The 71,117-nt window shown below is 49.1% G+C and overlaps 1 protein-coding gene and 1 long non-coding RNA gene across 5 annotated transcripts; one reads left to right on the plus strand and one right to left on the minus strand.

Annotated features, from left to right (window-relative positions):
• Positions 1–9,640: 9,640 nt before the first annotated feature.
• On the plus strand, positions 9,641–13,671 carry ARL4C (ARF like GTPase 4C). The gene has a single exon (XM_069465779.1). The coding sequence runs from the start codon at positions 10,130–10,132 to the stop codon at positions 10,706–10,708; it is 579 nt and encodes a 192-aa protein (XP_069321880.1). The 5' UTR covers positions 9,641–10,129; the 3' UTR covers positions 10,709–13,671.
• A 1,760-nt stretch (positions 13,672–15,431) lies between these two features.
• LOC138382323 (uncharacterized) lies at positions 15,432–46,385 on the minus strand. Of its 4 annotated transcripts, XR_011233455.1 has the most exons (7): positions 46,120–46,385; positions 45,250–45,673; positions 36,852–36,957; positions 20,984–21,180; positions 17,484–18,489; positions 16,621–17,404; positions 15,432–16,031 (listed from the first exon to the last, which is right to left on the minus strand). It is a non-coding gene; the product is annotated as an uncharacterized lncRNA (long non-coding RNA). The 4 variants fall into 4 exon arrangements; XR_011233452.1 differs by having other exon boundaries at positions 16,621–18,489; XR_011233454.1 differs by lacking the exon at positions 20,984–21,180 and having other exon boundaries at positions 16,621–18,489.
• Between the last annotated feature and the right edge of the window lie 24,732 nt (positions 46,386–71,117).

Raw genomic sequence — 71,117 nt, forward strand, 5'->3', positions numbered from 1 at the left:
TAATTCAGAATGTGTGAAAAAATCTGTGTAAAATCAGTTCTCCACTACCTGCAGAAATTGCTGGGAAGATGCTTTTCCAACACTTTCATGTGGTAAGGTGTTAATGATATGTAGATTAAATGTCATTATGAAAGATAATTCTCATGCACACACAGCAGAAAAGAGAAATTTAATTTTTAAGTCATGGCCCCAAATGTCTGCACTATCCCAAGCATGTTTTCAGTCCACTGTTTTATATCTCAGGGTGGGCCCTGGAGAGGATCATTTGAAAGCCTGTGAAGAACTCAGGATGCTGGCGGTATGACACCTTCCCAAAAGGTTAAAGGTTTCAGAAGAGCTAAACTTCTTCTGCACTTCCACCTCTGAGGGAAAGCACTTCTAAATGTTAAAGTTTCATTTAACCTTGGCAGCCCGACCTTGAGGGAGGCGGCTGGCAGCTCTGGGGAAGATGATGCTGTCCACAGATCTGCCCTGGACGTGCCTCCCAGGCCCCACGTCGCAGTCATGCTTGAAGGCTACTTTTCCGGACCTCATGCAGCTGAACAGGAATTGCTTATTTACGGATATCTGGCATTTGCTGGGGTGCTAATTCACTCTCTGGGCACTTGCTGTATGTATTTTAATTCTTTCTTTCTAGAATGCAGTACAGAATCTATAGCTTCTTAAATCTGCACATGTATGCAGGCATTTTTTTTTTCTTTTTGTGCATACATTCATTAGCTAAATGAGTTTTTTGACTTTTTTGTTATTATGAAAATAATATTTGTATACACATAGAAAACACATTTGAACAGTACAAAAGGTTTACAATGAAACATGAGTCTCCTTTCTTTTCTTCATCTTCAGTTCCATTGTCCGGAGGTAACTATCACCAAGAGTTCTTTGTGTATCTTTTTGGAAAATTCCCACATATACCAAATATCTGTCTATCTAACACACACACACACACACACACACACACACATTTTTTTTTTTTTTTTCGTAGAGATGGGAGTGTTTGTGTAGCGTGCTTTTTTTTTTCTTTTTTACTTAGCAATATCTGGGTTGTCCTAACCATATCAACACACACAAATTCATCTCATTCTTCTTTTTTTTTTTTTTGAGACAGAGTCTCACTCTGTAGCCCAAGCAAGAGTGCTGTGGCGTCAGCCTAGCTCACAGCAATTTCAAACTCCTGGGCTCAAGTGATCTTCCTGCCTCAGCCTCCTGGGTAGCTGGGACTATAGGCACACGCCACCATGCCCAGCTAAGTTTTTGTTTCTATTTTTAGTTACCCAGCGAATTTTTTTCTATTTTTAATAGAGATGGGGTCTTGCTCTTGCTCAGGCTGGTCTCAAACTCCTGAGCTCAAGCGATCCACCCGCCTCGGCCTCCCAGAGTGCTAGGATTAGCACTCAGCCATCTCATTTTTCTTAATAGTTCTGAAGTTTTTGATTGTGTGACAGTATTTTAGATTATTTACTAATATGGCGAGGGATGGTCATTTCTGTTTCTGGCTTCTACAATCAACTTATCAGGGAAGACTCCTGTTGACAGCCAGCTCTGTGTCCCTATGACTACACAGGATTTTAATACAGGTTTCTTGAATCTCACTCTGCCCAGAATCGAGGCTCAATTTTCATATTTGACCTTATGGTTTTTTGGCAGGGCAAAATCTAAGATTGTTTTTATTTTAAGTATTTTGCACATTTATCACTAGATAAAATCATAACAAAGATATGGTCCATGAGCAGCAGACTGGAAATTAAGTTAAGAAAGACTAGATCATAAGTTAGAATTTAATGAGATAAGTATACTTCTTCTATTACAAAATTAAATTTATTCTCATTTCTTTTTTTTTTTTTTTTTTGTCTTTTCATTCTAGGCCATAGCAGGCTGCAAAACTGCTGGCTTGTTTTCTGGAGTTACCATTTTTCATTCACCCTGCTCCTTCCATCTGAGCCAGTCTGGCAACACGGGGTGAACTAGGGCCGCACAGGCAGCAGCTGTAGGGTGCAGGAGACAGGAAGGCTGGCTCCAAATGGCCAGCTGATTGTCAGGGCTCCAGCTGAGGAGGATGCGACAGAAGCCAGGTCTTCTGGACGGCGGGTGTGCAGCGCACTGGGAGGAGGCTGAAGTTCCAGGGGACAGGTACCCTGGGAACGCTTGTGGGGCTTCGGTCTGCAAGGTAACTCCAGAACCCAGTTGCTCTTGGGAGCAGAGGGCCTCCTGGGCTCAGGGTTAGACAGGGCTGGGCTGTAGGTTGAAGGTCTTCGTAACCACAGCGGGAAAGTTAGTAGATTCTTCTTTTCTCAAAACAGCTTGTAGTTTCTCCCTGGAGTGCTTCACTTTGGTGTTTCATGGCCAAGTCTTTGCTCTGCCAGACTACCCAAGATCAAATTAACTTATGATACTACTGTCCCTTTGCTTCGGATTCTAGAGATGCCCAAATACATTCTAAGGCATAGGTCTCTGAAAAAGCAGAACTAAATCTCTGGAAGGAGACGCAGACCCCTGATGGATGCGGTCACCTTCACACCTTCCAGGTGAGGAGCTGTGGTGGGCGGGAGAGGGCGGGAGGGGCGTCCTCCTCAGCGGATACCTTTTGTTCCTTACGAACGTTGTAACGTTGTACCATGTAAATGTTTCACCTGATCAAAAAACACTAAAAAATGATCAACTCAGTGGTTTCTTAGTTCTCTTGAACATCAGTTTACTAGATCCTCCACAAAAATTGTGACGTCTTTGACCAGAAGGAAAATATCAAAAATGAGAAAAAGGAGGAAGGTGCGAGAAGGAGCAGCAACTAAATTCTCCTTTATTCTTCACCCCATGTGTCCTTACACCTTCTCTTGGTGCCTTTCTGTTTGGGTCTCTTCTTTCCTTAGCATTTTCTCTATTGTTGCCCACAGGACATTTCCCTTCGCCGTCTGTTTTGGATGCCAAGGAGTTTGGTGGCATGTCTTGCCCGGTCATGGGAGAGGTTGAGATTTGGGTTTTGAGGCCTAAATCCTGTCACTTACCACTTCCCCGCTGGGCCAGGGAGCAGTGCCGTGTTAGGCTGGGCAAACACTGATGTCCAAGCTCTCCAGCCTTTTAGCTCTGGTAAACGCTGGATTGAAGGAAGCAGCTTAGGCCAAGGATCTACGCTAGACGTGCCTTCTCCACCCTGGAACATAAGAAGGCCAATCCCACAGAGCGTACCTGACCCACGACAGGTGGAGAAGGGGCCACTGAGCCTACTCTAGGAAGCACAGCCCTTCATTGATTACTAATGAGGTGGGACCCAACGAAATATTATTAATAGATTTGAGTCAATCAGATAAGGTGCCTCCTTCCCTGGTACTCAAGCAGAATGGATAAACTAGGTGAAGTGTGTTCCTCTCCACGTGAAAAATGGAAGTCTATACTGTATTCATCAAAGCATATATGAAGGCAACTATCTTGAACCAAAGGGGGAAAAACCCCACAAATATGGTTTAAAATCACTCACAGTTTTAATTCCAAGAGCAATTTCTGAAATAGAATCAGAAATGGTTAGACTCTGGTTGACTGGAGGTAGGGGATGAGCAGAGGGAGTGATAGGCAATGAGTTTGTGTATTGTCTGGTGTTGGTTTGGCATGCCTGCGGCATAATCTTGTTGGAGATGTACTATCTTATATATATATATATATATATATATATATGTATAGAGAGAGAGAGACAGAGAGAGTGCTCTGAGCTCAATAGTCCACGTTGAGCTCTTCTGGCTTTTGACAGTGATAGAAACTGAGATATCAAGAGAGGTAGATGGAATTAACTACTGAGAGAAGAGAGGAAGAGAATGTCCAAGATCCAACTCTGAGGACCACCAGCATTCTGTGGCTGACGACTAATGAGAAGACACACATAAAGTCTACTAGTCGAGATCAGAAAGGTGGGGAGAGTGTGGCTTCAGAGACGTGAGTTTGGAGGTCCTGGCAGCTGGTGCACCCCTGAACCTGTGAGCATCTCCATCCTGGGTGGTCGTCCGCACGGGTCCATCCTGCATCCTAGGGGCAGCGTGTAGAGTGGTGAAGAGTGAGGGAAATGCTGCCAGTTGCCAGGCGGGTTTCTTAGGGAAGAGTTTCAAGAAGGATGGAGGGATCAACAGGTCAGCTGAAAGGCCAGGTAGGAAGGGAACCAAAAGGACTTCAGGTTTCTCCATTGGTCACCAATGACCTTAGGAAAGCAGTTTTAGGAGATTGAAGGGGTGAGAGCAAGAGAGCAAAATAAAAGGGATTTTCTGTGATGGATGGAGTGAGGCATCGGGTTGCATAAGCCCAGTGCAACTCATGAGGAAGAAATAATAATCTTGAGTGGCTACTATTACACCAACAAAAGCAGCAAGGAGCCAAAGGGCTCTTTTCAGATGCTTGTGCCATGCTCACGTAGAAGATAGTGCCACAAAAAGCCAATTGTTGCTTTGAAAGGGAAGAGTCATCCTGAGTGGCCGCACATTAGAGAAGGGAGCTGGCAGCACACCCTGTCCTCCTCTGCTGCACCGAGGGCAGCCGCGGGGCTTGGTAGAAGCACAAAGGCGTGATTGTTTCTGTCTCTCTTGGGTCCAGACAGCGAGGTTCTAATTAAATGAAAGGGACAGGCACCCAGCTCACCTGTGGAGGAGGGAGGAGGAGACTAAAGTACTCTAAGTTTCCATCAAATACTCTCTGGTTCATGGGGCAGCTCTCTAATCACCTGATATTTATTGTTACTAGTTGGGGTTTTTTGTTTTTTTTTTTTCACTGTAGCTATTAGAGTAGAAATTTAATTACAGTGAATGAATTATTAGAAGAATCAGAAATAACTTCTGCATACCAAGCCTTTTCTTCCCTCTCAACTGAAAAGATACTGGCACTGATATAAATGCTTCTCTGTCATTTTTGTACGCCTGAGCCCTGAGATCCAAGCAGGGGTGGGGAACCTGCGCCCTTGTGGCCACAGGTGGCCTTCTGGATCCTTGAGTGCGGCCTCTTGACTGAATCCAAATTTTACAGAACAAATCCTTTTAATAAAGGCCACACTTGGGAATACAGAGGGCCACAAGTGGCCTTGAGGCTGCCGGGTCCCCACCCTGCCAGGCCTATGATAGAGACTGATAATTATTAATGAACACTTGAATGGAGAAAAAGTCTTTAATCTATATTTTTTTTTGCCAAAAATAGCAACAACAATATAAAACACTAGTAGTAGTGGTTGTTGGAAAAATGTAATCCTGTTGCTTAGCAAAATAAAAAATAAGGCACCTTGACTTTTTTTCCCATTAAAACCATGAACTTGAACGGACAATAGAGGAGTGGATCTTTGCTTATTTCCAGGCTTTGGACCACTTGACTGAAGCAAAAGCCTGCAGGCATCCCTGATTCCCATTTGCCTTCCCCCAAATCCACAGCCCCATCCACAGAACTCTCCTTGGCACTGGCGTCTGAGTGGCCAGCATTTCTGCCAGAGTGGGCACAGCAACCGGGCAGTGGTGGGGATGAAGTCCTCCAGCACACCCTTGGGCTTCTGAGAGCGTTGTGTGGGTCCCCGTTAAGGAGCCTGTCCCACCAGATAAGTGCTTCAGTCCTGGACCACCTGCTTCGGCTGCTGCAGGCCGGATGCTTCTCTGTCCAACTGGCCTCATTCTCCACTTCCAGCTGCCCACACCTGCCCATGAATTACATGCAAATATTGGTTTCTCCCATCTCTAATCTCAGCTGGGTTTCCTGGGTGATATTTTTCTCTCTTCCATCAATTTGTGATTCTTTAAACAGCTTCCTGGTAAAGCGCTTTCCTGCCCTGCCAGTCTCCTGGATCTCCTCTCCTGGCAAGTAACTCCCAGCCCTCAGCCCCACCTCACCCCACCACCCGGGGCTCCTATTCTCCATTGGTCTCACAGCCGAGACCCAGGGTGGCGTTTGAGAATCGATGCTCCCCAGCTCTGAGCCCCAGACAGAAGCACCCATGGGCACTTGGCACTGTCTCACTTTAACCAGTGGGGCTCTAGAAGAACTAGTCCTCCATCGCCACAGAGAAAACAAGGTTAGGGCGTCACTTACCCATTCACTCATTCCGTAAATACGGATTGAACATTTGCTAAGCACTAGGCCCTGTGCCCCTGCAGAGGTTGTCATCTGCTACCCGACAAGCTCAGTAGAGGGCACTCCTGTATCACAGCAGTTTGGCCTGGGTGCCGGAACTGGGACCCAGCATTGCATGGCAGGTTTCCAGTGAGAACGTGCAGCCAATCCCACACTTACACGTTTGTGCGCGGGCACACACGCCCACGTTCTGTTCTGATCTCTGTCCTCGTCCATACTCAGGTATGGACGGCTGCTTTCCTTTGCATTTTACATTATCCATCTAACCAAGGCAAAGATAATAATGGTGCAATGTATTGCTCTGTTCACTAGGTTCACTCAAAAGATATTTTAATTGATGATATATTTTATTTCTAAGCCATCAGAGGGGGGGGAAAAGAATACTTTAGGATGCAATTTCAGAATCACTGCCAAGGTATCACATTTTGTTTACTCGAAATGATTGAGTTCCTCTCTGGGTGTAAGTCATCTTGATGCAGAACAGAAGGGAGAGGAGGACCTGAAAGATGCTGCTGCTGGAACTGAGTCATCTCACACAGGACATGAGCGTGTGCCATTCTTGGAGAAATGTCTTATTCTGATTAATTAAAATGAACAAAGTGGCATAGTGTTGCCAATATCTTCCACTGGCTGGAATTCAGCCGTGATGTATGTGATGAAGGAATAGGCTCAGAGTAGGCCTTGCTTGTCTGACAGGGGTAAGCATTACTTTCTTTTTTATAATTCCAGTGTTTTTCAACAGAAATCCATATTTGAAGGAAAGTTACTAGTTGACGCAACTGAATGACATTTTTATGTGTTAGAAGTTAAATTATCAACTGTAAAATCAACTTGTCACCTGGTGAGTGAAATTAGAATGTAGAGCAGTTGCTATTCAATTATGGTGAGTTGCTGTCTCATGGCTGTTCTGGAAAGCTCTGTTAATATTCATTAATCTGCTTTTCCTACTGGACAGCAGACAGCTCCTTATTGCTAAACACCATTGTGGGGGTGCAAAAAGTGGGGGCTGCAGTCAAAACCACTGAGGCTCTTGCTAGTAATTATTACAGCACCAAGAAAACACGTTGGCTGTTTTAGTAAAATAGTCCCTCCTACTATCTTTAAAATAGGAGCAAGTCCTGACCAGGGGTAGAAGCAAGTGACACAGAGGAGTTCCACGCTAAGATCATTTGTGGGAACCAGATGAAGAGCCTTCTAGTCTGATCTGTCCCTTTCCAAATGCCCAGGTCCCAAGCTACTAATCAGAGTCTCATCTTGGGCTGTCACCCAGCCCCAGCCCTGCCTGTGGCAGAGAAAAAGAAACAGTCTCATCAAAAGGTGGCTATCTATGGGGCAGACCTTGAAGAGAGCCAAGAAAATCACTCCAAAAACATAAAATCCTATCTTCCCAGGGTTCCCAATAACTGAAATTACATTATTATGAATTAAGCTGACATCTGTCACTTTTGTTTCCTATCAGCTGCCCTTTTGGTAACAGATCCCTAATTCTTCTTTGAGAACCACCCCTTCCCAATGTTAGCCCCCGAGCCACATCCGTCAGTGTGTTCCCTCCTCCTGCACAGTCGTGCTTGATTCACGGTGGGCCAGGCAGGCCAAAGGAATGTGTACTCAGGCTTTTGTCGGAGTTATTGGGGAAAAGGTGTGCCTTTTTCCTTCTAGGAGCTAAACCAAGGATGTGTGCCCAAGGTTGCCCATAGGAAAATGAATCAACACAGAAAAACAGAGGAGAGATGGAAAGACACCTGGCCTAAAGACTCCTTTGCATTCCTGGATCCAGCCATGCCTGAAGTTAACTCTTATTCTGAACTTTTCAATGACATCAGTGAATACATTTCCATTTTTGTCCAACTCAATTTGAGTTGAATGTCTGTCCTTCAAAACTGAATCCAGGTTGCTCATTTTACTCCCCATTGAACTCAAACAGTATGTGGGTGCAGTGTGGTGTGAGGAGGAGTGCAGGCAGGCCCTCCGCCTTTGGCACACGGACCACTGGTCTTGAAGCAGACAGTCTGCATCTAGGTTCCATTCTGGCAAAGTCACAACTACCCAGGCCTTGGTTTTCTCATCTGGGAGGGCTGGATGGGATGATCCACAGGATCCTTCCCAGCCTGACCTTCCACTTCCAGTCCCTGGACGGGCTCTGGAGCATGGATGACTGCAGTGGCTGCTGCCACCACAGGAATCCCAAAGGTGGGGTGGCTTGTCCTTCCTTCTACAGATGTGGCCTTCTCACGTGTTTTGGTACCAGTGACATAATATATTTCATAAAAGCTTGTGAAAGGAAAGGGATAAGGTACTTTTATAAAATCTTGGTTTTTATTCATAGATAACTAACATTTTCATTTTCTTCCCCCTTGACCCGGTTTCCATTTTTTCAGTCCGGTAAGCAGAGCTGTGAGGATGTGATTGCCCATTCTGCCGCTGGCTGTCCCCCCAGAGCAGCTCTACACCAGATCTGTGGGTCATGCATGATGCACTCGGTTTCCTCCAAACCCAGAGAGGATGTGCATGTTACCTGTTTATAAGCCAGAATGAAATTACTGAATTGGGGTGACAGGAGGGGGAACCCAGGGAGTATCAGTGTTTGTAATCATGGTGCCGCCAGCTCCAAGCTAGAGACACATTTCGTTTCAGCCCCCAAGTGTGTCTGGAGCCCCAGGCGCACGCTGAGCCTGCTGCTGATTCCCGCGGAGTGGTGCGCCTGCCGGCAGGTGGTTCTCGGCTCCCAAAGTGGGGTGGCAGGGGGTGCTCTCCCGAGGTGCTAACGCTTACCCTGGGTGTCAGCAGCTGTGTGGAGCAGGCAGGTCTCCTGATCCCCCATCGCAGCCTAGGATACAAATGCCGGACCCCTGCCCCCACCGCCGCCACCAGGCAGGAAAAGCTGGGCCTCCAGGGCGGCCGGGGCACAGGCCCAGGCTCCCGAGCGCGGCGCTGACCCGCGGAGCCTGTTGGAGCTCAGGCAGGAGCCGGAGCCCGGCGGCACCTGGGGACCAAGCCCAGGGCAGGGAAAGGGCGCGAGGGTAGGTGGGAACGCGTCCCGGGTGGCGGCTCACTGAGGCCGGGACTCTCCTGTCCCTTCTCCTGGGGGTCGGAGGGCCTGCCCCCAACGCCCTGACGCCGGGCGGCACCCTCGCCCTCTCCCGGGCACTGCCCTTCCCCGCCCCGCTGCCGGCTCAGGGCCGCCCCAGCGCGGGCGGAGCGGGAACCCCGGGACCCAGTCCCCGAGGCAGGCTGTGCCCCAGGGCTGCGGCCGGCCAGGTAGGGCGCCGGCTTGGGCGGGGGTTCCGGGAGCCGGGAGCTATTTTTGTAAGACGCGTCAGCCGGCGGGGGAGGAAGAGCCGGCTCCGGGCCATTGTCTCAGCGCGGCGCAGGGCGGGAGGGGCCGCAGGGGGCGAGCGGGGACGCCCCGAAGCGCGCGAAAACGGCCGGCGGGGCCGGGGGACCGCGCCTGACCCCCGGCCGCGGGAGGGGCGGGCCCGGGGGCGGGGCCGGGGCGGGGCGCGCGGGGGCGGGGCCGGGCGCCCTCTGGCCGCTGCAGGCTGGCGGCGGCGGCGGCGCGGGGACTGCGGGGACAGCTAGGCGGCCGTGCCAGCAGCGACGCCCGGGGAAGCCCGCGCCCGCCTGCGCCTCCGAGGCGCGCCCTGCGAGCGGGAGCGGCCCCGCAGCGCCGCCCCAGGCCAGAAGCGAGCGCCGGGCACCGAGAGCCCGGAGCCGATCGGCCGCGGAGAGCCCCGGCTGCGGCAGGAGCGCGGGGGCGCGGCCGGAGGAGGCGGCGGAGCGAGGCCGGCCTGGGGAGCCGCGGCATCCGGGGCTGCTTGGCGGGAGACAAAGCCGCCGCCGGGAGACGCGCAATGCCCGCAGATCGCAAGCCCCGCCGGCGAGGGCGCGGAGCCCGCGGCGTCTGAGCGCGTCCCGGGGACGCCGAGGCCCGGGCGGGTGCAGGCGGCGGGCGGGGCCCAGGTGCGCCCGGCCGCGTCGGGCCCGTGACTGCTCGGGGGGCGGCGCCCTCCCGCCGCAGCCGCAGTGGCCGGCGCCGCAGCGAGGAGCCATGGGCAACATCTCCTCCAACATCTCGGCCTTCCAGTCCCTGCACATCGTCATGCTGGGCTTGGACTCGGCCGGCAAGACCACGGTGCTCTACCGGCTCAAGTTCAACGAATTCGTGAACACGGTGCCCACCATTGGCTTCAACACGGAGAAGATCAAGCTGAGCAACGGCACGGCCAAGGGCATCAGCTGCCACTTCTGGGACGTGGGCGGCCAGGAGAAGCTGCGGCCGCTGTGGAAGTCCTACAGCCGCTGCACGGACGGCATCATCTACGTGGTGGACTCGGTGGACGTGGACCGGCTGGAGGAGGCCAAGACGGAGCTGCACAAGGTGACCAAGTTCGCCGAGAACCAGGGCACGCCGCTGTTGGTCATCGCCAACAAGCAGGACCTGCCCAAGTCGCTGCCGGTGGCCGAGATAGAGAAGCAGCTGGCGCTGCACGAGCTCATCCCGGCCACCACCTACCACGTCCAGCCGGCGTGCGCCATCATCGGCGAGGGCCTCACCGAGGGCATGGACAAGCTCTATGAGATGATCCTGAAACGCAGGAAGTCCCTCAAGCAGAAGAAGAAGCGGTAATGCGCCGGCAGCGCTCGTGAGCGAGGGGCAGCAGCGAGCGAGTCTAGAATGAATGAATGAATGAACGGATGGATGGATGGATGGGTGCGCGAGAACCCGCGCCGGCGAACAAAGACAGCGAACCAAAGCGATGCTTCGAATTTTTAAAACGGAATCCCCGCACCCAAATGCGGGATTGGTGACTTAACCTGGGTGTAAAGGCTGCTTTCCCAGCCTGCTCGGCCTGCCCCCGCCCCCAGCTCAGGGGACCTTTTGTCTGAAGAAGAGCTACTGATGGGGTGGGCGGCCGCCGTGGGGAGTGGAAGTGCCGGCCCTGCCGTCCGCCCTCCCGGCCCCAGGTGGAAGGCTCGGATGTCAGAGAGACAAAAGCGATTTCTTCCTACTCCTGCGGGGCCAGAAGTTCAGACTGCCCCGCCCCCGCTGGGGGGTCGCACCTGGGAGTCACCTGAGGTATGCATCCCCAGAACCCTGAGCTTCCCATCCGGGGGTCATGGTGGCAGTGGGGGGTCTTGGGGAGAGCACCTCTCCTTGCATTCAGGGGCTGTGGAAGCTGAATAATTTTATGTCACAGGGCAGGCCCCTGTTGAAATTTCATTTGTCTGCTCTGGGCCCGGAGAAGATGGTGGTTTGGGCCGAGAGGACTGCCTGGGACAATGCAATGCACCCAGAGGGCACCGGGCACTGTGCTGGCCTTGGCTGGGAATGGCCTCGAAGATGCCCCTTTCCTGGTGCTTTGTGGTGGCTACAGAAGACCAGTTTTGTTGAGAACTGCTCAGCCTGGAATCAGACATCTTCCAGATGGCTTGGACCCTGTCCATGTGTAGGTCATTATCACACAAAGAGACCAATAAAAATTAAAAAAAAAAAAAAAAAACTATTGGAGGTGGTGGCAAATGATGCATTTACTGTTTGCAGGACAGTTAAAGGTGTTTAAAGGGTAAGGCTCTTGGCGTAAATGCTGGATGGAGTGTGTGTGTGTGTGTGTGTGTGTGTGTGGATACAGGGACCTCCCTCTGTACTGTGTAATTGGCATAAATACCTAGACCTATATGTGTGGAATTTTAAATTCTCTTTGCCTACTGATTGGTTTGGATGAGCACACCAGCTGCAGATGTGTGCTGAATTGCAAGATGGGTTTTTTTTTTGCAAGGGGTGTCTCTTGCAATACTAACCGCGTGATGATGGGTTTTCAGACATGTTTAAAAAAAAAAAAAAAAACTTTTACTAATGAATACTCACCTTAGAAATATTCACCCTAGGAAAAAAGACTTTGCTCTGCCCTTTTATATCCCTTTATGGCAAGTAGTGACATGTTCAGAATTCTAATTTGGTTCATTGTGGCCTATCTGGTTAAGTATTTCATTAAAAATGTCTCCTTAGAGTATTTGATGTCATGCACCAAAAAATAAAACCCCACCTTGTTGCAAAAGCCAGACCTCGTTGCATGGATTTAAAAGGGAAGGAAAAACACAAGGATGAAGCCTCTCCGAATTCATTCTTGTGGGAACTGGCCTTCCTAGCCAGCCAGCACTTTGGGCAAATGCAAACAACAATGAGTGCTTGAGATAAAAGAAAGCATGTGACGTAATGGTCACTGATATTCAGGCACTTTACAGTTTACTTGAAAGAAGCTTTGGAAAATAGGTAAAGTGAAAGAATAAATACATATTTTTAATAATGTAATTTAAAAAATCCTTTATAATCAGGACTGAGTCTTGGTTTGCAGGAGCTGTCATTTACGCTGCAACACAGTATCAAAAGAGAAACTTAAAACTTACTGTTTGATTTTTAAATTTCCTCTTAGAATCCATATTTTCAGATAGAATTATGATTTCCCTGGCTGTTATACATTTCTTTACAAAGGAGGCCCATAGAAATTGGACATGATCATGCTTGAGCATGTGATTTAGTCAAATTATAAGTCCATACCTATTGTCCATTATACTCTGAAAGTTAATTTAAGAACAAGAGGCAGAAGTTCTGGCTTCCTGCTTGAAACCCAATTCTTATATGAAATTCTGCAAAAGCAGAAACCTAGCAGCCCATTGACTTTTTCTCTTTTGTCAGTATACTTGGTACCCCTCCAATGCTGGTCTTTTTGTAGAAACTCAGTAGAGAAAGTATAGCTAAGCAATGTTGAAAGCCTGCCAGATTTCAGTTTACATATCGACAGCATATTCACTGATTTCTAAATGGGCTGGTCCCATCATCTGAAGATTCTGTATAGAATTATAAAAAAAAAAATCCATCTTTCTTTATTTTCTTCACATGCAACAATTTCTTAAGCACTTTGACATTTTGGTAGTTCCACACTATTGAAAGAATAATATATTTATTTTGTGACATTGCAGATGCCAAATACTGTAACCTTCTTGTGCTAACGATACTTAGGTTCAAGATCACTGTTCAAATCCTGTCATGCTTTAAAAATGATGCAAGATGATTTTGTTTTTTGCATTATCGATACTTAAGGGTGCAATCAACTGTTAGTAATTGTGCAGTAAAGTAAAGCCCTGTGGTGTATCAACTAATAGTTAAGAGTCTCAGTTGATTTCTGTAATGTTTGACCTAATAATGGCCTATTTTGTCTCTGACCCAACAGAGGAAGCACAGATAAAATCACCTTGAAGTAGTCATGGAGGGGGGAGTCCCCCCAATATGTCAATCAGTGATTTAGTTTGCCTTCTGCCCTTTGGAGAATGAATGGGTTTCACATAGAGGAAGCTGGCCTCCCCAAGTGAGCTTTTGAAATGTTTTCTAATAGACACAGGGAGGCCAATTTTGTTTCAGAACAATTTTCTTCACAAATTCTCTGTTATGGTGTTGGGACCGTGTCCCCTGGTTTCAGTTTTCCTTCTACTGCTGTAGTTCTCTGTCTTGACCGTCCTCCTCTTTTGTTTCCATAGCCTTTTATAATGCATATACGATGCTGTGAACAGAAATAAATTATTTATACAATCAAACGATTGGGGAGATTTTCTGTGGATGGTTTTTCACACTGCTGTGTTCATTCTCTCGGCCTCTGCCGAGTGAGGGATGGGTCACAAGATGGTGTCCGGGGTCCAAGGGGTCCTGGAGCCGAATCAGTCCTCTCTGCATTCTTAGTGTCAGGGTCTAGGTGTACCCTGAATGGGGAATTTAGAGGCTCAAAGGAGGAAGTCTGTGTGCATCTGAGGCTCGTCCACTTGTGCCTGTCCCCCTGCAGGATGCCTGTCCATCAAGTCATCTCAAATCCTTTAGGAAAATAGCCCCAATGTCTCACCTTTCCTCAGCACTCTCATTTATCAAAAAGGTCATGAATTGTTACTTATTTCAAAAGTGCTGTCTGATGATATAAGATTGCAAATAGCTATGTGCTAATATAACAACAGTAAAAATTACCAAGCTGCTCCGTGTCTTGGCTGCATCTTTCTGCTCAGAATCTGGCTCTATCCATCGCTGTTGAGCCCATCAGAAGTACTCCAAGACTGGGGTTCTCTTAAATAGTAGGTGTGGTAAGACCATCACACTCTGCAGATGCTGCAGAGAAAAGGTCCACTCTCTAAAGAAAAAAGCGACTGGGCCAGAACCAATGGGGAACTGTCAACAGGGTAGCCCACCAAGGCACTTGGCAGATAGTAAGCAACAAGCTTAACAGTCACTAAATGATGGTTAAGACCCCAGTGGGGTCTCTTAAGTCTGGAGGCCAAAAAAGCCAGTTCCAAATTCTGGCTTAAGTGCTTTGGGCCCTGTGATTTTGCTCAAGTTCCTTAGCCTCTGAGGCTTGGTTTCCCTAACTGTAAAATGCAGTCATAATGGTGCTTAGAGGGTTGTTGGGAGGATGAAACATGACAATACAGGTGAAGTGCTTGGCCCCCAGTACCTGGCACAGAGCAAATACTCAGTAGCTTTAGCTTGTATTGTTGTTGGCTGCCAACAATATGTAGAATGCATCATAATTTAACCTTATAGCATGGCTTTAAGTTAGGTCATTGCAATCTCCCTTTTATCTATAGTTCTTGCGATCCCCATCTGCTAAAACCTAGGCTGCTGACTCCAGGCTCAGGCCAGAACAGAGTCAACTCATCCAAAGCTGTGAGAAGCTGAATTAGGTATCAAACTTGGGTGTCCAGACTCTTGAATCCATTACTGATCATACATCCCATATCACGAGGCTGTGAACGCCTCTAGACAGAAAGATCTTTGATTGCTGCTGCCTAGCATGTTGAGCATATAGTAGATACTCAGTAAGTATTGACCAAATGAAGTAATTCATGTCAATTTGTTTTAGTTGTAAACTTCAAAATAGCCATTATATGAAATAAATATTTCCAATTCAATATGTAAATGAAAATGGACAAATTATTATCATTCTTCCAGATCATTATTGTGAGATAAATCATTGCTCTTACCCTGTAGAAGTGTGTTGAAACTCACACATTAGTAAACACATTGTAGATTTAGAGGTTTTTCTTTAAAAATGAGCAAAGCTTGACTTTATCATTCACATTGCTACAGGAGCTGATTATTAGGACCTAGGTTATATCAAAAGGGTACGGATGCTATTTTAAGTACGGATGCTAAAAAATGGTTAAAAAACCATTTAGGGACTATAATGGCTCCACTGAGTAAAGATATTTAAAGTCAAAAGAAGCAAAGACCAAAACTCTGCTTTGTGGTATAACCTTAACCTTGATTTAACAAATAAATTCTTAGAGAGCCAAATGGCGCCTGATATTTAGATGCTAGCATTCATTTTGTTTTCCAGAAAAGTAACCACGAGTGGCCCCATCGCTCTAGCAAGTGAGGTTGATTTGAATCCTAAGCAACTGCCCTATTTTTCCCAATCTGTATTTTTCCTTCAGGTTTTTGATTCTTCACTTGTAAGGGTTTTTTTTTCGGTAGACCACGGACATCTGCCTTCACTGTTTTGTGCTTTTACTTGTCTCCAGAGCGTGGACTCTTGGAACAATCCTGTTACCAACATGAGAGACTGTTTTGATGTCACAATCATACGGTAATAAGGACGCACAAAATGACATGCAAGGAGCGAAAGATAAAGGGCTGCTATGATGAAACCAGTGGGAAGAGAACAGACAGAGAACTTGGTAGTCCTTGATTTAACAGCTCTTTTGCCGTCCAGCTGAATAACCTCTCTCCTTCCTCCTTTGTGTCCTGATGCAGGTCTGGTGTCTACAATTTGGCATTTGCCTGCCGGGAAAGGACTCCGCCATCTCAGTTGATGTGCTGGCATTTCTCTTCTCTCCTCATTCGCTGTCTCGTTCATGTTCACTTATCCTTAAAACAGCTCCCTCCTTCTGGCTCTCCCTGGCTCAGATGAAACCTGTTTAAAATAGAATTTGCACAAGACATTGGAGCGCCGTATACTTTTGTTTTGTACCAGTTCTGAACTTAAGAGTGGGACTGTGTCAGTTTGCGAGAGGAACTTGCAATTTGAGGGTTTCTGAGAAAGCAGCCTGTTGTTTCTGCCCTGAGATTAGAAGTGAGAAAGGGCTGTGTCTTCCCCCACCTAAGTTTTCAGAACAGGAAGTGGCTTTCTTTGAATGGTACAACCTTACGTGCAACTCTCTGGGCATGAACTGCTTCTGCTGAGAGTGTAGCAGGGAATGCTTTCAACTGCGGGGTAGGACACCATGGCATGAAAGAAATAACCAAAACAAGTAGTTTTTAAGGTTATATTTATAGCATGGCTTTGAGAGGACAAGTTTGCATTTGTTAATTAAAGTTACTCTAGCATCATAATGTTTGTATTCCCTGTTAGTCCTATGTGATCTTGGTCATGGCCACGGCAACCTTTATGGAGTGCTTATTATGTGCTAGGCACCATGCTAGTGTTTCATAGGCTTGGTCTTGTTTTTCCTCCCAAGGGCCCCAAGAGATCAATGAATTTTATAATATCTGCACTGCCATACAGTTGAGGAAACCGAGGTTAAGGGGAGGTTAGGTCATCTCCAAGACCAGTCTCAGGTTGACGGTGGAGCCAGTTTAAACCTCAGGTCCATCGACTCAGAGGCTGGGCTCTGGGAGCCTCCGCTAACCTGCTGCTCTTGCCCTGGGGAGGTTCTGCAGTTGAAGGAATCCGGGTCTCCGAATCTAGGAAGAAGAGGATGAAGGGTTTGTGTTGGCAGCCTGCACCACCACCCTCACACTGGTGACAGAAAGGGCCACCTCCCTGCACGCCCCTCTCCAGGACTCTGCTAACGTGCCTTACAGAACACATCCCCGAGTCTAGAAAAAGACAATCCCTCTTATATCAGATTCCGTCCTTGAATAACTTTGTTTCCGATACTCCTTTCAGAAGAGTGTCCGCGTTGGGGATGGTGCCTCCCTGCTTCATATGGGGGCAGTGGTGTGCCCCAGCGGGTGGGTGCCGGGGGTGCCAGGGTGCCTGCATTTGGGGATGCGATCTTGCACGATTCATCTAACCCCTCTCAGCCTCAGATCCCTCAACTACACCATGAGGCTGAAAATGCCTGCCCCGCCTACCCCGAGGGATCGTTTTAAAGATGAAACAAGAGTTGGGGAAGCACCGAGCAACCTGCCCGGCAAGTCCCGACATGGGTGGACGCGTGTGCTGCTCCGGTTGTGCCATCTCTCCCCGGGTGGCAGGAGGCCAGCTCACGCTGGCAGGGGAATTCTGCTTGTCCTGTTTTCGGGGACAGGCCAAGCAGCCTCGGTGCTCCCTCTTCATTTTCCCTGATAAAGAAAACAGAGTAAACCAAAGAAGACTTCGCAATGGAAACCATCTCTCCTTGTGAGATTCTGGATACAGAACCTGTAGTGGAAGTTTCTGTTAAGTGAGTGTTGGGGAAAATAAGCCTCCTTCCGTCTGTCGTTTGCAGGATTCTCATTCTTCTAATGGCTGCTCCCGGTCGTTTCCATTTCCTTAAGTGCCAACTCACTGCACAGTTCATTTCCACGGCCGGTGTCTCATAAACACTAAAAGAATTCCAATGTATAATTTAAAAGGCATCATGGTAAGTAATGACAATTGCAACAGCTTATCTCATAAATATGTGTTTGAATCCATTACTACATGGATGAAGTTGTGCGTTGCTGTGTAATTTGAAGTGTGCTGGGATGCTGTATTTATCATGTAAAAAGGCCTTCCAGAAAGCAATATGTGTAAATAATTACGACACACACAGTATTGGGGACGCTCCAATCTAGGTAGAGGTGCCTGTCCTCGGAGGGCTGACACTCTGAGGGGGCTCAGGGATAAGTCTCGGGTGAGATGCTTGACTCCAGGGTGCAACATCCCCAGTTTTACCAAAGAGAAAGTTGTTCATTCAACCAAATCCGCGGGTGCAAGCCACACTGGCCTTGGAGTAAAGGTAGGACTAACTGTTAAAATACTCCCTCAAAATCCTTCTCCAGCTCTTTCTGAGGTTCCCTTCACGGGGGATGTTCATTGTGCTAATGTCCACTGCCTCCCCCATTTCTCCTTCCCTGCCCTGACTTTTCATGAAGGTGTCTGTTTCAGGGGCTTTCCAGAAGCCATGATCAGCATGGTGGCCCATACACTGGCCCGAAATACTGCTGACCCAACCCATGTCCCCCGTATTCGCGATGTCCAACAGATATTCCAGGGGCATGGCCCCTTACTGTCTGCTCTCGAGGGGCAGGAACACAGGTGTTGAAAAGCCCGGGGCTGCTTGCATAGCGGGCGCTGTGCTGTCTCAGAATCTGCTTTCCTGCCTGACCCTGGCTCTTTCTCCCTGGGCCTCTCTAGGGAGTCTCTGCCAGCTGGTCCCCTCCACGGAGTCCGCTGGTTGGAGATCCTGAGACAGATGTGAATCCTAGTGTGACCCCCAACTCAGGCTTCTAAGCTAGGAGCCCGTCCACCTAAAAGGAGATAAGCGTTCTGTCTCCAATCTGTTTGCTCTCATACAGTTAGGAACTTCCTGCAGAAGTGCTGAAAATGGCCACCTCCCCCTGAAATCCACGCTGTGTCTTAATTCTACTCCTCCTGCATCTGTTTGTGTAGATAATTGGGATGCTGGGATCAGGCGTTAGAGAGTCTGATTTGGGGTAAAAGCCTCAGAAGGAGACACCATGGTAACCCACACAAATCAATGTCTTGTCATCGTTCTTGCTGACGGAACCCTGATTTTGCTTGAAGGGCACCTTTTGCCACATGGCTATATACTCAGGGAATATGTACTAATATATACTAACCCCCCCATCTTCAAGGCGGATTAGTCTGAGCCAGGAAGTTAATCATTCCTCTTGACCACGGTTTGCTTAGGAAGGCCCATGTGACATGATTCTGATCAATGAGGATGGAGAGAAAGGCTTTTTGGAGAGGAGTGAGTGAGCTTTGGAAAATTTTCTCTAATTTGTAAAATGAGACACAGAGACTGTGTCTCTCTTTTGCTGGCTCTAAATTTCAGTGAATAAAGATGTGATGCCTGGAGTAGCTGCAGCCATCTTGCCACTCTAGGAGAGCCACCCACACACTGAGGGTGACAGAAAGAAAATATGGAAAGAACCTGAGTCTTGTCTGATGTTATTGAACTGCTGAAATAACCAACCCTGGCGCTGCCTGACCTCAGGACTTGAGGTTATATGAGAAAGTAAATCAACTTTTACTTGGAATTTCAGCTATTTGCACCTAAAAATTCTCAACTGATAAGACCTCTCAGACACCACAACCCTGATGTTGCAAAACAAGTAGAGCTCCCCACATGAGCTGCAGGGGGAGGGAAATCTCTCCACCACCTCTCTGCCAACAGGTCACAGGCAGATTGAAACCTGCTTTGCATAGCCCAGGCTGGGGAGTGGAAGGACTGACTGCTCACATCCTGGTTGGATAATGACCGCTGGAGGCCAAGGACACCCTGGCCAAGAGAGTGTAACTGGACTCAGAGTAAGTCGCTGAGAATGTCGTTAAATGTTAAGCCCTTTACCACCACTCATTTTCTCAAAAGAAATGATTAAGATAATATTATTCATTACTGCCATTTGTGGAGTATTTTTTTGTACTAGATGCTTGACAGAGTCATGTCATTTAATCCTCTCTGAAGCTCTGTGCGGTAAGCATTTCATCCTGTCTGCACCTGCTGCCTCCTTTGAACAGACAGACACACAGATAGATCGTCTTAAAAACAAAGATTGGCCACTTTGATGTGCCAAGCACTGAACTATGTTAGGTGAACTTTCCTATTTGCCCTGATAAACGTCATGGAACAGGGACTATTTTTATCATTACCCTCATTTCACAGATACGGGAACAGGCTTGGAGGTGCCAGGTGTCACCGTCACAGAGCTACTAAGCAGAGCGAGGATTTAAATCCAGGTGGTCTGACTTTGGAGCCTGTGCACCTGCCACAAGACAGCCCTACACAGCCCAGAGCCAGAACCTGGCAATCCAGTGGGTGCCCCAGAATATTTGCTGAATGAAATAGTTGGTGGCGTGTCCCCTACCAATGCAGCTAGGAAAGATGGCACAGGGCTCTCCAAACCAGTGCCCCTCAAATCAAATGTGCTTATTGCTTCCCTGGGGGTCCCAGGACATTGCAGGTCCTGACTGGGGAGGGCTGGCTGTGTCCTGAGGTTCTGCTTTGGTACTCAGTTCCCAGTGAGCCCCATGCTGCTGTTCCCTGAACACAAGTGTCGAAGCACTCATTCGCTCCTCGGGAGTCTCCACACCTTGGCTTTGCATCATGCTAGCGCCCCAGAAAGCCTCATGCCTGAGCCATCTTGCTCCAGTCCCTCTAAGGCAGTGGCTCTCAGCCAGGGGAGATTTTGTCCCCCAGGTGCAATGGCAATGTCCTGAGACGTACTGGGTTGTTACAACTAAGGGGAGGGTACTACAGGCATCTAGTGGGTGAAGGCCAGGGCTGCGGCTGCACATCTTACAGTGCCTGGGACAGCCCCCAAAACAAAGAGCAACCTGGCCCGGAATGTCAGTAGTGCTAAGGTTGAGGAACCCAGCTCCGAGGCCTTTGCACTGGCAGTGCCCTCTCCTAGCACACTCTTCTCCCGGTAGCTGCCTGGTTCCATCCCTCCCCACCTTCCAGTCTTTGCTGCAACAGCCGCTTCTCAGCCAGGACTGCCCCAGCCTCCTACTCTACGTAGTGACCCACCCCGCACTCTCTCTCTCTTCCCTGCAGCGTCGTTCTCCACGGCACATAATTCCATGCACGTAACACGTATTTCCCCGTGTTTGTTCATTGCTGTCTTCCTCTACGTATCAGCCTCCTGCTGCTACTGTAAAACAGGGCCACAAACTCAGTGGCTCCAAGCAACGTAAAGGTATTATTATTATCATACCGTTCTGGGGATCAGAGGTCCTGACATCAAGGTGCCGGCCGGGCTGTGTCCCTCTGGAGGGTCGAGGGGAGAATCCGCTCCTTGCCTTCTCCGGCTTCCAGAGGCTGCCACATGCTTGACGAGTGGCGCCTTCGCCTTCAGAGCCAGCAGCAGAGCATGGTCAGTCCTCATGCTGACCTTGCCGCTCCCGCCTCCCCCTATAAGGACATTTGTGATCATGTCACACCCACCCAGACAATCCAGGAGGAACTCCCCACCGCCAGGTGCTCAACTGAATCACATCCACCAAGTCCCCTCTGCCACGTGGGGTAACATGTTCACAGGTTTCGGGGATTAGGATGTGAACATTTGGGGGACCCCTATTCTGCCTACAGCAAAGATTTTTATCCATTTTGTTCATTTCTAAATCCCCAGAGCCTAGAACAGGGCCTGGTGTTTAGGAATACTAATTTACTGAGTGATCAATGACCCTTGTTTTCAGAAGAAATAACAAGAAAATTAGAAGCAACAGAAGACTCCTCACAAAACAAATAAGGTTCACCTGTAAAGAGACAAACTGTAAAGTCAATTTATTGTGGATGAAAATCAGTATAAAAAGTAAACTTAAGGCCAGGCATGGTGGCTCACGCCTGTAATCCTAGCACTCTGGGAGGCCGAGGCAGGAGGATTGCTTGAGCTCAGGAGTTTGAGACCAGTCTAAGCAAGAGCGAGACCCCATCTCCACTAAAAATAGAAAAATTAGCTGGATGTGGTGGTGTTCGCCTGTAGTCCCAGCTACTTGGGAGGCTGCAGGGGCCTCTGCCAGCACTTGGGGTGGGAATGGAACAGCAGTACCAGTTGGTGGCTAGTGCGGCCTCACACACTCATGAGCCTTAATTTATCAGATTCCCAGAACATCCTCAGTTCTGAGGACCTTTCTGATTTTTTTTTAAGATTCCCAAAAATTACCTTTATTTTTATTTTTTATTTCAGAATATTACAGGGGTACAATCATTTTGGTCACATAAATTGCTTCTGTACTGCTTAAGGCAAAGCTATAAGTGTGCCAGTCACCCAGATAGTGTACATTGTCCCCATTAGGTATGACTTCACCGTCCCCTCTTCCCCTCCCTGCCCCAACTGGCTTGATTTCTGTTGATTCCTGATTTTTGCTTTTTACAGAATTTTAAGATACTTGAGGAGCCTTGGGATAGTTGCCTGCATGAGCCCGGGCAACGGACGGGAAGCCGGTCCCTCCTCCCCGGCACGGGCCCTCCTGGCCCCTTCTGTCCCGTTGAGGCAGAGCCCCCTGCGCTCCTGCACACTCCGGGACTTCTCCCCTTTCTCCAGCCCCACGGGGTGAGGTGGGATTCTGCCTCGATTCTCACCCATATAACTGGAGTGAAAAAGCGCAGTTCAAAGAGGATGCCCCTTCTCCACACTCTCACCCCCCTCTGCAGGCCCAGAAGCAATGGTTCCAGGATAACTGGGGTGCACAGTGGGAACAGCCGGGAAGCCTGAGTCAGGAGAGTCCCGCAGCTCACGCGGCACCCACCCATGTGGTGTGAGCTAGACCAGGATCTCCGTTGTGTTTTACCACCGGGACTTCCGAGTTTATTTGTTGACACAGCAAAGCTTGGCATTGTTAGCCAAGAACCGCAGCACAAGGCAAGCAGCTGGTTATCAGGAAAGTTGGTGACAAGGAGCCTGCACATGCAAAATTCCCTCCAGTTTTTAGGCACGTGTTCTCAGGGGTCTTGCTCAACCGCCTTCTACTTTTTACTTTTCACAACAGAGTGTGTCTGCCCAGGGGCACTTCCAGGTCCTCCCAAGCTCTCTCACTCTTTGACACCAAGGGCGATGCCTCTCGGAAGTCAGCACCGGGGAAACATCAAGTCTACTTAGATCTTAAGTCTCCCTGGCAGGTGGGTGTCATTACGCCCCAGCACAAAATGGGACTAAGAGTAGAGGGGGTGTTGGGTGTCTGTGGGCAGTACGAGCCTGTCCTGGGAGGCATATCCATTTCCTGTGGCTGCCACAACAAATTACCTCATCAGGGAGGCTTATGACAACAGAAATGTATCCTCGTACAGTTCTGGAGGCCGGAGGCAGGAATCAAAGTAGGTCAGGACTGGCTCTTCTGGAGGCTCCGAGGCAGCATCTGCTCCAGGCCTCTCCCCAGCCCCAGCCTCTGCCCCGTCTTCACTGGGCTTCTCCCTTCGTGGCTCTGCCCTGCTCTTCTCCTACAAGGACACTTGTCAGTGCACTCAGGGTCCACGTTCAATCCACGAGGCTCTCATCTCCAGATCCTTAACTTACATCTGCAAAGACCCCTTTTCCAAATAAAGTCACATTCACAGGCTCTAGGTAGACATATGTTTTAGGGGACCTCCATTCCACCACGACAGGAGGCAGTGCGGAGGGGCACAGCCCCAAAGGAAATATTGACGTATTGACTGACATCAATGCTTTGTAAGCCGGGGGACTCTACGTGGCTCCTGCCCATTCTGTGTATCTCCAATTCTAAATCACAGCTGTCCCTCACAATGTGCCACAGTGGGCCATTGGTTTCAGGACCCCTTGCAGACACCCACATCTGCAGATGGTCAAGTCCCTTCTATAAAATTTTATAACCTACGCACATCCTCCCACGTACTTTAAATCATCTCTAGGTTACTCATGATACCTAATATAATACGAAGTAAATGCCATGTAAATAGTTTTTATATCACATTGTTTTTAAATTTTTACTAGTTTTATTGTGGTATTATTTATTTTTCAAAAATATTTTTAGTCCTCCGTTGGTCGAATCCGTAGATGTGGAACCCAGAGAGCCGACTGTGTCCTGACATGACATGTCCAAGGTGCTCACTCCCTGTGAGTCCCTGACAAGGCACCGCTGTCGTGATGTGTTCTTGCCTCAGGAGCAATACGCTACTGTGATGGCAGTCTTTCTGTTAGTTTTTGTTTGTGTGTGTGTTTGTGTTTCGGGAAGCCCAATCTGAGCACCAACACGTGACGGAAAGGCAGGAACTCACTCTCCAAGTGGAGGGAAACAAGACAGGCTGCCCTGACTCTCGGGGTCACCTGAGACCTTTGTCAAGAAGCTTTTTGCTCCAAGTAGCTAATCCCCCAGGAGCAGGGGTGCCAGCGACAGCCATGTCCCAGCCACTCATTGAAACTGGAGTGGAATGGCTTCATTACGTCACTGTGAGTTTTCCAAATTTAATTTTACTCAAGTTCATTGTGACACAATTATGCAAGACGATTGACAAAAGGCAAACCTGTGTGAGGAAGGGTGCCTGTGCTCTTGACAGAATTTCATCCTCTTCCAGTATTTGAATGTCGAGTGAGGACCCTCCCAATTTACCTTCCTAACCAACAGATATCTCCGAGTCCTGTGCGGCTGTGGACTTCTGACTGCGTGGGCTCCGTTAGGAAAACCCGGGTGTCCCTAGGATGCTAGCAGTGGTCTCTCCCATTCAGTCCTAAAAATGGCCGGGATGTCCCACAGGGGAAGCTGCTGGAGGTTACTTAGGGTTCCTTTGTGGACTGAGGAAGCACCTGCTGCTAACTCAGAGTCTGGCCTGGGGCCATCTGAATGGGCCACATGTCTGTGATCAAGGTCAGCTGGCTGGGGAGTGTCGTTCACATGAAGACAGAGGCTGGTGGGAGCAGGAGAGAAAGACAGATGGGCAGGAAGTCGCTGGAATGGCTTGGGGCGGGCAGCAGGGCTGGCCCACAGAGGCAGCGCTGATGCCAACAGGCCCGAAAGCCTGGCCCTAAGGAGGCAGAGAGACGAGGGATAGACGCCCAGGAACCTTTGAACTCTGCTGGCGTCAGATCTCCCTTAGGCTCAAGGGTGTCGGGGGATCCCGGGAAGTCTGGTGTTGTGATAATAACAGCCACCGTTTACTGAGGCCGTGTTATGTTCAGGAACTTGCTAAACACTTTGTACTTTTATTTCATTTCATCTTCACGGCAGCCCTGGGAGGCAGGGAGTGAGTCAGGGCTCCCTCGGTTACAGGAAACAAACTAGGTCACATTCAAGATGCGGATGATTGGAGCATCTTGGGGTTTCTCAGAGGATTGGAGGAAGAACCCCAGAAACTGGGGCATCTGAGGGGCTGGAAAGCATCACAGTCAGCACACACCCCATCTCAGCTCCCCACTAGGAGTCGGCTTTTTTTTCTTTTACACAGTGGAAAGGTTTTTGTACAATGAAAACACAAGCAAATCTGGCTGCCATCATGAGGCTTTCTCCAATTGTCCATTTAGAAAAAATTCCCTGCCCGCCTGCAGGGGCCAGTCCTGGACTAATCCCTGTGGCCAGGAGGTGGCCCGTCTAGGACATGTGTCCACCCTATAAAGTTGGGCCTATTAGAGCAAGAAGGGGGTACTAGAGAACCAAGCACACAGTCCAGGTGGGAACTACCATCCTCTAGATGAGGCACTGAGATGTGACGAGGTTACGTGGCTTCCCTGGGGACTGGGGCCCAAGTCTACTTAACATTGCCACTCGGTTCCGGGCTTTGCCATGGTGCTGGCTTGGCCAACGCCAGCTGCTGTCCTCCAGGCACCGGTTTGAAGTGGCATGGCCATTGTATTAGTTTCCTGCTGTTGCTGTCACGAATCACTACAAACCGGCTTCAAACAGCACAAATTTATTATTCAGCAGTCGTGAAGGTTAGATGTCCCCAGATCAGTTTCAATGGGCTAAAATCAAGGTGCCAGCAGAGCTGCGTTCCTCCTGGAGGCTCCAGGGGAGGATCCATTCTCTCTTTTTGAGCTTCGAGGGGCCACAGCATCCTCACTCACGGCTCCCTCCTGCAATAACTCTGACCTCTGCTTCCACCGTGGTGCCGCTGCTCTGACGGACCCTCCTGCCTCTCTCCTAGCAAGACCTTTGAGACAACATTGCTCCACCCCCACACACACCAGCCAGTCCAGGATCATCTCCAGGGTAATTTACTGCCATGTAAGGTCACATATTCACAGATTCTGGGGATTAGGACATGGACATCTTTGGAGGCCAGTATTTTGCCCACCACAGGCATTGACCAATCAGAGCAGAGGTCACCTGTACCACTGGGCTGGAGTCCTGGAGGCCCTCTGCATGGCCAGGTGTTACGCTGTAGGTGCTGGATCCTGGGGAGGTCCCAGGTAGGGTAGGGGTGCCAGGCAGTGGACACGTCACAACAGTAACAAGGGGCACAGCGCTACTGGTGTGTCTCACCTGAGTTGCAGGGGTGTCTGTGGAGGGGCACCAGCTGGCAGGGGGCAGGGGTGCTGCAGGCTGGGGCACCGGAGCCTGTGGGGAGGTGGGTAGTGCTGAGTCTGCAGCCAGCTTTGTGCTGTGTGCCTGGGACGGGCGGGGCAGGCAGGCGTGCCCTGGAGCTCAGGAATGAAGGGCTCAGGGGGGTCAGTCATGGTTCCAGGCTGGGTCCAGGTGGCCAGATCTGGAGGCAGAGGGACTCCAGAATGAAGAGGGTCTGGGTGGGAGAAGGGCCACTGTCCTGACCCTTGGGGTCATTTCAAGGCTGGGGCTTCCTGAGACACGGTGGCTCAGTTACTTAATGGATAGAAGGAGCTCACATGGGAAACAAAGAAACCAGCAACTGAATTCTCTGTCCTACAAGAAGAGCAGCCTCCAGAAGAGAGAGGTGGGCTCTTCATTTGGTGGAGCATAAGCCTGCAACAGCGGGACCTGTCAGGCAACCACGGGCCCTCCCCCAGGGCTGCCGGCCCTTGCTGCCAGGAGAGGCTGGGGGCTGAGCTTGTGGGAAAGAAGCTGAGTCTGCAGGAGGCTGGGGGCTGGAAACAAAGGCCACGTGATACGGTCTCTGACCTAATGCCCTGCATCAAGCTTAGGTTTCCGGGGACTTAGGCAGGGCCTGCTTCATGGGCGTGCAACTCGTGCAGTTGCACAGGTTGTTGTGTTTGGAGGGACCCTGTAGTGGACTCAGTGGTGGCCCCCAGAAAGATACACCCCTGTCCTGACCCTGGTACCTGTGAATGTGACCTTATTTGGAAACAGAATCTTTGCAGATGTCATTAGGTGAAGGATCTTGAGATGAGATCATCTTGGATTTAGGGGGCTCTAAATTCAGTAAGACACAAGAGAGGGAAAGACATAAAGACGCACAGAGAGAAAGGTGACAAAATGATGAAGGCAGAAATTAGCGTGATGCAGTCACCAGCCGAGGGACGCCTGGACAGCCAGCAGCCACCAGAAGCCAGGAGAGGAGCGCGGGGCAGATCCCGCTCAGCCTGCAGAGGAAACCAGCACTGCCCACACCTGGATTTCCAACTCTGGGATCCGGAACCACGAGGCTACAGATTTCTGTTGTTTTAAGCCACCTCATCTGTGGTATTTGTCACAGCAGCTGCAGGACACTAACACAGGCCTCGCGCTTACTTTAATGCTTTGCTCTGTTGCTGTCTAGAAATTCTTCATAACTTTTGAACAAGGGCCTCATGTGTTTACCTTGCCCTGGCCCCACAGATTACTGGGTTAGCTGGCCCTGGGCTTAGGTTTCCCCAGAAAGTTATAACACGCCCCGCCCCCACACCTGCTTATCAGTCTCTCTCGGGAGCAGCAAGATGGCTCTCTAGACAACGGCGGGGCCCTGCAGTGACCTACCCTGGAATGTCCCTTTGCATTCTTCCAAGTGGGACATAGGCCCATCTGAAAGAGCATTTGTCTTTTAATTTCTCAAAGCGGTTGGGTGTCTGCCCGGTGTTCATCTGGAGGCGACCAAGGCCCTCCTGGTTTCGGGTGGTTCAACAACCGTAAATGCAGCTCAGACCATTTGGACTTCAGTCCTGAGTAGGGTGGCTTTTCTAGAGTTCTGTCAAAGACAAAATTGCCATGACCAGTGGCCTCTGTTACTGCACAGTCAGCATCTGTGCCTTTCCCCCATGAGGTCACATGTGGTCACTGGAGTAAGTTGCACTGTCCTTCGGAGCGTTCCTGCATTGCCATCCAGGGCCCCTCGTCTCTCCTGGTGCCTCTGATGGGAAGAGAACAAAAGTGCTATACGTGTGCATCTGGGACACAGGCCCAGACTACCTGGGAGGCCAAACTTAGAGCAAACTTGTTTGGTCCATCTGTGAATAATTCCCTGGGCGTGTCAGTGCCCCTGTGCTAAGGGACATTCTCCCAAGCCATGGGTCTTGGCAAAGCACAGGCCATCACGGAGTCTTGACCCTGGCTCCAGAGTCTGTGAAGACTTGACACCAGGTTTCTTCCTCAAAACGATAATCCTGTGAAACCCAAAAAGGAGAGCTGGAAGACAGAATATTTTTTCACTAGACCTATGACTTCATTATTAGTCTTGAAATATCCTGAGTTTGCATCCTAAATAAAGGGGCCAGTGGAAGCATTTGCCTAGGCTGGGGCGCTCTGGGGCACCGGCAGTAAACTCCCCTCTCTGACGGGAGAGGCCATGTGTGAAGGCCTCGACCAAGAGTCTATTTGCTACGGGCTTGTTCAGAGTTTGCCTCCTGTTGTCCTACTCCGAGGTGGGAGTCTAAAGAGTAGAAATGCTCATAAGTGGATGATCATAAGTTGGGTATTAGAGAACGATGCCTGTCTGAGGATGAAGCTAGATGGGATTAGCCCAAGGAACCTTCCGGCTCTAAAATTCTATGCTTACATGCAGTCATGGAGACTCACTCTGCCACGTCCTCCAATGCGACCTTTGACCTGCTCACCTGGGGGTTTGGGTATGAGATGAGTGTGTCCCTCAGTGTTCCCCAAGTAACTTCATCTGGACAGCATGATTCCTCCAATCTTCAAACCATCAATTATGTGCCCTGATTCCAGCCTGGGATTTAATCAATACTCACTTATGAGGGCAAGTGTCTACCCGCAGCTTGCTGAGCCCGGCAGGTAAAGTATTTATGACCGGACCAACCTGTTTTCACTATTCCCTCTCATTATGCTATTGCAGACCGCCGTCAGCAGCTCAAATCTAAAGCTAATTTGTCTTGAGTACAACCTGTAAAATCTATGTTCCCGTAATTCTGAGGATACTTAGAATCTAATAATCAAAAATTTACATCAGAAGGTACGCATTCTATCCCAACTGTTCATTTATACCTCTTTCAGGCGAGTGCCATATTTAATATGAATTTTCTCAACACCCACTTTGGGCACAGTAACCGACACACCTGCTGAGAGGGAGCCGAGACCATGGATGACCAGTGCCCTTCCCCGAAGGGGTCAGGGTGCCCAAGGTGCTGTCCACACCACCATGGGGGCCCTGCCCACCTCTCACAGAGATGCTCCCTGTCTGTGTGATTTCTCTACAGCTTGTAAATCCCTCGGGGAGAGCAGCTCCTCAGTCTCTGTATCCTGATCTCACGGCTTGACACAGGGCAGGCACCTATTGCATTTGGTTGTGCTCAGAGGAAGTTTGGAATCATTGAACAGTGACTATGTCCCCCCCAAGAAATTCAGTGTCAGACCTCTGGATCTTCCCAATCTCTTCCCTTCCCAAACAGGACGGCCAGGACAGTTCCCATGTGCACTTGGGCCTGCCTCACTCCCCTGACAAGACAGTCCGTCCTACGGAGTCCTGGCCTGTTGCGGATGTGCCTGTCTCCCCTGGAGCTGCAGGGGCTCCGTGATGGGCGCTCTTCCTCTTGGTACACCCAGTGCCCACAACATTCATTTATTTTCAGTGTTGGCAACCAAAAAGTTGTGCTGGTGGTGGAGCCGAGCTATAGGGAGGAGGCAACTGGCAGGGAGGGTGAGGGGAGGCAGGACCTCTCATCAGGAGGGCAGGAGAGGCCTCGAGGGGCTATAGGTAGAGTCGGGGTCCCCTAAGCTCTTGGGGGTACAGACATCAGGGGATGACCTCGTACGGGAGGATGCACCAGTGTCCCTCCAGCAAGGCCTGGAGAGAGGCTTGTGCAGTGGCAGCTGGGAAATCCAGCTCTGACTTCTGGCCTGCTGTGGGGGAAAATAAAGGAGTTTTATAAAAGACATGTAGCTGCAAACTTGGGAATGTTGGTGTGGAGCGATGCCCCGGTTCAGTGTTTCCAAAATTCCCCTGCTTATAAAGGTCTCAGGGATGCTTGTTAAATGCATATATTAACAGGCCCTTGCAGTCAGTCTGGCTTGGGGCCTGGGGACAGGGAACATTTTGACTTAAAGGGCTTTCTTGGTGACACTCATCCTCAGGGGTCTCTGGACGATGCCAGTCTGGTTCACAAGGAAGCAATGGCCTTGTCATGCTCAGTCCCTTTCATGACTGTGGTGGCCGCTGCCCCACGTGTGGATGCCCCAGGACTATGGCGAGTCACCATTGATGGTGCAGAATGGGAAGGGTGCCCTGGAGGCCCCTCAGGATGCCTGGGGAACCCTGTTGTCCTACAGGTGTGGGGCCTGCACGGTGCACGTCACTCACTCACTTCAGCCCTTGCTCGTGTTCAGACAGGTGTCTTGGGGAGGGCGGCAGAAGGCTGAGGCTGGTGTACACGGGCCCCAGCTGGGCAGCTTGGTTGTGGGCGTATCCCATGCCATGCTCTCTTGAAAGCATTGATGGAGAGACAGCCCTAGTGTCGGGGGGCCTGGGAACACTGACCACCCCGATAAGCCCGATCTCGGCATTTGTCTCATCGACCCTGTTGCCTCCAGCATCATGGAGATAACAGGCAGCCCGCTTTGAGCAGAACGAAGATCACAAAGTTGAGCTATTTTGGAATCAGTCTCTCTAGTACAATATAACTGTCTATCAGAAGAATCCTGGCAGATTTATATATCTGTATGTGTGCGTCTGCTCTGGCTGCTGTAACAAAATACCATAGACTGGGTGGTTATGCAGCGGGTGTTCACTGCTCACAGTTCTGGAGGCTGGAGGTCCGAGATCAGGGAGCCAGCACGGTCAGGCTCTGGCGCCGGCTCTCTTCCTGCCTTGCACACGGCCACCTTCTCACTGTGTCCTCACATGGAAGAGAGAGAGAAAGAGCTCTGGTCCCTCTTCTTCTTGGAAGGACACTAATCTCATTATGGGGTCCCATTCTCACGGCCTTATCTAAACCTAATTACCTCCCAAAGGCCCCATCTCCATTGACATTGGAGATTAGGGCTTCAACATAGGTATTTTGGGGAGTCACAAACATGCAGTCCATAACTCTATGATATTCATATCATCCACAGAAGGCCAGTTACCCTCTTGATATGTTCACAAGCACATCAGAGGACCCGGAAGTTCAGCGTAGAAGTGCAGACTGCAATATGGGCTGCACCTGTTTGTCTGAGGCGGTTCCCTTCCTTCTGGCCTGCATGGTCTACCCAGATGGCCCACCCGACGACCCTGTGGGGTTATAACAGGTAAACAGGTCGCCTAGCTGTCTGGCCAGAACACTCTTGATAATCCACTAGGATTGAAGTCAAAGTAGTGGTTTGGCCTGAGTTCCGAGGCCCTGCGGAAAGGCGCCACGACCCTACAACAGTAGACTGCTCCGTGAAAGGTTATGGACTTGATTGGAGTTGAACTGGGACAAAGACAAAGGACCTGCCCAACAGAACACGACAAACAGGCACCCAGGGTGTAGCACCGGGTCAGAAAAGAGACAGCACATACACGGCGACAGTGAGTGCCACGAGGCCAGCCTCCCCGCCCAGCCGTCTCCCCAGCCCACGGCGAGGTTGTGAATGTCCACGTGAGTCGCTGCCCATCAAATGGGGAGCTAAAAGTCGAAGAGGGGGCTCTGCTTTGTGCCTCTTGCTTTTTAAAAAAACGATTGGCTGGTTGATTGATCTCAGCTCCCAGGGCTTTGGGCTAATTGTGAAACGATTAGAATACTTGGCATGTTGATCTCAGGTTAAACACAAACAGAGCAGAGTGTACTTTCCTTCTGTCTTGCATTATAACCGGATGTTTAGATGTTGCGTAACCCACTACAGTTTGGAGCTGAAAGGAACCTTCTAGAACATGGCTCCAGCTTCAGTGGCTTTGCATTGTTCCTTGGGTAAAGACTGACCCTGACTTGAGCTGCAGAAGGGCCTGGAGTGCCTTCCTGACATCGTGTACCTCTCCCTCCAGTGCCACCTTAGCCACGACTTTCAGTCATTTGTAGGATGGTTTATTTGCTGCCATCTGTCCCTCCCGGCAGACTTGGAAGGGCCACGTCAGCAGGAATGGTTCTGCTTTGTTCACGGGGCGCTTTAGCTTCTTGTGCCGGGCCTACCTCTCACCAGGGATGGGTAGCACGAGTGAGTGACCTCCCTCGGGTCACAGGTGAGGAAGCAGAGCAAACAAGGACAGAGTGACTCACCTGGGGCCATGCAGCCACGAGTCAGAAGAATAATAACCACGATGTACATTCTTGCCAGGCACTGTGCTAATTAATGAACTCACACTGCCATGGTTAACCCTCACCACGACCCTGGGTGTGGGCACATAGTGTCATTATTCTCCCACATTTACAGCTGAGGAAACTGAGGCTCAGCAAATGTGATAGTTGCTGGCAGCGCCCACCCCACCCACATCTGCTGGCGCCCACCCCACCCACGTCTGCTGGGCCCGCCCGGAGCCACCTGCTGACCGCAGACAGGTCCCTGTGTTCTCCCGCCTCAGGGTGTCCTCTGGTCCCCCGGAGCAGGCTCTGCCCACACCAGGGCAGGACGGGCTGGAGGAGCAGCCCCCAGTCGTGGGGGGAGGAGTCCAGGAATGAAGGGCGTCTCTGCCCTGCAGGGGACCAATTAGAGAGTCCCTGGCAAGCCTGAGCCCCCACCTCCCACGGTGCTAACCTGCTCACAGCACACTCCTTCCACGTGTCTGCCCTGATGAATGTGCCTGCTGCCCCACACTGCTTCCTGGGATCACCTCCAAGATAAACTACTGGCACCCCAAACCCTGGGAAGCCAGACCAACAGAGAGAGAAGAGCAGTCACTTGCCCAAGGTTATGAACCAGCAAGTGGCGAAGCCAGATTTGGATCCGAGCACCTGCTTCACCTTCATGCCAAACTGGCACCTGACACCTGGTTCCCGCACGGCCGGGCAGCAAGTTGGCCACCACTGCCTGGCAGAACGAGGGCTCCCACAGGTGTCCCTGTCATAGTCCCTAAAACCTGTGAATATGTCATGTTATGGGAAAGGGGAATTAAGGTTGCAGGTGAAATTAAAGTTACTAATCCACTGACTTTAAAACGGAGAGATTATCCTGAGTTACACAGGTGGGCCCAGTGCGCAGAGGTACCGTTAATCGTTAATCGGAGGGGAAGAGGCAGGCCGAGCAGGAGAGCCCGAGGCAGGCGGGGGAGGGGGCCTCTGGAAGGGGAGATGCGCCTGAGGGCTTTGGGGCTGGGAGAGGGCGGCCACTAGCAGCTGGGAAAGGCTGGAAAACAGATTGTCCCCAGCCTCCAGAAGGAGCGCAGCCCTGGACACCTTCACTCTAGCCCTGGGAGACCCGAGTCAGACTCCTGACCTCCACAACTGCACGAAGATAAGTTGTGTTGCTTAAGCCACTAACATCGGAGTGAGTTTTCACAGCAGCAGTAGGACGCTAATGAAACCACGTCACGACGTCACCTCCCACCTCCAGCTGCGTTTTGTGGACGTGGCTCTGCGTTTTGTGGACGTGGCTCACGTTGATTTTTATCATTATGACTTAGATTATGCCACAGAAGATTGTGGAGATGTGTGTGGACACAAGGTGAATTGATTTAATCTGAAAACATTCACCTTGCACTTTTAAACATTTTCCAGCCAGGCTCTCAGACGCCTTTCAGACACCGGCAGAAGAGAGCTGCACGCGATGACCTGAGGCCGAACCTGCCCGGATCTGGTTGCTGAGCTTGGTGTATCGCTCCCATCTCCGCTGCACACATGCGTAGGAACCGCAGTGATGCTGCTGCGGGGACACTGTCAGTTCTCAGCTGCGTGGTGACAACGTGCGTGGGTGATAAATGCCCCACGCTGCTGAGAAACGGCTCCCACCTGTGCCTTTGGCAAACACTCGGAGCACAGGCAACAATTACAAGAAGGAAAAAGAAAAAGCAAGTGATTATGCATGGAGGAACAGAGTTTTAATAATTCTTTAGAGGAACTTTTCCTAGAAGACAGGGCTAACGTGTTTGCCCCACCATTCGGGGACCGGCAAAGGGATGCTTTCGAGTGGTAGCAGAAATTCAATCCAAATGGAGACCACCTTACCTAACACAGTGAGGCTTAAGGAAGTTAAAAATTAGCTCAAAGAGCTGGAGCCCAAGAGTGTCTTTTCGGGGAAACACCTGGGTGGGATAGTTAGGCCCACGGGTTTCTTGAAGCTGAGAACTGTCAGAAGGAATTGAACGCCCCTCCCTGAGCTCCTTCCCTCAGCCAGGGGAAGTCACATGAGGAATGCGGCGAGACTGAGGAAGGAATGGCCAATTCTCACTGGAAAATGATCCTTGGGAACAGATTCCATTCAGTTAAATACAATGTAATGATCGGCCGCCATGTTTTAAGCATTGCACTTGGATTCGAGGTAGAAGCTGAACCGGGCACAGGCGCGATGCCCTGGGAGCCTGCAGGAGGCTGCAGACAGAACAGCTAATGAATTACAAGACACTGTAATGTGTGCCACCTCTGCAAATGGACAGTGTGAGAGGAGCTCAGGGGACACTAACCCCTGGCCGTGTCTGGCTGGCATCTCCACGTCTCCTCTGTTCACGCACCTGTTTCCTCTACAGCATGATTCATGGTGTCCCTTCCTACAAGCCCATGTCTCTGCTTCACCCTGGGCCGTACGGCTGCTTTTCATCTTCTCTAGGCCATTGGGCTAGAGTTTAGGTTTATCGGGTGACCTGCAATGAAAGTTTAGTGCCCTTCCTTGGGCAACCTGCGTGATGCCTGCACGGTGTTCTTAGGTTGGAAGACTGGGTAGACTCAGAGAGTGGCCTCAATGGTACACCAGAAGGACCAGTTGGAAATGGCAGCTATTCAGCCCTAGGGTTGGGGGATGTGGGGGCAGCGGTGGAAGCCTGGGAGGCTGTCCAGCGGGGATCGATGCAGGAGAAACTTGCCCCCAGGGTCTGGGGAAATGTCTCAGTCGTAGGGAAGGATGCAGCCTCAGAGGCTGTGGACAAGAGTCTTGCTGTGAGGCCACATCCATCTGGCTATGGCTGGTACCTACTGTGGCCCTAAGGCCATCACAGTCTGAAGTGGTGGGTGAGTGACTGAAAGTTTGAGTGTTCTAACCAGGGAAGCTCTGGGACGGAGGTGAGATGGTGGGTTTCCCCGGCCAGCGGCACACCCCGTAAGCTAGTAAGCTGCTGGTGCAGTCTGGAGACTGTCGCAGCATGTCTTCTGTGCCCCAGGATGTTCACTGAGCTACCTGGAGAAGCCGCTGGTGGCCCGGGCTGGCCCCACTCTGTGGAGTAACTGCAATCATGAATCCGACCCTCAACCCTGCAGCCTCAGGAACTCTGTCTTTTCAAGGACCCAGAACTGTTCAGTACCATGATGTCAATGGACTAGTTTGCAGGAAGAACCACACCTGTCAAACGGATTGGAAACTTCTAGCAGCCTGACCAGTGAATTTCCTCCAGCGTTGTTTAGAGAGTGAACAGTTCAAGCCAAGTGCTCCGCCAGAAGCATGGCTTGGCTGTATGAAGCCCCCTTTGAAGTTACAGTGACATCTTACTGCTTCATTCCTCAAGGTGGTTGTGTTTCTGCTCTGATCCATCAGACTGATTTTAAAGTTTAACACTACAAAAGGCAAATGTGGTTTCTAAGTTCTAGAGAAGTCCCACTGTCAGGGAATTCAAACTCTGACTATTAGCTCCTATGTATAATACATGCTCGTGTGTGAACCAGGGAACTCTGTATTTATTTCTACTGTTTCTGCTCTTACGAATTTAAAATCACTATTAAAGATCATGCCCCATAGTAACCTGGTTTAAATCTATTTATTTTAAAGAAATAAAAAGCTTAAGTTTTCTAGAAGATAGAATTTCCTTAAAAATCTGATAGAAATTTCGGGTTTACAAACAAGTTGCAAATTTGATTGAGCAAAGAAAAAGAAAACTCAAGAGTGTGTGTGGGGGGGGTTGTATACATAGTGGGTCTGGGAAATATTTGCAAGTGGCAAGTTTTATATATGTATACACACATGCACACACACGCACACACACTTGTGGCTTACATTTGTGTGCTTCCAATGGGCCAGGCACTGTTTGATGTGTTTTGCATATATAAACTCATTTAATCTTCACAAGAACTTAACCCTATCTCATAAGAGTGAACCTTTTTTGAAGTTGAAATTGCTAAGTTTTTTTTTTCTTCATATTTTATAACCAAAGGGTTCCTAGACCATCATTTCCTCGTGCTTCAGTGGTAGTTCTAGCCAAGTTTGCCCACTACAATAACTTGAATAACAGCGAGATAGGATCTGAACTTTGGGGACATCTACCCTACCTGAGCATCTGAACTCTTTGAGATCCATCCCTTCCAGTTCCTTCTAAAAGGCCAATCCAGCCACAAGGGTCCACTGCATGGGCAGGCCCTGGCAGCTCCCCAGTGAAGTTCAGAAGGAAGGTTTAATTTATTTATACTAAAGCCCGGGGTATCAGTGCAGAGATGTGGGCTGCTTCAGGCTGTGTGGACAGAGAAGCTGCCAAACAAGTCCATCTTCATGAACTCTCAGAGGAACTTAGCCAATTAAAGGAAAGGAGAGAGCCTAAGAGAATTTAGGATGTACTGAAGCTTGTGCTTGTGGTTAAACAAGTTAATCAAGTTTCCAGTGCCCTTGACGATCTTTTGCACAGCCTGGAACACGTTGACTTGGCAGGAGGAACCCAGGGTTGTGAGGGAGAATATCCCTCCACAGTGAGGATAGGGTCTGGTCCAACTGGTCTATTTGTGCAGTGAATTGGCGCCTTCCCACACTTACCTCCTCATCCTGGCCCCGTGGATTCAGCACTCTCTGTGATAGATTAATAGGTGAGGAATGAAAGGATGAATGATCCAGGAGTCTCGTACTGCCAATCCCTGGGAATCTGTGACACACACAAATGAAAATGGCATCTGAGTTAAAGCTGGTTCCAAGACAGCCCGAGATGGCCAGGATGGTATTTAACTGAAAGTAAAACCAAGACTGAAAAATAGCATAGAATATTTGTCATGCTTCTAGCAATGAACTACATTGTATTCAAGACTGTATAACTCAGATTTTTGTGCAGAACTTTACTACTTGTGTTCCAATGGCTGTCCTTTTATGAATGTAACAAATATCCAATGAAGAGGTTAAGGCAAAGATTACCCTCAGTTTTACAAATGAGAAACTGAGATGCTCGCCCAAGGTCACAGAGCTGAATAGTATCGCAGCCAGTTGGTGGCTTTGCATGCAACTCATTCTCCCCCACTCCCAGCTTCAGATTGGCCGTAGCAAATTTAATTATGTCGTCAGTTCTGATTGTTGCCAGCACCCTCTCTCCTCAAAACAGTATAGTTTATGAACAGATTGTATTTTAGCAATTCCTCTGAGTGGCATAAAGACAAAATCACAAGCTCTAGAATTTACTTTATCTAAATGAGACATGTCTTTTAGCTATTGAGGTAACTTATTGTGATAACTAGTTTATTTGTATTAATTTCTAACAGCTGATTTGCTCTTTTTTACTATATATTTTCTTTGCTTCTATTTTTCTCTCTTTTTTTTTTATTTTGCTTTCTCTTGAATTAATGGTTTTCTTTATTTCCTTTTTCTCCTCCCTTCCCTATTTGGTTATTTATTTATTTATTTATTTATTTTTTTAGGCAGGGTCTCGATCTGTCACCCAGGCTAGAGTGCCATGGTGTCATCATAGCTCACAGCAACTTCTCACTCCTGGGCTCAAGCCATCCTCCTGCCTCAGCCTCCCGAGTAGTTGGGACTACAGGCACACACCACCATGCCCAGCTAATTTTTCTATTTTTAGTAGAGACGGGGTCTCGCTCTTGTTCAGGCTGGTCTTGAACTCCTGACCTTAAGCAATCCTCCTGCCTCAGCCTCCCAGAGTGCTAAGATTACAGGCATGAGCCAGCCTCACTGGTTATTCTTAAAGTTTAAATATTCATTCTTGCTTAACAAATTTTAAAATAAATCAATATCTCTACCCTCATCCATAATACAAGGAATTTAGAACACATTAACTCTAGTCACTTGCAGTATCTGCCATGTTATGTTATCTAGTATTTTAGTGACATATCATTTCTGTTGCTCCACAATTAGTCATTGCTATTACTATTTACAGATAGTGTTATAATTATAATATATAATAAGTATAATAATATAATTATATTAATTATATTTATATTAGTTATTTATTGCTGCATAGTGAATTACCCCAAAACTTAGCAGCTTAATACAATAAACATTTATTATCTCAGTTTCTGTGGGCCAGAAATCTGGGAGCAGCTTAGCGGGAAGGTTCTGGCTCACAGCCTCTCCTGGGGTTGAGATCAAGCTGTGGGCCAGGGCTGCGGCGTCTCAAGGCTCAGGTGGGGCCAAAGCATCTGGGTCTAAGCTCATGCCTGTGGTTCTGCAGAATTCAATTCCTTCCTTGTGAGCCGCTGGACTGAGGGGCAGCTCTGCCTTATGCCATGTGGGCCTCTCCATAGGGCGGATCCCACCAGGACAGCCTGCAGGAATGGGGTGGAGGGGAGAGGGAGGCCATAGCCTTTTCAGAACCTAACTTGGATGCGACCTCTGTTACTTATGCTGCGTTATATAATACCGGTTAGAAGCAAGTCTCCAGGTACAGCCCACACTCAGAGGAAGGAGGGTGTCCCCAGACATGAATATTGGAGACTGACATCATTGGGGGCCATTCTAAGACTGTCTGCAGCAATATTTAAATGCAACCACTTGCTCATCAATTTCTCTCCTTGCCATTACCTCCTAGTACATCAATTAACAATCCTCCAAGTGAAGGTCTGGGAAGGGAAAATTCTCTGCCTTGGTCATAATATATTTTATTTTCTCCTTACTCTGGAATGATAATTTACCTAAATGTATTTAAGTTGACAGCTCTTCCTTAGCCCTTTGAATATTTAATTCCATTATTCTTTGGTTTCTATTGTCATTGAAGAACAATCTGCTGTCATCCGTGTTTTGACCAGGTGGCTGTTTTTAAAGATTTTTCTCTTTGTTATGTTGCTCAGCAGGTTCACAGTGATCCACTTAGGCATAAATTTATTTTTCATTTATCCTGTTCAGGACTGTCTGCAATTGTCCAATTTGAGTGGGGTTTCCAGATAAAATACAGGAAACCCAGTTAAATTTGAATTTCAGATAATCATGAGCCCAATATTCCACGGAACATACTTCTACTAAAAAATTATCTTTGTTTATCTAAAATTCAAATTTAACTGGAAATCTTGTATTTTTATGTCCTGAATTTGGCAACCTAAAATTTGAGGATTCTTGTCTTTCATCTAATCTGGAAAATTCTCAGTCATAAGCTCTTCAAATGCTGCCTTGCCTCAAACCTCCCTGTTTCCAGCTTCTGAATTCTTACTGAGTGTGTATTTGTATCAGTGTCCTGGGACTGCCGTAACAAAGTACCACAATCCGAGTGGCTTAAAGCAATAGAAATTGATTTTCTCACAGTTCTGAAGGCTAAAACTCTAAAATCAAGGTGTCTGCAGAATCATGCTGCCTCCTAAGGCTCTAAGGAAGAATCCTCGCTTCCCATGACTGCCAGCGTGGGAGACCAAAATATGCCACCCAAAATACACTTCTTTGGCATATATCGGTTCTATTCAGAGAAACTGCAGACACCGGAATAGCTCTAAAAAGCTGTCCTTTTGTAAAAGAAATTTTCATCTATCTACATCAGTGAAGCAAACAGCCCATGCAAGTAGAGGCTTCCTCTGAGGCCCCCCGCCCCCACCAGCCTAAAGGTGGATCTAGAAAGAGCATATTACACCCTGCCCAGAGATTCCTACTGGATGCTCCTCATTCTTCTGAGAGCTGCTGCCTGAGGGAACAGATCTGCGTAACAAGACAACTTTTCATTTATACTGTAACCTGAGCTCCTGGGCTCAAGTGATCCTCCCACCTCAGCCTCCCAAGTCGCTTGGCCTACACGCACTTATGCCACCATGCCTGGCTAATTTAAAAAAAAAAAAAATTTTTGAGATGGGGTCTCTCTGTATTGCCTAGGCTGATCTCAAACTCCTGGCTGCAACCCATCCTTCCACCTCAGCCTCCCAAAGTGCTGGGATTATAAGCAGGAGCCACTACAACCAGCCCCTATTTCTGTGGCTCAAAATGCCATTTAAGTATCAACCATCTGTCCCTTAATTGAGTCTCTTACTTTGTGGGACCCCCATGTGTTATTGGGTAATGAATTTGTGTGCCTTTTCTCCTGTTAGTCTGTCTACTACCACGGTTATTTCAGAGACTCAAAATAATCAAACCCTCAGAGGATGTAAGGAAAGTTCCCTTCACTCCCACACCAGCAGTCCTTGGCTTTCCTCTGCTTGCAGCCACATCACTCCATTCTGTTGTTGCGTGGCCTCTTCCCCATGTCTCTGTACTACTGTGTCTCTGTGTCTTTCTATGGCTTTCTTATAAGGACACCAGTCACTGAATTAGGGCCAACCCCAATCTATTACAGTATAACCTCATCTTAACTTGATTACCTCTGCCAAGCTCCCACATGCAAAGATCACATTCTGAGGTTCCAGGTAGACATGAATTTTGGGGGGATATTATGCAACCCGGTAAAATGTTCAACATTTGAATAATTTTATTAAGTGAGAGTTTTTATGAAACCAAAGAACCAAAGGAAAATTTAGTCATAAACTAAGAATGGAGAGCGTAATTCATTCTGTTCTTAATTCAAACTATCCCTTATGTTTCTATCCGTTTCTTTTATCAGCCTGTCTGTCCTGTTTTCACCATGTGTTGTTCTTTCTTACACTTTCCATTCCTTCTTTAAAATCTCTGTCATAACTTTAAACGAACTCATTCTTTTAGTCGTTTCAGATAATTCTATTATCTCAAGGTCTTGAATTGCTACAGGGGCATTATCAACCTGGACCAATTTATACGTTACAAGCTTAACCAAGTTGGCTGCATCACAAAAATAATATAAAATCAGATTTTCTTTTTCGTTTTCAGAGCCCCTGGGCAGAAGCACATTGGTAGGGAGGGTTCCAGAACATCATCTCCTGTCTTCATATGCATGTTAACTTAAGACTCCAGCTGTAGGGGCCTATTTCTGGATCAAACAAGTCCCTAATTCTACCCCTGGGAACTCTACCTTTGACTCATACTGTATTGCTATGGCTTTTGGTTTTCTCTTTGTTTCTACCATCTGAGAGTCTCTCTTGCTTGCTTGTTAATTCAATTGTGTATTTTAAAGAAACTTCATTATATCTTATCTAACACTTTTAGATATTTGTAGTGGTGGGGGAGGGACAGTTCACATTAGTTTGACTACGGAGTAGCCAGTACTGGAAGTCCAGTTTCTAGGGGTTAGTAAAACCAAGCAAACTAGTTGCCCTGGATGTGAGCTCACTGTCAAAGTTGGATTCCATGTCAATCACCCAGGAAATGTCCTGTTTTTCACGTGGGCTATCTACTTATAGTCAATGGACCAGCTTAGGTTCTTCACTTAGTTTAGTGAACATCTCAAAATGTGGTTTCGATATTGGAATAATTGCATGTCATTCTGATTTTGCTGTTTTCTCTCCCCAGAGATTGCTAGGAAACCCAAGAGGAACGAATCCTACAGACAGTAGACAGATGTTTGGCATATTCAGAATATGGTTGTTTTAATTCAAAGTGTAAGAAATACAGGAAGTGGAGAGAATGCTGGACTGAGAAGTCAGAGTCAGACTGTAGGCCCACCTCTGCCACTAACCAGTACCAGTTCTGTCTCCTGGTTTTTCATCTGCAAAATAAGAGCATTGGGCAAAACTCCATCTAAGCTCCTTCACACTCTTAGGTAATGTGTAAAGGTTTGGGTGAGGCTAAACTGGGGAGTCAAAAGTCTATGCAGCCTGACAGTCACACAGAGACTCTGACGGGCCTGTCCCTGCTCCTGACACCAGGCCTGATGCGCTACGTTCCAGAGCTCGGTCCTCACCTCTTTCCTTTGAGGCTCTGTGGTGTTGAAGGAGCTCAGGAAACTTCACCCCAAAATATGGCTCCTTGGCATAAAGAGTATTTTGTTTATTTTGTATTTTTTTTTTTTTTTTTTTGAGACAGAGTCTTGCTCTGTTGCCTGGGCTAGAGTGCCGTGGCGTCAGGTTAGCTCACAGCAACCTCAAACTTCTGGGCTCAAGCAATCCTTCTGCCTCAGCCTCCCGAGTAGCTGGGGACAGGTATGTGCCACCATGCCTGGCTAATTTTTTTCTATATATATTTTTAGCTGTCCAGATCATTTCTTTCCATTTTTTTTAGTAGAGACAGGGTCTTGCTCTTGCTCAGGCTGGTCTTGAACTCCTGACCTTAAGCGATCCTCCCGCCTCGGCCTCCCAAAGTGCTAGGATTACAGGCGTGAGCCACTGGGCCTGGCCTTTAAAGAGTATTTTGGATTAGATCATCAGGCCCTTGGAAGGGGATTTCCCTGTAACTGCGTAACCAGAGGGAGCCACTGAAATAACAATGGACTTCCCTTCCCTTCCCTCCCCAGTTATCTCACTATGTTGCTAGAAAGACTGTCAAGATGGCAGCCAGACCTGGCCCAAATCATTTAAAACATAATACCTGTCTCTCCGGTCAATTTACAAGTCAGTCTGTTTCTCCCATCCATTCGTCCTCCCTAGCCACCATTTACTGCCCCTAAACAGAATTACCTATATTCCTACCTCCCCCTCCCCTCTAAAAGGCATGTATAAAAATACCTGGATCCCATCGGGATATTGGGTAATCGCTCTGTGATTCTCCCCACGCACAAGGTAAATAAACCTCTTCCTCTTATTAATCTACCTTAATTGCAAGTTGATCTTTAAGTGAACTTTCGGGGGAAAGGACAAGTTTCGTCTCTCCTCCCACAGCATTCACCTCCCCTCTTGGTTCTTATTTTTTAGCCTCTGTCCCTGTGAAAATGTTTCTGTTCTCCTGGCTTCAGCAGACGCCTTCTTCATCCTGCCTATCTTCCCTGCGTCCTTGTCCTGCGCCTCCTATGGGGCTGTTTCTGATTGGCTGTCCCCCACAGGGGCAGGGATGCTGCATAGCCACACGACATTCCTCACATTCCTGCAGAAACTGCCCCCTTCTCCCTGCTGTCCTGTCTTTGAGGATATCACCAAGCTTAGTGAGAACTTTGACTGATCTGACCTCTTTATTTTCCAAGTCCTACCGCTTTTCTTGTGAATGTCTCATATGTAAGTTTTTTGCATTCAATAAACAGTTCTTGAGTTAGGCCAGGCACCGTACTAGACATGGTACAAAATAACAAGGAAAGCAGGCCCCGCCTTCAGGAAGTTCTAAGTGGAAAAGAAGCAGGCAAACCTGATGAGTGACAAGTGCTCTAGAAGGAAATAAGCAGGGAGGCGTGGTTGTGAGCAACAGGGCTGGATGATTTTGGTCAGTTGTTTCCGGGGCCTCTCTGAGGAGGGCTGAGGGCAAGAAGGAGCCAGTCACACGTGTAGACTTGATGAGGCAGTGTCTGGTGCTTTGTGGGACCTGGGGGGCCCCTGAGTGTCGGGGCAGGAGGGGTCTGGGGAGAGTAGCTCAGGGCCATATGGGACAGGTCCTCTCTGTCCCCGGCAGTCAGCCCCACTCGGCTGCGTATCGCCGTCTTTTCTACAACCATCTGATAGTGTCTCTGACCTCAAGTTTTCTCCATAACAATTTATCTTTCATAGTTCTGCCAGTTTATCTTCCTGAAACACTACTTTTTAATATTACTTTTCTCTTCAAAGTATTTTTCATTTTTTGTTGTTTCAAATGTCTTCATATTACCTCTCCAGCTAGATTTTGAGGAGCATCAGAGTAGGCACATCTCAAACTTTCTCCGGACTCCTGGCGTACCGATCCCAGCGCTAAATGGTTTATACTCAGAATATGCTTTTTTCAGCAAAGCGTGGTACATGGGAACAATGGAGTACTACTTAGCAATGAAAAGGAATGATATGTGCCACAATGTGGATGAACCCCAAAAACAGTTTGCTAAGTCAATGAGGTCACAAAAAACTACATATCATGTGATTCCATTTCCATGTCATGTCAGAAAAGACAAATCTATAGGGACAGAAAGCAGATTAGCGGTTGCCTGGGGACGGAAGTGAGAATGGGAATTGACTGAAAGAGGTAAGAGAAATCTTTCTGAGTGATAAAAATGTTCTATAACATTTTTGTAGATTGTGGTGGTGGCTGCAAAATTCTGAAAAATTATAAAATACCATTGTATAGATGTAAAATATCAAGTATCTTATGACATGTAAATTATGTATCAACAAAGCCTGCACACACACACACACACACACACACACACAAATTTGCTGACTCATGAATTGAAATCAGCAGCAGTTGACATTGAGTCTAAAGTAATAGTAAGACTTTGAAACCAGTTTTGCCAAAGAGAGAGAACATTCTGATTTCAGACCTGGTTCTCAGTGTAAGAAAATCTTTCAAGGAGAGTAACAGTAATTGATCCATTAGACAGAACCAAATGCCCCTGAGGAATATTAACACTATATACCTTGATTTTATAATCACCAACAAGTGTCAGTCTGTGATTCAACCTTTGAGTGAACTCTTGTTGAAGGCAGTTCAGCTATCAGGCAAATTCGATGAGCCACAGAAGATTAAATTCATCCTCATCCTGGTGTGAATTATTTTCTTCTGAGTTAGGATTTGAGGAGCTTCTTAGGGCCTGTACATCCTTGTATTTTGGGTTTTATTTTTAAATCCTCTTATTAAATTTCCCAATCTACCCCTCTGGAATGGACACTGGGGTCCCCAGGAAGCTGCAAACAGAGCATAAAATTGAGGTCACTCCACAAGCTGTCTGTGTCTCAGTCTCCACCCCTGCTCTGTGGCCAGCTCTGTTTACCTGGAAAACAGCCAAAGACCTTTCTTTGGGCTCCTGGTCTAGGATTTCGAGTCAGGTCCCAGCAATGATCTAGATACCAAGGACGCCTGTACCCACGCAAGGAGCTCAGTTAGACGTTAGAGAAACCAGAACAAGACAGGGCCCGCTCTCCAGGCGGTTAACATAGCACATGTCAAGGAAATAGCATGAGCTAATTTAAGGATTTCAATCTACCTTCCCTGCAATCTCTCAGCAGGAAAACTCAGCACAGACCCCCAGGGCTCTGCCATCACCCTGCTGCTGCCCCAGGGTCACCTCGTGAGAACTGATTAGATTCGGCTTCCCCTGTGTTCGGCATTATCTGTGGGGCGTGGGCAGGACTCTGCAGCCAGTGCTGTTCAGTCCATCGTGAGCTCCGTGGTCTGGCCGTGGACGTGGGCGGCTGGAATGAAACACAGGCGAAGAAAGCCTGCGAGGCTGGGCACTGCGGGGTCTGCTACTTGGAGAAACTTTCTGGGGAAGGAGAGGCTGTAAGTTCGAAAGCCAAAAAGTGCCCAAGTCTCAGATAACATGAAGGCGCAAACACGGTGTTGGAGACGACAGCACCACCAAGGTGAGCCGGCCGGCCTGCTGGGTGGGGTGACCCTGGGACAGAGCACGCGACCTGCAGCAGGAGCCTGGGTGCAGCCGTGTGGGGAGAAGATGCGTCCGCTGTTTCACTCACACTCCAAAGAAGAATCTGTGTAATGAAGAGACGGAGAATCACTCCAGGGACCTTCTGCAGACATGTTGTGAGAGGCTGCCCCAAGACCAACTAGCACAAGCAGACGTGAGGAACAGTGACGCAAAGGTTTTTGTGTCTGTCAGAGAGAAGCACGGTGGGCTTTTGCCTTTCAATCCTATTCAGATCTTGGGGCAAGTAGGAAGTCAACTAGAGAAATTTTTTTAATATGCCTATAAGTGCACTGGAAAGGTAAAAATAAATCTTATGAAATAGATCTTTACCCTCTCTATTTCAACAATTACACTTTTCAAATATAAAACCAAGTTTTTTGTGATTTGGGGTTTTTTGTTTGTTTTTGTTCTCAAAACCCAAGTGAACATCAGGCTATGAAAAAGGAATGTCAACAGAATTCTTTTCCATTCCTACACCCAAAAGTGCACTGACTTTCCCCCCAGACTCACCTGCCTCTTAGCCAGGCGCTGAGAAGAGAATTAGGCCACCGGGTCTTCTCTGGGGATTTGGGAGATGCCTGCAGAGCGCCTTCCCCGGCTTAGAAACCATTTATCCTCCCCTGCGCTCCAGGGGACCCACCAGCTTCCACTCTCCCTTCTGCCGTATTTAAGACGGAAACGTCCCATCCTTCAAGCCCCTGTCGTTCCCACCCACAGATGTTCAGGCTTCAGATTCATTCTGAGACCTCTAAGTTGCTCATCTCTGCTGACACAGATGTTCATCGATACTGGGTGTTGTTGAGAAAGACACTAAGCCACCAAAGTGACCTTTAACACAAAACTCAAACGTTCCTCTTTACTGTTGATTGTTAAAGCACTTGTTTCATTGATTTTAAGTTGCTTTAAAAGGAGGGTGTGGGAACTCCTGTTGGAATGCACAGGCCAGGAGATTGAGCAGGGTTGGAGTGTCTGTCACGGTAGCAGGACCTCTAGGCACAAGGACATGTTTATAAGATGAAAAGGCCATTGTGATTCCCAGATATGAGTTTCCAACCTGCTCCTTCTGTAAACCATTGGATTAAAAGGAGTTCTTACCTTTGCACTGTGGGTCCAAAGCTTTGCCCTGTGGGGGCCAAGGGAAAATTTCTCCTTTGGCCTCTGAAGTTTCAAAGAAAAATCAACTCACAAAGAGCTGATTAATTACAGAAAAAGGCATACAAATTTATTTAACATATACATAGGAGACTTCAGAATGAAGACCCAAAGATACAGGTGAAATTATCCATTTTTTTGCTTAGGTTCAACAAAGTATGGCCAGCCATGTAGAAATATGACTTGGCAAAAAGGGTGTGACCTAATGCTGATAGACCCAGCAAGGCCTGTCTGTCTAGATTCTTCTTGGCCTCTCTGAGCAGCTTTCCTTCCTTCTGGGTGGGGGGAGAGCCCTCTCTGCAATGGGGGTCTTACGACCTACAGTCAAACAGCGTGGGTCAGATGATTTCCTCATGGCCAGCTTTTATATAGAAAGGCAGAGGGAAAACTAGAGTCATTTGTTTAGGTTTTCTGGATGGCTTTGGAGAAAAGGGGTTCTGGTTTCTATGTCCCACCTTGGGGAAGAGGGATCTGGTTTCTAGGGCTAGTCCTGGGGACAGTGTGACTGGGAGACAGCAGGGCAGGAGAAGGTCAGAGAAACACTTTGGCTTCTGAGGCCTTCTTTTCGGGATACTGTTTTCTGAGCCCCAACAGCCTTGTTTTTTACTGGGTTCCCCTCTTTCACTCTCACCCCACCGAGCCTGCTGAGTAGCGGTTTCTGGAGACATTAGTAGGTATCAGGCCGACATTAAGACAGGAGGGAGCTGTAGCCCTGTGGCCACGGTTTCTACAATAGCCGCCATATTGAGACATTAACGAAGTTAGACTGGGGTTGGGGTGGGGGGTCTCTATCGCAGGACTCAGGAGCCTTTTATGTGCTCAGGTGGAACTCAGCCGGCTTTTCCCAGTTCGACCCCAGACCCCTTTTGTCTCCTGCTGAATGTCACGGCACTAGCATCTCTTGCGATACTTGGGGAACTCTGCTTTCTAGGGAGGAGCCCATGTCCCAGTGGTGCAAGTCAGGTAATAAAGCAACAGGCAAATGCACAAATGCTTGTACTCCAGGTGATAATCGATTAAAAATATTAGTAATGAGGTACTGTAATCAATTTATTTATTTGTACTAAGTCTACGGAAGCCAGTGTCACTGTTCCACTTAGAGAACACCTCGACTCCCCCCCAGCCCCTTTTCAAGTGCTCCGTAGCGAAATGCGGCTCCGGGCTGCCCGACTGGACGTGCAGAGCTACACGACGCAGATAGAAAGACACTCGGGGTTAGACCCTTGGAGGCAGAGAACACCGAGCGCTCTGTGACCTTTTAATGAAGCACTAAACGGATCCCAGAGACTTCCCTTCCCCACCCACTTCTCTGTTAATCCTCTTCAACAACATGAATTTCCTCAGTGAGTTGAGGGTGAAAATGTTTACCTCTACTTGCCTCAAAGGAATTTTGAAAAGATAAAAAAAAAAAAAAAAAAAAAGAAGCTGTAGCTCAGTGTTTGCAGCCCATCAGGAGGTGGTCCCAGCTCAGAACAAAAGCAATCACTGTCATCTGGTTTAACTGGACAGTAACCTGCAGCTGATTCAGCCGCAGCTGTAGAGTTTGCTTTGGAGACTTAAATGGGGGAAAAAACCAAACAAGTGTGAAAAGAAAGAAGTGTGGATTTTGAGTCAGGGTTTATCTTCTGAACACAATTGCCCAAGGGGAGACGCTCCCCTTCTTTTAACAAAGGAAAGTCAATTGTTAATCGTCCTGTGAAATGTGAAAACCAGTGTGATAAACCACGATTCATTTTAATGGACTGAAAAATAACTTGCATAGATACTGGAGGCCAAAGGAAAAAAAAAAAGAAGAGAAAAGAAAGCTTCTTTTATCCATTTAAAGAAAAAAAAAACCAAATAACAGCTCATTATCAGCTCTCGATTGAGGATTAACAGACACTGAGCAGAGAAACTTCTGGAAAGCTGGCATTTCAAAGCTCATCAGGTTGTTGAACGGAAGAATTTCAACCTGCCAAACTCCCACCCTCTTGTGTACACAACTGGGAGAACCACACACACAGTCTGATTGCGTGGGTCTGTGTTTGCACAGAGATGAGTTATACGGTGCCAGTGCCGGGGTGGGCGCAGGTGGGAGGCAGCTGACCAGAGGGCTTTGGTTGGCTGCAGGTAGACCCGCCTTGTCGCCTGACACTGTTCTTTTCCTTGCAACCGACCAAGAGACATATCTGAGATATGACTGGGGTTGGGGGTTGGGGGGTAGAGGGTGGTAGGAAGCAGCTCCCATGAACCAGCGATCCTACTGCTGTTCCCAGAGCGACTTGGGTTACTCTTCAAGTCCGTAGGTGGGGATTGGGGCATGCTAACGCTGGGAAAATTAAACATTCAAGCTGCCACTTAAATTTTCTGCTGCAATAGAATTTTCAACCACTGAATTGTTAAGGGGAAAGGATCTCCACTAGCCTGTAATTCCCACCACGGAAACGCTTGCTGTTTCTATTTCAGACTGGATGATTCTTCAGGCTGTCCAATTTGGGTAAATGCCACTGTCTTCAGGACTGCGTCACTGACGCTCAGGAATGCGAGTCACTGCGGGGGGACCCTACCTTGGCTGTGGGCTTCGTCGTGATATGAGGTGTAGTCAGGAGTCGACCTGCTGTGGCAATCAGTCCAGGCGTCTGATTTCCTGTGTTAGTGCCCTGGGGCTGCCGTAACAAGTTGCCACTAAATGGGGGGCTTAACACAACAGAAATGATTCTGTCTTGGTTCTGGAGGCTGGGAATCCAAAATCAAGGTGTGGTCAGGTTTGGTTCCTTCCAGGTGTCCTGAGAGAGAATCTGTCCCGGGCCTCTCTCCCAGCGAGGTGGCTGCCCGCAATCCCTAGTGTTCTTTGGCCTGTAGGTGCTTTACCCAGTCTCTCTCCGTAGTCACAGGTGTCTCTCTGTGTTTTCCTGTGTCTTCATGTGGCTTTCTTAAAAGGACACTGATAATTGGATTTAGGGCCTGCCCTAACTCCAGGATGACCTCATCTTAACTGACTACATATCCAAAGACCCTATTTCCAAATAAAGTCACATGCTGAGATCCCAGTGGACAAGTGTCTTGGGGGGACACTATTCAGCCCAGTCCATCATGATTTTTCAACTCCAATATGGAATTCTGCTAAACTTCTAATAGCTGTTTCTATCACTGCAAATATTATTACCTTTACAGAAAAAGGGCCCCGCTAAACTCCTCACTGCATTTAAAAGGCCTTGCCTGTGGCTTGGGACAAGCCTAGAAGAGCATGTGGAGCAAACTGCCGTGTGACATGTGTGTGGCGCAGGACTAAGCCTGGAGCTAGGGCTTCGGAGACCAGCAGGAAAGAGACTGTTCTCTGGTAGGGGGAGGACGAGGGAGTCCCTGGCACCTGAGGAGGCAGAGGTGACCACCCAGAAGGAGCCCAAGGGCTTGTGCTGACAGGTACTGCATCGCCTTCCGAGGATGCAGGGCTTCTGTTTTGCTAAGGGGCGGCAGACACACGTTTGAGTGGGAGGAGAACTTCAGGACAGCAGTAGAGACTCCAGCCAGGAGCCGGCACTGCCTCCTCCACCTGCTCCTGCCGGCCCCCAACAGAGCCAGTCTCCCTGCCTCAGGCTAAGCCTCGGTCTGAAGACTGCCAGGTCCCCAGCTGTTCTGGGCCCCCGATGCTTTGCAGCTACGGGAAGCACGCTGGCAGGCTGGGTGGAAGGTCACTTAAACACAAAGAGGAAGGTGTGGAAGATGGCATCCTTCTTGAAAAGGAACGTGGAGGAAAAAAACCCATATTAGCCCTGACAGAGACTCACTCCCTCCTCGATGGAACTTCATCACTTTTACAATAACAGGGTCCTCTGAGCCCTGGAGCTTGCTCCCTGTCCTTGCTGGGCCTGCACTGCCCAGTTGTAGCAAGAATCCTGCCCTCAGTTTAGGGAGAACCGTCCATCCTCCATATCCGATCACCTCCATATCCGATCACCACCCTCCATATCCAATCACCTGCTTTTAGCAAGAACTTCCTGCCCTGATGTCTCCTCCTCTCAGTCATTTCCCACCCACCGACCCCGCAGCCTGCCTAAGTCTCCTTGTTCTTGTTTTTGAAGTTGAGCCTGATCTCGCCCCTGCTGTGATGACCAGGACACCTACTGCAACAGTCCTAAGTCAAGTAGTGGATATAGGCTGTTTTCAAAAGTGTCAGAATAATTTTCTCTTTTACACTCCCCCAGCCCCAGCCCTCTCTAAAGGAGCATTTTAGTACAGAGCTCAGAGCTCACTATCCGAAGAGGCTTCTCTTCGGTATCGTGAATTTCGGTCCCTGGCCACAGTCCGGGGAGGGAGGGCTGTCATCCCCTGACCCTGCCCCGGCCCCGCAGCTGTCTTCGGAAAGCCCCTACTTTCCACAGAAGTCACGGAGGAAGGAAGTCCGGCAGCCCCATCCAGCACACGGTCCACTGAGCTCTCATTTCCTTTTTATTTTCTTTCTAGTGCTCCTTTCAAAATCATATCTCTCTCCTTTAGAACAGAACTTCTTTTTTTAACCCTAAGCCTAACGTGGAAAGAATGTGTTTAGCTTGCAGTGGTGCAGCAGCATAAACCATTTGTGGGGTGATTCATCCACCCCGGGCTGCTGACTTGCACAGGGCAGGGAGCAGGAACTTTAGCCGGGGAAACTCACGGTGAACTCTGAGTTTCACCGGCATGAGATCTATTAATAAGAATAAGCCAACACATCAGAATATAAGCTCTCAGTATCAGTGTGAAATTTAGTAGTTTGCTTCTCTATAATGAAGTATGCTTATGTTCGTTAACAGAAGGAGGAGGTGCACATGAAGTAAAGGTTTAAATTACAGGTCAAACTCAGTCTTCAGAGGCACCGCCCTAACATCTTCAGGGACACTTGCGGAAGCCCTGATCTTGCAAAAAGGCCTAAGACCCGTGATAGGCACTGCATGAATGAGTCGCGTCATGCTAAAAGCTCCTGAAGCCCAGGGTTATCTTTCGTGGTTTTAGGGCATCTTAACAGAGAGAGCTGGGGTTTAGGAAATTCCGTGAAATCTTGGCTTATTGCTTTCTGCTGCTCCAAGCTCAGTGTTAAACAGACCTTATTTGCACGTCTGAAAGTGCAGGCAAGCTGATGCAATGGAAAAAGATCTGGATGCAGTAAGAAGCAGAGTCCTGGCATTTCTTCAGTCTCTAACCTGTGTTATCTTAGATGAGTGACTTAGCCGGGCCACCCCAGATTTTTGTGGGGACTAAAGGTTATGTAAAGGTCTTCGTGTGGTGCCCGCACACAGAACACGTCTGATGGGAAAGGCACCATTGCTGGGGTATAGCGTTCCAGTGCAGAGTCCCTCACACAGCATCCGTGGGCCTTCTGCCCCCTGCCCTTGGGAACACCGCAGATTCTTAGAGCTCTCCAGCTTAGAGATGTCCTTGAGCATCCTGCTGAAGTCAGCCCCCAGTGTTTGCCCCTGCTTACAACCTAGGGTCCTGCCGGAGATGGTCAGTTGTATTTGCTTCCTGGAGCTGCTGCAAAAAATAACTATAAACTTGGTGGCTAAAAACAAGGGAAATTTGTCCTCTCACAGTTCTGGAGGCCAGAAGTGCAAAATCGTTTCACTGGGCCAACATCAAGGTGAGGGCAGGCAGCGCTCCCTCCTCCAGCCTCCGTGGCTGCCGAGTCCCTCGGCTTGTGACCACAGCGCTTCAATGTCTGCCTCTGTGCCCACATCTCCTCTTCTGCCTGTGTTGACTCTCCCTCTGCCTCTCTCTTATAAGGACTTTTGTGATTACATTTAAGGGCCACCACCAGCATAATCTCCCCATCTCAAAACCCTTAACTTAATCCCATCTGCAAAGATACTTTTTCCATATCAGGTAATCTTTCCAGGTAACAGGAATTAGTACCTAACGTCTCTGGGGGTGGTTATTCAGCCTGCTGTAGTTGTCATTTATGAGGTTCATTTTTTCAATCTATATTTGTTGTTTTCTTGGTGATGACACCTAAAAGTCTCACTGTATCAATCTGGTGAGACCTGCACATCCCAGTAGCTGTGACATCTGGACAGGAAACAAACCATAAGAGACTGCCAGGAAGGAACCTAGCGCCACGGGCATCTGCTTGGCTTTGCCCCATCTTTTGCCATTTGTGGGTTCTTGCCTTGGCAGAGCTGTAGCTAGAGGTATAGAATAACTTGTATGCGCTTTTTTTTCTTGAGACAGAGTCTTGCTCTGTTGCCCAGGCTAGAGTGCCGTGGCATCAGCCTCGCTCACAGCAACCTCAAACTCCTGGGCTCAAACAATCCTACTGCCTCAGCCTCCAGAGTAGCTAGGACTACAGGCGTGTGCCACCATGCCTGGCTAATTTTTTCTATATATATTTTTAGTTGTCCAGATAATTTCTATATTTAGTAGAGACGGGGTCTCGCTCTTGCTCAGGCTGGTCTCGAACTCCTGATCTCAAGGGATCCTCCCACCTCGGCCTCCCAGAGTGCTAGGATTACAGGCGTGAGCCACTGCGCCCAGCCCCTAGTACGCTTTTGACATGAAAAGTTTTTGACCCTTATAAGGGGAAACACCCCAGCACATGTGTAGATTTTCTTCATAGTAATTTGATCGAAATATACTAAGAAATACTGCTCAAAGCCTTTCCTATCAAAAGCATTAGGTTATTATCCTTAAATGGCTTTGTGAAAGCATATTTTACCTTGCAGCCATAGCCATGCATTACTTAGATGCACGTTTCTGCGGAATTGCATTCTCCCCCTCCCTCATAAGTGCGAATGTGTTTGGTGTTTAAGAACACACAATGTGCGCGTTAACCACAGGGGCATATGTTTAACCTACTCTATAAAATGCTGCTATTATCCAAACGTGTGCTTCAGAGTTATAAAATAGTTTTTATTTCTTTTAGATGTTATGCAGATTTCTGGTAATAATACCTTCTATTGTTAACCTTTGTAAGTAATAGTAGTGCTCGTTTCTATCTGTTAAAACACTGCTACGTGTGTGTGTGTGTGTGTGTGTGTGTGTGACGTTTATTAAATGAGAATGGAACGTTGGTTAATTGCAGCTCCTTTACCCCTTGCCAGCTCTCCCCTTAGAGAGATAACTGGAAGAGAAAAAGATTTTTCCAGTAAAATCTAGAATTTGTGTTTCAAAGATGGAAACAAACATAGGAGTTGTTTATTGTTTTGTTTGAATTCAAATAATTTCCTAAAGCTGTGGGACTAGGCAGCAAATTCGAGGGGGTGAGGAAGATACTAAACAAATCTCCAAACTCGCACTGGAAGTCGGGTGGAAAGCCAAGCGCCGTGGGCACGTGGCCCTGGGTGTTGTCAGTGGACACCAAACTGAGCTTCAGATAAAGGGCATTTTAACTGCAAAGTGCTGCCTGTGCCCTCACTGTGCACGAGTATGCCCTGCATGCCAGGCAGCCCTCTCCGTCACAGCGGGGACTGTGGGCCCAGGAAACCGACAGATTCATTCCTTTCATTCCTTTGCTCACTCGTTCAGTCATTTAACAGATATTTAAAGGGCCCCTCGGATGTGGCAGGTGCTAAAGGTCACGTGCTGAGCAAGCAGTCAGGGTCCCTGTGGAGGAAAGAGACATTAAGACCTCTCCGGGTGCCCTGACCGTGTCCTGAGAGCAGAGCAGTCTCAGCAGTGTGTTGAAAACGGCGGGGCAGAGACTCATCACATTTGCACCTGAAATGACCACGGGGTTAAACACCGGTGTGAGTGTGGGAGGACCTCAGCCTAGGGAACAGGCTATGGTCATGGAAAGGAAGTGGAGGTGGTGGAAGAAAGAGGGTAGATTTGGGAGATTGTCATGTGATAAAGTTCACAGGACCATGTGGTCGGTTGGCTCTGAGCTGGGCAGTTATGTCCCGATTTGCTGGGACAGTCCCAGCTTGCCTGTTGGTTCAGTGCAATCACTTACTGCTCCTCTGCTATGGTCAGAATGTTTGTGTCCCCTCAAAATGCCTGTGCTGAAACCTAATCCCAAGGTGATGGTATTTAGAGGTGGGGCCTTTGAGAGGTGATGAGGCCATGAGGATGGAGCCCCATGAATGGGATTAGTGTCCAGGGAGACTTGCCCCTTCCACCACCTGAGGTTACAGTGAAAAGACAGCCACCTATGAACCAGGGAGTGGCCTGCACCAGACCCCAAATCTGCCAGCACCCTGGTCTGGGGCTTCCCTGGCTCCAGAAGTGTAAGAGACAAATGTCTGCTATTTATGAGCCACCCAGTCCGTGGCATTTGTTACAGCACCTGAAAGGACTAAGCCACCCTCCTTCTACTCCCCAAAGTGTCCAATTTGGATATTCAGTAGTGTGGCCACTCTACCTCTGAGGCAGGAGGGAGAGGGTGGTCTCCGGCTTGCCCCCCGGGAGGGTGCAGTGCCATCGCCTGAGACAGCGAGCATGGGAGAAAGTCATGACTCTGTGGGTTTTTGCATCCCAACCAATTCCACTGAGAAATGCGTCAGGCGGTTCTGCAGCCCCAGAGGTCATGGCATTTGTCTGGGATGCCCACCATGTAGGTAAAGGACTTGTCCCATCCCCTACAGTGGGAGCTCCTACAGGCCTGGCTGAGTCACGTGGTCACCAAGGCTCCCTGCTGACTGTGGCCACGGTTCCCTGGCCATCTCCTCACTCAGGTAACGCATGCTGGTCCCATGGGAGATGGGCACTCACAGCCACCATTTCTCCTGGCTGCTGGGACTGGCCAGCACTTGCGTCCCTCCAGTTCCCGCTGCTGGTGGGAAGGATGCTGATGACACAATCCCAGAGTGAGAGCGTGGAGCACCCAGGGTGGCTGAGCTACAGTGTCAGAGGCTCCAAAAGGAGGAGAACAGGGAAAAAGGTGGTTATTGCTGTAGGCAAGGGAGCAAGGGCGTGGGCGTCTACGTCCTTATATTGTACTCCGGAACACACACTGGCTTTCTGCTCTGCCGTGTTCTCGCGGTGGACGCCTGATCCCTGTGACTTTATTGCTAGAAGCCTTTCTCGCACCCTCTATGCCCAAACTCCGGGTGCCTCCAAGAGTCTCCCCCTCAATCCCAATGGGGCTCCCCCCATATTATCAACAAGTGTCCAAAGTGCTTCTGTGAGGCCGAGCCCTTCACATGCACCAGCATGAGCCAAGGGAAGCGTGGACGGCTTTTCCCCTCACCTCGTATGTGACCGAGTCTTTTTCTGATCAGTTCATGAGGTCTCTTTTGTATAATGGGCACATTGACTTTTGTCTGACATGTGCTGAAAATATTTTTCCAATCTATAATTTTTCTTTTGTTTAGGTTTATGGTGTCTTCCCCCATACGATGTACGTGTGTACATATGATGATAGGTAGGATAAATATGTGTGTGTGGTTGGTTGTATATGGTGATTTCCTCCCGAGAGTGATAAGGTCTTCCCACATATAGTCTCCTGTTTTCTCTAATTTTATTAAATTGTCTTTGCATTTAGGTCTTGGATTATTCAAAACATTGTCCTATTTATACAATTGCTCCTAAAGACAATTTATAAAAACTTAACAATTTGATATTTTTAAAACATATCACTCCAAACCTGTGTCTTATGTGAAAATATTGTGCTATATTATAAGAAAGCAAGAGTCTGAGCAGAATTGACATTCTCTGCTTTCCAAATATTTGTTATTAGACATGTTATGCTTCTCCACGCATTTGCTTTGTCCGTGAAACAGGTGAGCTCACCTTTCTCTCCTCGGCGCTGGAGGCTGGCTCTGCCTCAGCCCAGAGCTTCCGTCCAGCACGCCCCTCCCAGCCGCCAGCCTGCTCCATCCCCCATCCGCTCTGGGCAGCCCCTCACCCTCATTTTCTCCCCGTGAAAGAGTCGGCCCTTCCTCCAGCCCTGGACCAGACCCAGGTGGGAACACTTGGTCAGATCTAAATTTTGAGCCTCCTGCTTCTTGCGGGGTTGTTTTACATTATGTTTCTTTGTCTTATGTTTTACCTATTCATAGCAAACAAAAAAGCAGTGTTGTAAACAGTAAAGTCTTCACCGAGCGATTGCTGGCGACGGTCTTGGTAGCTGGCTCCTGTCCCCGTCGCCAGAGCCCCATCTCTACCCCATAGCTGCTGTCCAGGGACGGCCCCGGCCCACTGTGTGCCAGGAGACCAGGTGATGGTGGCCGTGGCTATGGGAGAAGCACCCCCTTCCTTTCTGGTCCCTGAAGGCTGCCGGGGAACACTGCCACTCTGGTGGTGTGGGGACAACCAGGAACTCTGGGCCCAGAGGATGCCTTTTGGGACGTTTTGTGCTGGACCTGAGTGTCTGATCAGCTAATGCTGTCAAGCAGAAAGTTGGGGTGAAGCTGCGTGCTCCCCCCACTCGCTGTGGCCGTGTGTGTAGACACCTGAGCTGGGGTGGGTGTCTCAGTCGGGCGGGAGGATGCGGAGGGGGAGGTCTGCTTCTCGTCCAGCCCTCCTCTTCTTTGTCCGGAAATAGGCACACAGTGAGGAAGTCGCCCGATGCCAGATGGCAGCTGTCCCAGAAAAGCAGGTGCCCGGCATCAGTGCGGACACGCACACATCAGTGGAGCAGTTGCCATCCAGGGTGCACATGGCTCGTTTCAGAAGGGGCTCAGCTCACAAAGGTGGAAGGAATCCAGGAGTGGGAGAAGAGTCTTAGTGGAAATTGCCTTTGTTCTAAAGAAAATCCCAGAGGGAGTCGTCATGTGGACACTTGGTTTTGAGCGGCTGCAGCACGAAGCGTGTCCTGATGTGCGGATGGGCGGCAGCTGGGAAGGGGACAGAAAAGGGCCTCTGTCGGGAGGCAGCTCCCGGGCTCCTTGGCGGGGACACGCTTTTTCTGTCATGCCCTCTTTGCTTCCAGCACAGAGCCACCACCTGTTCACGGAGCACCACCCCGTGCAGGGAGCAAGGGCTTGGTGACGGGAGCCTGTGGCCGAGGGGAACGTTCTCCCTAGGGGACAGAGCAAACAGTGGAGACCAGGGACCACTGTCCACAGGTGGGAGATGTCACACACAGCTGCTCAAGGTCCTGAAGAGAAGGGTCTGGAGCAGGAGAGTGGCCACAGCAGCCTGGCCTGTTAGTGTGGACCGATCAGGAGGCTTGACAAGGACCGAGTTTGGGGGACACCGCCCTCCCCTGCCCTCTGCCTCCGCCAGGAAGGAGAAGCAGCACTAGGGCTGCCGCGTGGTTCACGCTGGACGGTCTCACTTGCTTCTGCCGCTGGCACTCTCAGCAGGTCATGCTCCCTCCGGGGACCTGGGTCAGGGCACCCGCCAGAGGGCAGAGGATGGGGGCTCGGGCTGAGGCTGACCCTCTCGGAGGAGGGCATGGGGACCAGCAGCTGCTGCGCTGATGGTCCTGGCCACTGTGGAGGGCCAGAGTGGTGGTCTTCCGGCTGCTCCCAGGGTGGGCGGTACCACACAAGGAGAAACCAACAAACCGCCTCTCTCCTCCTCCCTCTTTTCCTCCTTCTGTCCTTCCTTCCCCCTGCATTTATTGAGTGCCTACTGTATGCCGAGGGCCATTCTAGGAGCTGTGTATGCAGTGGTAAACACACAGGCTTGCCCTTGTGGAACTTATGTTCTGACAGGAGGACAGAGACCAGCCTCTGTTAGATGACCAGACAGGGCCGTGCGTGAAGAGGGGAGGGTGAGAGACACCTGCCGCCGGGCCTTTCTATGGTGGAGGGACGTGGGAGCAACTGGGCCATCTCGAGCAACTGGCTCCTCCCACCCCTCAGGACAGCCCGAGGGACTCCAGGGTCCCCACACACTGCACAGGGCCTGCAGGGCCTGTGGGACAGCCCAAAGGGAGCTCAATGTTTTGTGCCCACATCTGGGACTCCGTGATGGAGAGGAGGGGAGAGAGACTTGCTGGGGGTGGCAGGCCGCGTTCTGGTGTGGTTTTCCAGGAACACTCCACTCTCCCAGGCCCCCTGCCTGTGAAGAGCCAGACTCTGCAGCCTGCACCCCTGGGTGCTCCCACAGCCCCAGCGACATCATCTAGTTCAGTGACAGTCGGGCCTCCTCTCGGCATCCCTGCTGACCAGCCTCCTGCGAGCTGCGCAGCTTCTCGGTCCTTACTCCTCCGTGGAAAAGAAAGACAGCCCCACACCAAGCCCGCCAGGGCCGTGCTGGGCTCCGCCAGGCATACATTGGGCCCCAAACCTGGGGACACTGGTGTCCTTCAGCATCGGCATTGAGCAGGAGAGCAGGAGGCAGGCAGGTCACCAAACCACCAGAATGTGGAGTTAAAAATAGCCTCTCAGCACTGCCCTACTTCTCCCGAAACGGCTCCGTTGAATCTGGTCACATGTTTGTATTCTGGAGCCCTCAACGTGGATTTTCACAGCGCACAGGAACGCCGCCCGTGTGGTATTCAACCAGAGGGAAGGTTGATAGTGAGTCAAAAGAGGATTTTTTTTTTTAAGAATGAGGAGTGAAGCCTGGGGAGACCTGGAAGGCAGCAGCGGGCACAGAAATGGGTGTTTTGCACCCAGGTGTGTGGGGTGTGCTTGGGGGGGTGGCAAGAGGGGAGGCGCTGAGTCAGGAAGTGGAAATGGCCCCATGGGGCAGAGAAAACAGAGCTGGGGGCTCTGGGGAAGGAATCCTCCAAGGCCTCCGCCATCCATACGCAGAGACCCTGCAAGGCGTCCTGCCAGCCCATTCCGGAAAAGCACCACTCGGATTAACATTAGCATAAGAAATCCTCGGGTTTTAGCCTGCTGCCTGGTAGCAGCCACTCACCCCTGCCGCCACCGTCCTCTCTCCTTGTCTTTGCCAGCGATTCTCTGGCTGGAATCCAAGGGTTGGGAGGGAAGGAAAGTAGAACATTCCATTCAACAGGAGCTTATTGAGTGCTCCTGAGTCCCGGGGCTGGACGCAGGAGACGACAGCCGGGAATGTGTGGACCGTGCTCCGCTCTCTCGAGCTCGCACTCTGGGGCCGGGGCAGACAGACAAGCGGTAAATCTGTGAAGGTCACATGGGGGTCAGCGCTAGGAGGGAAACAGGCAGAGCGAGGGTGAGGAAGGAGGGGACCCGATGGCGGAGGCCCTTGGAAAGAAAGCCCGGACAGAAGGGCCCGGGGACACGGTGGCAGTCAGAGCAGGGCGACTCCACTCATCACACAGGTGTTTCACTTCACTGCATGTCACTGGGCAATTGGGGACCCCACAGGAGTCGCCCAGGCCTGTGCGGAGGGCAGCAGCGACAGAGCCCCCCTCACCTGACCACCACACAAGAGAAAATCCAGGGCAGGTCACACACAGCGTCCCTCGTCTCCTGTGTGGTGTGCAGAGTTGCCACGTGGTTCCAGGTGTGTGGCTGACACTCTTATTTGGGTTCCAGGTTGATTTTTCCTTTTTCCTTTTTTTAAACCCTAATGCTAATTTAGTTATTCAGCTTTGGCTATTGGACTCAAAGGCAGTGGGTGGAGTTGAACATGTAGGTCTAATTCTCCACATTTAACCAGAATGGTGCCTTCATTTCACCTGTTTGATGCCTGCCTTGGACTGCTGGCTCCGTGCCAGGCACACCCTCGGCCTCCCAAACTGCACCCGCCCCACGGCTCCCAGCACCCTCCGCTGCAGGACGGTGGAGCGCGGAGCCCAGAGCAGCCCAGCAACACAGCCCTCCTGTGCCCCACACACCCCGTGCCCCTGGGCTCCCCGGAAATCACACCGCCTCGCTGAGGGTTGCTAGTGTGAATTGCGGCCTCCATTTCACACGGAGCCATCACATCCTTCAGCCACCGTTTTCCTGTCCCTTTGAGCTCCTCTCCCGTCAGGAACTTACCCCGTGCAGGTTATAGCCTCAAGCCCGGACCCCCTCCACGTGCCCAGGCCCACCTGTGCAGGTGACTGGGATCCTCAAAGCGAGTGGGAGCTGAGGCTTGAAGCATGAATTCCCTCAGCGTCCTGTCCCCGACGGGGACATCATCTGCAGTCCTCTCCCCTCTCTCTTTCAGTCTCTGGGGAAGGATCCCCTGCCTTCGTTCATACTTGAAATACCGTTCTTGCACAGTTTTGTAGCCTATTCTGCTTAAAATTGTATCATAAGCATTGTCACATTTTATTGAGAATTCTTCATGCAAAAATTTAAGTGGCCTTAAAAATAATACATCCCTCCAGCGGATGTGTCGCACTTGACTGAAACATTCCCTTTGAAGGTCATTTAGTTCGGCTGCTGTTTCCACATCACAGATAACACGGAGGTCAACAATGTGGGTGCAGAGCCCTCTGTCCTCACCTCAGCTTTCCTTAGGGTGCGTTTCCAGCATGGAATCCCTGAGTCAGAAGCTTTGAGCTTGTGGAATGCTCCTGATTCAACTGCTGTGATCCTTTCTGGAGAAGTCGGCTGGCTCCGTGCACAGCCGCAGCTGCCGGTTCCCAGGGGCCTTGCCAATGTCGCTGTCCACCGAGTTAGTTACTGCACTTGCCAGCCTATGCCGGTTCTTTGTAAATTAACAATATCATACTTTTGTCTTTCTTATTTGTTACCAATATTCCTTTACTTATTTTTTCTAATAAAAAATTTTTTTCATTGTAGAACTATAATCAAATATATTTAAAATGTATATATATATTTGAAATATCATACTTATATTTAAAATATAAGCTAGGAATATTAATTTTTTTCTAATTTTTGTAAGTTTATTTTAAAATGCATTTAGGACTTATTTTTTCTATGGTATGGGTGAGGATTTAATTTTATCTCCCAGAGAGTCAATTATCACACCCCACTTACGGAATAATCTATTCTTTACCCATTGATTTGTGATGACTTTGGTTTTAATGATATAATAGGTTCTTATATGTACTTGGCGTGTGTCTGGCTTACGTCTTTAGTTCTGCTGATCTGACTTTTCTTGTGTGAGAAACATGATGATTTTCTTTCCTTTTTATTAAGTTTTAGAATTTAGTAGCATTTTTACTTTGTTCTTTAAAAAGTTATTGGCACTCATTTAGTCTTCGAACTAAACTACAGAATGATTTTATCAAGATGAAGTGTTAGTTTGAGATTTTATTTGGATTTTGTTAAACTCAGAAAGTAAGAAGAATTTATTGCTTTATGATATGCAAGCACTCCCATCAGGAACGTGATGCATTGCTCCACTTAGCCAAGTTTTCTTCTTTATGTCTCATTGCAATTCCTCGTGTTTATTTTTCCAACACGTATCTCGGTGCTCTGAGCGTAAGCACACTGGTGCCCCGGGGAGCAGGATTCCTGCCCCACGTCCATGCTGTCCTGCGACGGTGCAAAGCCGCTCTGTCTCCCATGTTTGTACTGTACTGGTCACTCCTCATTGATCCTAAAAGACTTTCAGCTGATTCTCTGAAATCTTCTGGCCGTACTATTACGGCCTGCATTCACAGATATGCAAGCGGTGATTATTTTGCACCTTTAATTCAGATTGTCATTAACTTTTCTTTTTTTATGTCTTCTTGGAAGTAACTAGAACTTCCAAGACAATTTGGGATAACGATGGTCAGAGTGAAAGAAATGGATGTGGGATTTTGTTGAGTATCTTCCCAGCATTCATGCATATGATTGTGGTTTTTATAATAAGGTCATTACACTTCATATATATATATTTACTCGTATTAAATTATTCTTCCTCCTGTGATGTACACCAAGCGCAACAGTGGGCACCAGAACGCAGTGCACTGTCAGCCCTTTCTTCAACAGAGGGGTGGAGAGCAGCTCACTTCTCTCTCGCAGCTGGCCGGACTCAGAGCGCCCTCAGCGAGCAGGCCTGGGAGCCTGCTGAGGAATAACAGTAATTATACTAGTCCGGTACTTCCTGTACATCATGCTAAGTTCTCTACAGACCTTGTCTTCATAACAGCCCCGGGAGGTGGGCATCTCTGGTGTACAGAGGGGACATCTGAGGCTCAAAGACGCTGATCATGTCCCCGCGTTCGAAGGACCACATCTAAATGCAGCCTGCCAGGATCTAGAGCCTCCTCGGCCGTGCAAAAGGCCTCCCAGTGGGGAACAGAGGCTTTGTGCTTTCGCAGCCCCCACCCACCTGCAGGTGGTTCTGGGAAACCAAGTGAGAGCACGGGAGGAGCCACCGGGGGGCCCACGGTGGGGCGGAAGTGCTGGGCTCTCTGTTCCTGAGAAGTCACAGCCAAGGTGAGCCTGGAACCTGTCAACTTAGAGGAGAAGGGGGAGGAGGCAGCGTGCATAACTCAGAGGCTGTAGCTGCCCAACCTGCCTGGTGATAGTTTCTCTACAAGGGGGAATATGCTGGAAGGTCCCGTAGGGGAGCTGTGGGGGAGGGCTGCGTCTCCGTCTGATGAGCGTGAGGTAGGCCGTCCAGATGGCCGTGTCTGGGAGGCACTTGAAGTTGCAGACGGGGAGTTGGGAGGCCGGGGTTCCACAAGGATGACGATGCTGCTTCCAGCACATTTCACGCCCCCTCCACCTCGGACAGCTTAGCCTCTGAGGGCACAGCGTCCTAAACATGAACAGCCCAGCCCACTCTTTCTCAGTCCTTTTTTTTTTTTTTTTTTTTTTTTTTTGAGACAGAGTCTCACTCTGTTGCCCGGGCTAGAGTGCCGTGGCATCAGCCTAGCTCACAGCAACCTCAAACTCCTGGGCTCAAGCGATCCTCCTGCCTCAGCCTCCCGGGTAGCTGGGACTACAGGTGTGTGCCACCATGCCTGGATAATTTTTTTATTTTTAGTAGAGACAGTCTTGCTCTTGCTCAGGCTGGTGTCGAACTCCTTAGCTCAAGCCATCCTCCCTCCTTGGCCTCCCACAGTGCTAGGATTACAGGCGTGAGCCACCGTGCCTAGCCTCTTTCGCAGTCCTTACCTTCAAGAATGTGGGGGACTTGTCTATGTCGGGGAGCCAGAAGTCAGCACTGCTATTTTTTGCTGCTCCAGAACGGGGCCACACGGCAGAAGCTGGACTTGGTTTCTGTAGTGAGCAGTTCATAACAAAGTTGGCTCTTACCTCCCACACTCAAATACTATTGTCCAGCTTGAATTGTGCCGATTAACACTTACCCTCTTAGTTGTCTTTGGACGACTGGCTTTCCCTGAATGCCTGGCACGTGGGGTTTGCGCTGGGAAACCCACTGGGTGGATGAGTGAGTGGACACAGGCACACGCGGTCTCCTTCTACTTCGCATCTGGAGGCTAATTGAGAGGAAGGAATCTAATGTAGGGTGTGTCTGTGTCTGCGAGTATGTATCTCCGTGTTTTCAGACGTTCTACAGAACTAATGCTAACTTAGAGTCTGTGTGTCCACCAATAGGGAAATGATGAAATAAATGTCAATAAATGCACATGATGGAAACAGCTATAAAACTTTTTTCGGGAATTTTTAATGACAGTTAAAAACTTACTCCGTAAAAATGCCAAGAAATTTGAACCACACAGTATGATCTCAAGTATATAGAATACGTGTTACCGCCCAACCGATTTGCCGCAGTTCTCGTCTTGCACCCTTTATTGATTTGTGAAGGGTGGCTTCGCCCATATGCAGAGAAAGAAGACTGGGTGCAGCGGAAGGGTGGTTGTGGGTGCCGGTGTGGGCGGAGGCTTCTGGAGGACGGTGCCCTGTTCTCCCGGCACTTCCCTGCTACGCTGCCCAGCGGGTGGTGGAAGTCACCAGCTCCTGGCCGGCTGATGTGGTGAAGGCCCACCATGGCTGTCCACTGGATGATTCTCTAGATTAGCAGGGTCCTCCCAGCAGCAAATTTCTCCCTCTCTCCATGGGTTAAATAGTTCTGAACTGGTTTACTCAGCAGCAATTAGTTATCTTAACTAAAGCTCATAAAAAAAAAAAAAAAAAGAGGCAACATGAGTGAACGCAAACTCGTAAAGAAGTATTAGAAACAGCTAGACTAGAAAGCAGAGAGGTGGGGGTGGGTGGAGGGGGAAGGGAGGGGGTGAGTGTCAGGAAAAGAGGAGGAGGAGGAGTAAACTTCACCTCCAACAAACATTTAAGATTTTAGAAGGTGAGGAGGGGCAAACTGATTTGAAATAAAGAGGACGCCCTTGAGGCTGGCGCAGCCAGAGAGAGGGGCTACTGCTCTCAAACCTCAGCCACTCCCCAGGGATGTGTCCGAGATGCAAGGACTCAGGCCCCACACCCTGAGGGCCTCAGAGCCTTCTCGTCTAGGAGGCTCTTCCTTGGAAATTTGGGCGCATCATCTCTCTGAGAAGGGGGCCTTCAGGTGAGTGCCTGCCTGCCTGGAGGGTGAGAGGAAACCGCTCAGAACAATCTAGAAGGCAGAAGGGGAGGGGTGCTATGTAACCGAAGAACAAAGCACCCATGCCCCGGAAGCCTCAGCCCTCACCCTCACCCGAAACCACCCTTCTGTTACACCCAGTCTTTTCTCTGCATATGTATTTTACATACTTGAGATCATACCGCACAGTTCAAATTCTATTTCCTGGCATTTTTACTGAATAAGTTTTTAACTGTCACTAAAAATTCCTGAAAATGTTTTATAGCTGTTTCCATCGTGTGCATTTATTGACATTTATTTCATCATTTCCCTATTGGTGGACACACAGACTCCAACTTAGCATTAGTTCTGTAGAAAACACGGAGACACATACTCGCAGACACAGACACACCCTACATTAGATTCCTTCCTCTCAATTAGCCTCCAGATGCGAAGTAGAAGCAGACAGCGTGTGCACGTGTCCACTCACTCATCCACCCAGCGGCTTTCCCAGCGCAAACCCCACGTGCCGGCCTTTAGGGACAGCTGACACCCAGGAGAGGCGGCGTTGGGCTCTCAGCCTGAGCTGGAGAGCAATGTAGAGAGTGGGGTTGGAAGTTGACATCTGCCCCGAGCTGAGCCAGCTCAGCCACATCTTCAACAATCAAGTCTTAAATTATTGAACAGTGCTTCATAATAACTTTGGCTCTTGTGGTACCTGTTGAATATCGATGCCCAGTGTCATCGAGAATCCCGCCGCCCTGCTTCAGGGGGAGAAGGCGTTCACCTCTGGGTTAATTCCGGCTGCTCAGGGACAGGCAGTCCCTGAACTTGACCCCAGCCCGAGCCTCAGGAGCTGGTTCTCGCCTGGCTTTAGAAATCTGCTTCAGGCAAACACAGGCCACTGCTTCCCAGGGAACTGGAAGGAGAAGCTCTCCATTTTGGAGGGTGAGAGTGGCCAACCCCTCCCCCGTCTCTTGCCCCTTCTGGGAACTTCCGGGGATGGGATGGGGGGCCGGGGGGGGGGGGGAGGGGGGGGCGGGGTGCTGAGTGCTGGGCGCGGAGCTTCCTGGTGAGGGTTAGCTGCTCACGCTCCACTTGCCCCGGGCCCACGACTGGCCGGTGACTTCCCGAGTCAAGGACCTGCCTTGGATTCTGTGCCTGTCTCTCAGGGAGTGGGGGAGAAACTGCCATTGCCAAAGCGTTATTCTGCCGTGGGATCCCTCAGAGCCCGGACAGGACAGATAGCTCAGCAGTTCCGTTGTCCCGGGAGCCCAGATAGGGCAGAAAAACAAAGTGCTTCCTTTCTCAACGTATTTGTGTGCGCTTTTTTTTTTCTTTTTAGTAGACAAAGGAGGACCTTGTGGGGAAAGAAAGATTTGTGGTTCATTAACACTTTATCACTTTATCTTTGTAATCCTCACCGTTTTCTTTTCTTCTTATTAGCACCACCTCAAAAGGCAGGTTCCTGATTGATTACAAGAAACCTCCGGTGGGCTTGTGGCCCTCCCCCCTCCTCCCCCACCACACCAGCAGTGGGAGCCTCTGAGGAAGTGGGTTTTGCGGATGGGTGGGGTTCTGTACCCCAGAAGGGTGAGGAGCTGGGTCTGTTACGAAAGTTCAATACTTGTCCCCAAGGCTGAATCAGTGAGAACAAAGGACAGGGACAAATGGTTTGAGGAAAGGAAAGAGAAGTGTATTCATTTGTCAGCAAATGAGGAGGGCGGTTTCGGAGACATTAGCCCACTGCCCTGCTCATCTGCCCGAAAATTAACAAACTTCTCTTTCCTTTCCTCAAACCACTTACCTGTTCTTGTTCCTCATTCTCACTGATTTGGCCTGGGGACAAGTACCAAATTTTTGGTAACAGGTCTACACCCACCCCTCCCCAGTGGGTGGGGTGGCCTGGGTGCAAAGCCTGGGAGGGAGGGTGCTCTGTCCGACCTCTGCATCTCAATGAGCCTGTGTTTACTGCTTTGATGTCTTCATTTCCACATAACTCTGCAAAACAGAAACTCCGGGTGAGGTGAACTGTCCTGCTTACTTCAATAGATACCAGCAGAACTGACTTGGCGGTGGTATTCCTTCCCTGGCCATAAGCAGGTTGCCAAACCGCCCCCTTCTTTTAGATGTAAATGCCAGAGGAGAGCCGGGCTAGGTCACAGAGGAAGAGCAGAGCTCTGCAAACCCAACCCCAGGGGGTCATGGCCAAGGGGAAGCATCCTGGACACAGCCAGGTCTGTGGGGACCCTTCAGCAGCTCAATCCACCCACCAGCCTCACCTGTGCTGTGCCCAGGTGTAGAGCCTGGGGAGTGAGTTCCCTGCACTCCCTTCCCAGCTCTCTGGCCTCGGTTTGGCCTCCTGGTCACTCCCAGTCTGGCCTCACTCCCAGCAATGCTCCACCATCCAGGGAACCCTCCGTGGGTGGCTGTCGGCTTGCTCTTGCCACGAGCCCTGTGTTTTCCCTTGGAATCTCCTACGGCTTTTCCCACCACCCCACCTGCCATCACCAGTGGGGCTTGGGCCCAATGTGTGCCTGGGCCTCTTCCCAACACCACCACCCGTTATCTCTGTAGCCGAGTCTCCTGCAAGAGGGGATTCTCTCTTCCCGTTACAGTGGGGCCTATGGCCTTGGCCTCCAGGGCTTGTGTGCAGGGATCTGGGGATCAGGGGCCGCTCCAGGCACTTCTAGGAATTTCTGGAATTCCTAGAGTTCCTTTCTTAGGTAGTTCATGTAGCTCCTTAAGAGTGGGTTCCAGTTCCTAATCTTGAAGGGTCTTATTTTACATCGTGTTGAAATGCATATTTCTCCCACAGTAACACCTTCTTTTTATTTGTTGGAATGGTAAAAGTGGAGGTGTCATGCTAAATGTGTGTGGTGTGGTTTCCATTCTCTTATGTAAACTCCATTTGTATAAGTAATTAGATTTGATCCAACCTTAAACAGATGCTATAGTTACTTTTGAGCAATTGGTGGTAAGTGTGGGGACATGATTTGAAAATAAGTTAGTGATCCCAATCTGTGCATAGAGTGTTTTGTTGAGTTGAGCACAGAAGTCCAACTCTGTAGAGATCAAACCCAACGAAGTTGAGAAGATTTGAAACTTGCTTTATCCAAAGTGTTGTTCCTTTAAAAAATAAAAAAGTCATTCATTTTCCTTCCACCCGTTCCTGCCTTCCCACCTTTGACCTTTCTACTTGTCAGAATGTTGCATCAATGACACCGGGAATGTTCATTCAACAAATACATATTTTAAGGCCCAATCACAGGCTGGATGTTGCATTTGGTCCTAAAGATTAGACAAAGGTGTACTCTGTCCTGAAGGAGCTTATGGTCCAGGGTGAGGCCGTCATGGGTGGCGCATGGGCACGGGCACGGTGTGGCACAGGACAGAAGCATCTAACAGGGAGACCTGCCTGCCCCAAACGATCAAGGTGTGGCCCTCTGATTACATGGATGCCAAATCATGAGGGGGAAATGTATAGATTCCCAGCCCTAGGAAAGACCTCCAAAGCCACCAAGAAATTTCATGTTTCAGTTTTCAATTAAACCATTTCCTAAAATAAATTTTCTTCTGGATTCAAGGTCTTAGGAAAAGAAGATTCTAAAACTACTTATTAGAATGCCCATTATAGCCTAAAAATAATGATCAGCTCTACCTGGCAAAACATACCGTGTTCAAAATTACTGATATAATTGTACTAGTTTTCTGTTGCTGCTGTAACAAGGTGCTACAGATGTGGTGGTTTGAAACAGCACGAGTGTATCGTCTTACAGTTCTGAAGGTCAGGAGTCGGACGGGGACTCATATCAAGGTGTGGGCAGAGCCGTACCTTTGGGGGAGCCTTGGGGAGACTCATCCCCTGACCTTTTCCATCTCCAAAGCCAGCGACAGCGGGTGGTTCCTTCTCACATCTCACCGCTCTGACCTTCTCTCCTGCCTCGCTCTTCCACGTAGAAGGGCCGTCGTGATTGTACTGGGCACACCTGGAGAATCCAGGCTAATGTCACACTATCTTAAGGTCACCGGATTGGCAACCTTATTCCATCCACAAACTTAGTTCTTCCTTACCATGTCACATAACACATACGTGGGTTCTTGGAATTAGGACATGGACATCTTTGTGGGGTCTATTATCCTGCCAGTCACAATAACATGGTTGTGATGATCCGACGTGTTGGCCTCCTGTCCCAATGTTGCTCTCTGCAGTGCAGCACTTACGCTGTGAGGACACAGCTCTGCGGGGAGCATCCGGCCCTGCCCCCAATCGCTGCTCTTCCCACCCTGACACCTCTTTTCTCCGACTGGGGATCTCCACCAGCTTCATTGACGTGAAACTTCTTTGTAATCTCAGTCTATTTGCTTTGTTCTCTAACTCAAAAGCTATTATCTAGGATTTCTGTAGTTTTTAAAATTTTTGCTGATTTTCAGCCATTTTTATACTTCTTGGAGCTTCTGAACTTTGAATAAGTAAACAAATGCTCAACTATGTATCAAACCCTTTAAATAAACAGAAACAATTGCAAGTCTCGGAAATATTTTTACGCACTATGGTGAAATCAAAATCAGTGACATGTTTGAAATGACATGTTATAGGATTGCTCAGTGCAAATTTTAAAAGGTTCAGTCAACTCTCAAACACACATAATTCACATATACAGCCTTGACCTTCCAGTCAATGTCAACATTCAGGAATAGGCGTGGCCTTTGCAGGAATGAGCACAAGAAAGCCACGCTCTGCCAGAGCTTGGGGAAGCATACCGGCGTGTCCTATGCACGGATGACAAACATCTTTCCTTCCTAACATAATTGGCCTTTACACTTGGTGAGTAATGATCACATGAAAAGCGCACCCTGCTGAAGCTTGGGGAAATGTATCATTGCCTTACTCATCCATTCCATAAATACTAACGCAAGCTGTTGGCATGTTTGCCTCTCAGTTCAGGACCACGTGCTCGCAAGTCGCTTGGGCTCTATCTGATTTCAAGGAACAGAGACAGCAAGGCACAGGTTACCATATTTAATGGTGTTGAACTTGTTTATCTTAAAGATGTCTACGGGTAAGAAGATAAAAGGAAACCAGCGTAAGCACCCCCATAGCGGCTGCACCCAGTGGAAGTCAGGCTGACCTCATATTTTGGGTGGCGTATAGGCTGAAAATTGGTCCTTGTAGCCTCGTTATCATGAAACGCCGCACAGGTCCACGTTTCCTGCTCGAGTCCCCTTGCGTTTAGACTGCCTGGCACCCCCTGCCTGCCCCCTGCGCCGGCCGCTGCCTGCCCCGGGCAGCTTTCCCACCTCTGCTTCCAGTGCGCCTCCTGCGGCCTCTCTGCGCGTGGCTGCTAGCGGTCGAACGGCTCCTGTGTCTCTGGTTCAAATCTGTCGTGAAAGAGGATATGAGTGGGTCCACTGGGCATTATTCAGCATGTCGTACCCATGCTGGGCAGAACTTTCTTGGGCCTAGCACATAGGACTGGGCCTAGCACTGCTGGACACTTCTGGCCCACCCTACCTTGGGACTTCCTTTTATGAGAGAAAAATTAGTGTGCTTATTTCTTCAGCCATTTTGTGCTAGGCTTTGGTCTTATTTGCAACCAAACTCATCCTGCTAGTATGATCCGTTTTTTTTTTTTTTTCCCCCCACAATTAAGCCTTCCTTATTTGGGACCACTTGAGTGTGAGTGGTCCTAGGAAAATGATGTAAGGAGCAGAATACAACTGTGCTTCTGAAAGCCATCTGAAAGCTCCGATGTTCAACATCAACTCAAGGCAGGGCAGTGACTACAACTGGACTCAAGCATTGCTGGGGAGGGAGGGAGGCTGGAGGCCCCATTCGGGAAATAACGGAGAAGTGCGCAAGAGTGGCTTCCTAGGACACCACACAACACTCGCAGGGGCGCCCTGGGATCCCCACGACCACACTGAGCCCTTCTTTTGCACGTATCCCCTTAAGCTACAGAGTCCACATTTCTGAAGTTATGTTCCCATCAATTCAGACTCTGACCTTTTTTCCAGGAAATGAAAGAATTCTGTCTAAAAATTATCTCCTTGCAGCCTCTGCACCGCAGGCAGGCTGATGTCATGTTTGGTTTGCAGTTAACGAAGAGCAGTTTAACTTGGGCCGGGTGGCCACGGAGTTCAGAGGTTAACAGTGGGGTGGGGGCAGCTTATTGTTCTCCCACTGGGCGCTGCTGCTATTGCTAGATCTT

Source organism: Eulemur rufifrons, chromosome 1, assembly GCF_041146395.1.
Source record: "Eulemur rufifrons isolate Redbay chromosome 1, OSU_ERuf_1, whole genome shotgun sequence".
Lineage (NCBI taxonomy): Eukaryota > Metazoa > Chordata > Mammalia > Primates > Lemuridae > Eulemur > Eulemur rufifrons.

Coding starts and splice junctions, on each gene's coding strand:
- ARL4C (XM_069465779.1), top strand. CDS start 10,130: ATGGGCAACATCTCCTCCAACATCTCGGCCTTCCAGTCCCTGCACATC.